We start from the raw sequence: 72089 nt of genomic DNA on the forward strand, positions 1-72089 counted from the left end.
GAGTTGGCCCAAGAATTGAACCCTGTGGTACCCCCATAGAGACTGCCAGAGGTCCAGACAGTAGGCCCTCCGATTTGACACACTGAATTCTGTCAGAGAAGTAGTTGGTGAACCAGGCGACGCAATCGTTTGAGAAACCAACGCTACTAAGTCTGCCGATGAGGATGTGGTGATTAACAGAGTCAAAAGCTTTGGCCAGGTCAATGAATACGGCAGCACAGTATTGTTTCTTATCGATGGCGGTTACGATGTCGTTTAGGACCTTGAGCGTGGCTGAGGTGCACCCATGACCAGCTCTGAAACCAGATTGCATAGCGGAGAGGTTGCGGTGGGATTCGAAATAGTCGGTAATCTGTTTGTTGACTTGGCTTTCGAAGACCTTAGAAAGGCAGGGTAGGATGGATATAGGTCTGTAGCAATTTGGGTCAAGAGTGTCACCTCCTTTGAAGAGGGGGATGACAGCAGCTGCTTTCCAATCTATGGGAATCTCAGACGACACGAAAGAGAGGTTGAACAGGCTAGTAATAGGGGTTGCAATAATTTCGGCAGATAATTTTAGAAAGAAAGGGTCCAGATTGTCAAGCCCAGCTGATTTGTAGGGGTCCAGATTTTGCAGCTCTTTCAGAACATCAGCTGAATGGATTTGGGAGAAGGAGAAATGGGGGAGGTTTGGGCGAGTAGCTGTGGGGGGTGCAGTGCTGTTGAATGCAGTAGGGGTAGTTAGGTGGAAAGCATGGCCAGCCGTAGAAAAATGCTTATTGAAATTCTCAATTATAGTGGGCTTATCGGTGGTGACAGAGTTTCCTATCCTCAGTGCAGTGGGCAGTTGGGAGGAGGTGTTCTTATTCTCCATGGACTTTACAATGTCCCAGAACTTTTTAGAGTTGGAGTTGCACGAAGCAAATTTTTGTTTGAAAAAGCTAGCCTTGGCGTTTCTAACTGCCTGTGTGTATTGGTTTCTAACTTCCCTAAAAAGTTGCATATCGCGGGGGCAGTTCGATGCTAATGCAGAACGCCACAGGATATTTTTGTGTTGGTTAAGGGCAGTCAGGTCTGGGTATACGGTCAGATATACCACGGCTGTCAGCCAATCAGCATTCAGGGCTCGAACCACCCAGTTTATAATGATAATTAGATATTTCTGTCATTTGAACAGGGTTGAATCACAGAGTTTCTAAACCATGAGGGGCCACATCGCGAAACTTCCGGAAGACTTGTGAAACAGACAATGCAGACCGGGCCAGGGTTTGAGAAGTAAATGAGAGAAGTGAAAAAGTATTCGTTAGTTGTTCATTTTCTCAAAATGTAAAGGCACAACCTATATTTGAGCCAATGTCTTAAGTAGTTGAACATGTTATTACTCCAACCTCGTGAAACTGACAAACTAACGTGTTTTAATGTTCGTCAAAAACAACTTTATATCGAAGAAGTGCCTTTGATTTGACGGTCTGCACAAGCGCAGTTCAGCGCGAGACAACCCGTTAGACCCGATGACGTGCTTCTGCGCATGAGTTTAGGTAGCCATTGTCGTCATGACACCGCCTACAAGTGTGATCGGGGATTTCTATTGGAGAAGCAGTTTCAGCCTATCGTCATACTGTACTGTCTTTGGTAGAATGAATAATCTCTTTGGCGAGAATAATGTCTAGGCATATGTTTGTCTGTTTCTTCTTAATTTTTCAAATTTTGAGGGGTTAGAGAAACATATTATGAAAATAAAGTTGAACTTACTGTGTATCATTTCAGAGTGTTCAGTGGCTGGCTTCACAAACACACACACACACACACACACACACACACACACACACACACACACACACACACACACACACACACACACACAGTCTTGTGAAGAGGGCACGACAACACCTTTTCCCCCTTAGGAGACTGAAAAGATTTGGCATGGGTCCCCAGATCCTCAAAAAGTTCTACAGCTGCACCACTGAGAGCATCCTGACCGGTTGCATCACCGCCTGGTATGGCAACTGCTCGGCATCTGACCATAAGGCGCTACAGAGGGTAGTGCGTACAGCCCAGTACAACACAAGGGCCAAGCTTCCTGACATCCAGGACCCATATACTAGGCGGTGTCAGAGGAAGGCCCAAAAAATAGTCAAAGACTCCAGTTACCCTAGTCATCGACTGTTCTTTCTGCTACCGCATGGCAAGCGGTACCGGAGCGGCAAGTCTAGGACCATAAGGCTCCTTAACAGCTCCTTAACAGCAATTAATCAAATGGCCACCCGGACTATTTACATTGACCCCCCCCCCCCTTTGTTTTTTACACTGCTGCTACTCACTGTTTATTATCTATGCATAGCCATTTTACAAATTACCTCAACTAATCTGTACCCCCTCCACATTGACACGGTACCGTACCCCCTGTATGTAGCCTCGTTATTGTTATGTAATTTTCTTGTGTTACTTTTTTTTAAACTTTAGTTTATTTAGTAAATAGTAAACTCTATCTCTTGAACTGCATTGTTGGTTAAGGGCTCGTAAGTACGCATTTCACGGTAACCTGTTGTATTCGGCGCATGTGACAAATACAATTTGATTTGATTTGATTTGTACAACTAACCTTGTGGGGACACACAATTCAGTCCCATTCACAATTCTAACCCTAACCCTGTGACCTTACCCTTTTCATTTTTAATTTGACCTTTATTTAACTAGGCAAGTCAGTTAAGAACAAATGCTTATTTACCATGACGGCTTACCTCAGCCAAACCTTCCCCTAACCTTAACCCTAACCTTAAACCGAAAACCTAACCTTAACCCTAAAACTATCCCTAGCTCCTAACACACACACACACACACACACGCACACACGCACACACACACACACACACACACACACTAAATTGCTTAATTTGTTGAAAGACAAATGTATCTCATTATTGGCCAATTCTCATCTAGGTTTTCAGTTGACCAATGCACTGATTCATTTTTGGACCCGTGAACCTGGATTTATGTTCGCCCCCTGGCGTTTGAAATGAAGAACAACAACAATCTTAACCCTCCAGTTCCTACTTCATACAGTTTCACTTTCCATCCATGTTTTGAACAACATGCAAGTGAAGCACGTCCACGTCTTTGGTGCGAGACGAGAGATATGAGAGGCTTCTAAGAAGGTACGGTAAGGATATTTGCGTTGATATCATTGTGAAAAAAGGCAATGCCTTGAAGAGCTCTACTTTGAGGTCATTTTAGATTGTGTCGTTGGATTCGTGCACTTCCTTGAAGTTTCATTTTCTGTCTCAGTAGTCAGCACACTTACCCATTCCTTGGATTTTCACAGATGTTGTGACCTGATGGTCAAAGTGATCGTTTATTTTAAAGAACGGGAAGGGAATGGATAACTATGCGCACTCATCTAGCATTTATTTCTGAAACAGTGGATGAAAGTGATTTGACGCATACTGTGCCTACTCTGGTCGATTGCTCTTTGTGGACTCCATTTGAACCTCAAGCAGTCAGTGCGCATGTCTTGTGAACAGTTCGCACATCTCTCTTTACAGTATACTATCAACATCAACGGTATCTCAAGCTGTTTCCATAGCATTGACCAACGTTGACACAGCAGTTTAATAAAACGACGTTTATGTTGATGAAGTTTCGTGGCAACGTCCAGCAGAGGGTGTAATTTGATCAAATATCCAGATAAACCCCAGCAAAAAATTCTTATGTTGGCCTATTATATGGCAATGACAAATGTATTGACAATTTACAGTCAGTGGTTATGGTTGAAGGGAGACTTGGCTTGGTATACCCACCTGCATATTCCTCCTGTATGTCAGTAACCCAGTTTTGCCCAGTAGATGGCGGAGCAGTGCAGGATAGTGAGGGTGAGTGGCCTGCCCACTGATATAAAGGAGGACCGGCTGACAGACAAGCTGTACATCTACTTCCTGAGGGCCAGGAATGGAGGAGGGGAAATAGCACATGTCACCATTGTCAAGGCAACACCCGGCTCTGCCCTCATCACCTTTGAGGACATTGGAGGTCAGTAGGTGTGTGTGTGTGTGTGTGTGTGTGTGTGTGTGTGTGTGTGTGTGTGTGTGTGTGTGTGTGTGTGTGTGTGTGTGTGTGTATATATAATGTATCTGAGGCTCCTGGGAGGGGAGGGCTGGTGAGGTGCGTAGGGGATGGAATGGAATGTGAATGATGAATTGGTAGAGAGAAGAGATCAGGAGACTGGAGACTTGATGGTGATAAATTGACTATTTCACCATAATGTAGAGGCATAAAGTAACAACAACAGTACATTGCTGCCACTGCTAAGTTCCTTATCAATAGATTTCCATCTGGCTCGTTGACCATGGCCACTTTTTTTAAACTTCATTTAGCATCCATTTGCAAATGAACTGTGAAATGCAAGGTATTATGCTTCATGTCCTGTCACCATCGATTAACTGTGAGCTCGGGTGCTGGCATACATTTCAAGAAGAGGCCAGGGGCAGAAGTGCTTCGTAAGGGTGTTTCTCTGACTGAGATTGATTTAGCTCTTGTACTCTGGTGACCCCGCACAGTGGCAAGGCGCGTGCTTCAACATGGCCGACACATTCTGAAGGTGGACGGGAAGAAGTATGAACTCACCTTGAGTGAACCTCATAAAGACCTGGACCCAAATAAGGTATGTTGTTGACACAATATTGGGAAAAAGTGACACATTTTGCTTAAACTTACATGTTCTCCCTCTTTTTCCCCCTCTCTCCCATTCAGGTTATCTTGAGCATGTCTGTTACTGTGGACTACAGCCAGCTACCTGGAGGAAAGGCAGCATTGACCAACCTTGACAGGAGTCATGATGTCCAGATCCACTATAACAACCCAGAGCAGCTCTGCACCTTGCAGGGCCTCTACTCCCAGGTCCAGGCTGCACTGGCCCAAATACTGGGGCTCCCTGGGGCCCTGGCCTCCACAGATACTCCCCCACCTGGGGCCAATGGTGTTCTGGGAGTCCTTACTAGAGGCACTAGGGGCCAAGCGAAAAGGACTCATACCCAGGAGGCAGCAGACCATCACAGGAGAGGCGATGAGCAGAGTGATCTAGGCTCAGGCCCACATAGGGACTTTACGTCTGGAGGTCAGGGCTGGGAGGGGGAGGGGACAGCCCAGGCAGAGGTGGGTGCTGTGGGTCTGCGTCTGTCTGAGGAACCCCCCATGGTGGAAGAGGACCTCTCCCTGATCATGGATGCAGACTTGTTCCACTACCTGCAGTGGCACTGTGGAGGGGAGTACCAGGAGATCCTCACCCAGCATGGGGTAGAGGTGGTGGACGTGACCGCTGAGGGGCTGACCACCCTGTTCCTACAGAGAATACCCGGGGTGGGGGGCATTGGGCAGGAGCGTCTGAGTGGGGCTCGTGGGGACCTGAGCCGGCTCTACCAGGAGAACGAGGCCAGGCTCCGGCGAGCCCAGCTGCCCAAGAGTGTCCTCTCTCCCAGCGGAGGCCTGTCCAGGGCCATGGAGGGCCTGCGGGTCAGACTGCCCAAGCTGCTGCTCAGTGAGGATGACAGGAACATCTACATAGTTGGCAACAGCAGCGATGTGTCCGAAGCCAAACAGTTCCTCCTCCTGGGGGAGAGAGAGGAGGCGGTGGAGGATGTAGCCAGCTTGTTACGATCTCCCTCATCCACATCTGGTTCCTCCAAGCCAGAGGAAGAGGAGAGACTCACACCCACTCTCTCCTCCACAGCAGGAACACCCCTGGACGCCAGGGTAGATAAGCTGCTGAAGCAATATGAGACAGAGAGGAGGACGGAGGGGGCCCGAGTGTATAAGTTTGCCCCCCGCTTCAGGGCATTAGGGCCGGCTGGGCTAGGGACCAGACCCAGGGACACAGTGATGGTAGGGGACACATCTCCAAGTGTACGACCAGGTCTTGGACCCATGTTAGGCCATGACCTGTTTGGCTCAGACAGAGCAGGGTCAGGTGTTGGGGGACTCTACAGGCCAGGTACACAGGGTAGTGGAGAGGATATCCTGTTTAAGAGAGGTGACCCCCTGTTCACCCCTTCCTCTATGGAGAATGGACTCTTCCTGAGCTCATCACCAACAGACCTTGGGCAGCAGGGTGGAACAGCCCCATTCACCGCAACTCTGAACACCTTGTCAGGGGGCACCACCATCTCAACCTCCGGGTCAGGGTCCACCCTAAAGCGGGCCAGTAGTTTCTCAGGTCGGACCAGGTCCAAGGTCCAGGACCCAGGACAGAGTGAGGCTGAGAAAGCTACAACCAGAGCCAGGCGGTCCAATAGCTTGGACAGGAGAAATGCCTACAGTGCAGAGCTAACCATTTCCATGGTGATATGGAATTACATGAAGGAGGCCTACGCCACCCGTATACAGGACATGACCTCTGACCTGCAGATGAGGGAGAGCCAATCAGACAAAAGCAGTGACATCACTGTCATCCTTAGGGGGGCGGAGTCATCTGTGGTGCACACCTGTCAGTTGGAGATGCAGAAGCTGGTTGCCATGGTGAAGACAGACTTCTGTTTGCAGGAGTTGCGTCTGGCTGAGTTAGGCGTGTCTGACCCAGCAGATGAGACTTTAGAGGTGTGCTGTGCTGAGGTGAGGCAACGGTTCAAGAAGGTCTCCATCCAGACAATGAGAGATAGTGTGTTTCTGATCGGCCCCAAGCACCTGTGCTCTCAAGTGGGTGCAGCACTAAGGGAGGTGTTCCCTGGGGAGACTGGCCAGAGGGGGGGACAAGAGGACTTCTCTGTCCCCTCTACCGCCACTTTGAATCAGTCCAGTCCATTTCAGGTGAATGGGGTCCAGAACTCCACACAGTTTCAGACCAATAGCCCTCAGCGGATGTCTGAGACTCAGAGAGGGGGAGAGGAGGGGCCTGGTGCCAACAGGGAGAAGAAAAACATCCAGAGGAGTGATTTTTCCAAGAGGATGAGGAACAGCGAATCAGAACACAAGAACACAGTTGTTAGCCAATCACCAGCGAGGAAAGACCTTGTCATAAAGGAGAAAGTGGAGAGGGGAGGGACCATGGAGGCAGACGGGAGCAAGACTGACACATTTCTCAGCCATTCAGCGATAGGCAACGGAGGAAGGCCGGGAGCAGTGAATGGTGGCGATACCAGTCAAGACATGGTTGCGCCCCCAAAAGAAAGCAACCTGAGATCCGGAGTGACCCAGAAGGACAACAACAGACAGTCTAGTGGAGCAGAGAACCAGGAGAGGCCCGGGTCAGGGGGAGCTCTGACACGTCACGGCCCGGGAAGGTCTAGTCTGTGTGGGGCACGGACACAGATCTGTGTGTGTGGGGAGAGTGGGGCGTCAGTGACGAGGACAGGGTGTGGGGTGACCCTGTGCCCACAGTGCCTTCTCAAAGCCCACGTCCAATGCAGGGTTTGCCCCAAGGCTGAGGTGGCAGTTCCAAAGGGCATCCAGGGTAACATGAGCTACTCTGAGATGCCCTTCAGCCTGCCAGGCCATGGCAGAGACGCCATCGTTAAGATCACCTACTGCATCCCAGATGGCATTCAGGGGGTAAGGGCAGGACTTCTCTACCAGGCTATCTGATGGGCCAATTACTGTTGACATTTTAAATGTGTCATGTCATTCATATGTTATTTTCTTCAACTGTCCAAATGCACTCTTGGCATTATTAAATCAGCGTATATTAAAATGTTAAGTTTAAGTATCCCTTGTCAGTAATTGCTTGCTTTGCATTTCTAAGTTCTGTCATGTTTAACTCCTAACACTGTCTGGTGGCTATTACAATCTGGAGCACACCCCACTATCTGCCACATGTCCCTCTCTTGTTGTAGGAGGGCCACCCTTCGCCTGGCTCTGCGTTTCGGGGAGGAGTATTTGAGGCCTACCTTCCCCTATGTGAGAGGACCAGGAAACTCCTACCGCGGCTGGAGAAAGCCTTCAGGCTAGGCCTCACCTTCACTGTGACGGGCAGGGAGCCAGGGGCCAGGGTCAGCTGGGACAGCATCCCCCACAAGACCAGCCTGCAGGGGGGCAAGTCTGGGTGAGTACTGGAGTCACAGTACCCATTAGTGGCTCTCGACTGAAATAGCAACAGTAAAGAGCAGAAAGTCAGGGGTCAATGTTATGTGCTGGGCGTTTTATTACCTAGAATGTGTCCCAAATGCCACCCTATTCCCGCTATATTGCACTACTTTTGGGAATATAGGTGCCATTTAAGGATGTAACCTATGTAAGAAAAGCCCTATAGAGCTCTGGTCAAAAGCAGTGCACTATGTAGGATTAGGGTGCCATTTGAGATATACACCATAATGTAATTTTGTGTCCACACAGGAATGGTTATCCAGACTCCACCTATCTGAGTCGACTGTCTGAAGTACTGAGGGCTCATGGGATTGAGGAGGCCCCTGCCAAGTCTCAAGACACAAACAAAACCTGACAAGGATAGTCTTTTCTGTGTTTTTATGAAGGTGTTTGTGTCTATCCAGTGTTTAATCTGTACGCTACTGTCTTTTGCACTGTGTCCCTAGACTCCCTAGAAATCTTGTGTGCGTCTGTATAGTAATAAGCCAATGAGAGAAGTTCTTTTGGTTCTTAGTTTTATAGTTGTACTGTTGTTCATGCTTAAATCAGGACCAATTGATTTCCACAGATATTTTATGGATGATAGTGACAGGATATACTGAAAAGTGTTTGAACGACTATTTTAATTGGACCAATACTAGTCCTGGCAGCTGTTGTTTATTTGATCTGTACTGTGCTTTGAATCTCTAGAGATTTCTGACAGTAAACATTCCCGTCTTTATCTTACTGTGACCGCGTACCGTCCATATCTTTTCCGTACTCCCACAGCTGACTTCATTCACAGTCATTATGTAAACACACTCAAAACATGAGCCATAAAATATCAAGTAATTGCAGTTCAATATTGTTTCCTCACAGTGAAATCCTAATAACACAGTAACAAAGCCACAGCTCCAGGTCAAATTTCCCCGTTATGCTTTTTTATTAGTCCTGGAAAACATGTAAGGCATATGGTAACATTACACATTGAAGCATTACAAGCTCTAGAGCCCATACTGTGAACAGCATGGCACCACGTACGCAGTCAAGCACAGAAGCAGCATCAATTCAAAGGGTTTAAAAAACAAAGTGGAGACAACTTGATAGAAGGAACGAAAACAACACTATAGACAGAAGGAGAGAAGGAACGAAAAACCGAGCAAACAAATAAACGTGTAGGTAGAATAGCTGTCTCACAGTAAACCGTGTGTGGAAACAGCTGTCTGGACGGGAAAGTGACAATGAACCTGTTTTTCTGAAAGTTTCCCACAGACGGGTTCATGTGCATCTTGTTATGAGGCTGACTTGACAATGCCAGATGAGGGAAGAGGAGGGGGAATGGGAGCGGGTATGGGTGCAGTGAGGAGAGGCGAGGGGGGTGGGAGCAGGTATAGGTGCAGTGATTTGGCTGCTGTTGGCACCGTGATGATGAGGGTGGAAAGGGACTCCCTCTGCACAGAGCCACTACTGAACTATACAGTGGAAGGAATAGTGAACTATACACACGTGCCTTTTTCCCCGGGTCACCTACACACAGATCCTAGTGGACTATACACATCGTAACAAACCTAGCCAAACGCACCAGACACTCACAGCATTTCTATAGAGTCGTGGAATATGTCGGTAGTTGGCACATGGCAACAGTTTTTAGTGATTGCTAATGAAGAGCCAGAGACAGCCAGAAGCGGCTGGGTTGTTTTCTGTGAGGGAAGGGGGTGTGTGGGGGGTGGATGGGTGGGGGCTGTACACCTCTGGATGTGGTAATCTCCAGACTGGGATTATCTTTCTAACTAGGAATACACTCCACCAAGCACTGCGATTGACATAAGACTGGAAAGGAGAACGATATAGTGTGCGTGAGAGAGAAAAACAAACAAGTGTACTCAAAGGCAGTCATTTCTGATCAAGAGTAAGGGAAGCTGTTTGGAATGACCTGTGAGAAACCATGTGAAACAGTGATATTACTACTGCCAATCAAAGGAAACCCCTTTCTTACTCCCAAGAAACAATCAGCACGTTATCTAGAACAATATAGCTGGGCGCTGTGATGTTTTCCAATGCATGAAATGCCTTAGTTTCTTGAAGGATCATCTCTGGTTTTAGAGCTCTTGCATAAGAATGTGTGTCTGGCTGGAAAAGCAATTCAAGCTGATTTACAACGTAGATTCACCAAGCTGGAAAAGCAATCGGGCGCTAGGGGTTGGGAGGAGTGGGTTAGGGCTCAGGCACAGCCAACATCAGATTCATCCTCTCCTCTCTGACTCCCAGTTACACCCCACGCCCTAGCCACTCACTACACCCACCCACCCACCCACCCATGTGCTGCAGCTGAATTCATCTAAGAGACCTTTTGGTTCTATCAAACATGAAGAAAAACATTGAATCAAATGACATATAATCTCTGCACCACATGCCATTGGATGCATGCAATTTAATTCCAGATGTTAATGTGATGTGTGCGTATGGTGTGATGAGTGTGTGTATGGAGAGGGGAGAGGGCAGGGCTTTGGCTAACTGATAATTGACTAGAACCAAAGAGCTCTTGAGGTGCAATAGAGGATAGTGGATTGTCTGAGACCAACAGGCTGTATGTGAACTGAGATCGGCTTTAGGGCGGATATGTTTCGTCTGGGACAGACCTAGAGCTGGGTTTCTATCTGTGCAGCTGTGCCATATGGCCTCGCTATGACATCCCCTACACATCTGCTAACTCACTCGCTCTCATCCCATACAAACCATTTGGAATCAGGCTAAGAGAAACAGGAAACCGGAGTAGGGTGGTGTTCACAAAGCTAAACTAGAGAGAGGTGGATGAAAGAAATGCTCCGTGATTCAATGATTCGCCTGGTCATGTATATTTTTGAATGGATCTGTTTTATTTATCTTTTTCGTTTTTTTGGTTGTAATTCTAAGAAGATTTTTAGTTTGTTTGCTTTGCTGTGCAGCCTAATCGCCCATGCACCTTGTCCATTCACTGTTATGGAGATTATATGGTATGGTTGTAAACGCATAGGCCTGTCGACTGACGTGGGATCAGTTTGTTGTAGTAGATGTCTGAGGCCTGATAATACTCTTAACACATCCCGCCGATCTGAGATTAGCACAGTGAGGAGTTTGGATATGGAGGGAAGTGCCTCTCAACGAGGTAGTGTGTCTGTGTGTGTATGTGTGTGTGTGTGTTAGGATTGAGGCATGAGAGCAAGACCCCAACCAATCAGAAACAACTAGAACCTTTTGTAATCTGTAGCAAAATTCTATCAGCACCCATAAGCATTTGGGACAGAAATCATACACAGATTGTTTTTGCTTTTCTACAAGGTCATAGGAAAAGTACCCAGAAACGTTTTTTCTTCTTCTCTTTTTCATTGAATGCACCGTTGTAGTCAAGGCATTGACAGAGGAGTACATACAGTTTGGCACAAATGGTCAGGCCCAACAGAAAGGCTCATCACATTGAAAAGGAATGTAGTTAGGCAGGTCCCTGCGTAAAGAGTATGAACTTTGAACTTTAAACCCCTTGGAAAACAAAACAAAAAAAACATCGGTCAAACCCCCCCAAAAAAGAACATATTAAGTAAAACATCCTTTTACTGAAGCATTAGCTTCTCACATGGCATTCAGAGAACAGAAGCACCGTCCACAGGTTCACAGAAGGAGCCCAGCCGATCAGAAAATAACACTAACCAGAGCCTGACAGAACACAGTCACTCCCCACACCGGCATGGCACTCACACTCAGTCCCAGGCCCACTGCTGTCCCCGCTACACCGGGCTGTCACTTTCACAGCTCTGGATGAATGAATGGTTTCATTTGAGCTGCCAACCAGGAGAAGCTGGCAGAAGGTAGAGGAGGAGATGACTGTTTGTGTTTTGAGTGCATGCAAAAATGTCACTTCCACTGTACTTCCAGTGAGCTTCAGCAGATACAGTATGGTCTCTTTGAGTGGGGAAGGAGCGAAGCGGATTCAGAGCCAGCGGGACTGGAGTGGGACTGCCATGCCTGGAAGTGCATTAAAATCAGCGAGCAGAGTGCAAAATACCTATACCAACTGTCCTCTTAACATTGGCCTCATCAGAGAAGGGGAGGAGAGAGAGAAAGAGAGAGAGAAACAAAGGATTAGAGCTAGACAGCTGTGAAGCAGATAAAGAGTGCAAGGAAGGGGAGGTTGTAATGGGGTTGAGGAGGGGGGTATTTTTTTAACCTGACAAACGACCTGAGGACACACACATCTTCACACACAATGACTGACACACAACATGAGGGAGGCCACTCATGCTAACACAACAACTTCTTGACAAAGTCACTAGTCACCATCTGAGACTCTTCACAGACAGGCAGGCAGACAGACAAGTGTGTAAAGAGCATGGATTCTCACATATTTCTAAATCGATAGTATGGGGGGTGTTTTTGAAGTCCGTACTGCAGGACTCCTGCACATAACAGGTTTAGCTTCCATCCATGGTTTATTATAGGCAATTCATCTCTGACGTAAGAATGAATATCAGATTAATTCAATATAATTTAGAGGAGGATGAAAACAAAACCCTGCTTTATTGATACAAAGGAGTCGCCTATAATCAACTTCTGAAAACCAGTCTTGCTGTTCTAAATTATGTCCACAAGGGGCAGCGTTGCATTCGTATGGGAGAGGCCAACTACTGATTGTGGCCCTAGGTGTGCCACCAACACACAGACTATATGGGATTTGAATGTCCTCATAATATACCTATACAAATAGAAATATTTCCAGAGTGTAGAAACTAGGATGTTAGCCTGATTTTACTGCGCTGTACTACAGCTTTAATACTAAAGCCGAGGTTTCATTAGACAATTTACTGCTCGCTCACACACTCACTCTAGATAGACCGGGAAATAGACCAGAGCGCCATCTATGACGAGCCTGGTGGCTGTTGCTATGCCGACCACAGACACAGAGAGAGAGAGAGAGAGAGAGAGAGAGATGGAGAGAAAGGAGAAGGGGGAGGGACGGGTGAGAATGCACAGCACCAGGAGTTTTTTACCCTTCTAAACTCCCCTGTTCCAGATCAGGGTGAACGACAGGCAAGCGGTCACTGTGAAAGGAGTGGAATGCCATGGAACGTCAGGGGAGGAACAGGGTCTGATATCAAGGAACTGGGCGGCATTCAACTCTATCTTACTCCGTTCACGTCTTAGTGTCTCTACACAACACTGCCTCTTTGAACACATCGTCCTGTGTGTGTGTTTGTGTTGTGCGCCTTGTTTGAAGAGAGACAATTTTCTCTCCTAATTGGCACTGTGCACTGCTTGCCAACAGTTGGTTCATTAGAAACATCAGTGACTACAGAGCACCAAAACTAAGCCCTGATTTCTCCCTCCCTATTTAATACTGGACCAAATGGCTCATTAATTCTCTGTCTGGAGCTTCATCCTGTCACACGCTATTGTCTGGTCTCTAGTGCGTCACCTCTAGGATTATGGGATATGTAGTGTGGGCTCAGCTGTGAGGGCGGAGCTGTGTGATACTAGAAGTGCCATGGCATTTAAGGGATGTGCCGCTAACCTTTCTTTATGTACTTAAATAAAGAGTGGGTAGTGGTGATTGACAGGGGAGTTCTGTAACCACTGGCTTTGGAGTCAAGCATCACACAGCCATGCAAACATCTCCAGGCAAGCTGACAGCCAATCACAGACAAGCAAACACTGACTGACTCATGCACAGTGACATAACAAAACACTGGACCGTATGTGAGATGGTGGGTGGGTGTGGTTCTGTCTGTCTGTCTGTCTGTCTGTCTGTCTGTCTGTCTGTCTGTCTGTCTGTCTGTCTGTCTGTCTGTCTGTCTGTCTGTCTGTCTGTGGGTTTATACCATAGGGAGAGGGGGAGGGTAGGGGGAACTCAATAGAGGGTGAGGGGAGAAAGGAGAGGTGACAGGTGGAAGTCAGCGCAGGGCAATCTAGCATAGTGGGAGTCGACATGGAGGGAGGAGGGGCACTGTGTGAGTTGGAACAGGTCGAATTATCGTTGTCAAGGCAACGGTGATGCACCCCAGGCCTGGGAATTACACCCACACCGTCCCTCTGTGTCTCTCTCTCTCTCTCTGACTCTCTCTCTGGGGTCTCAACAGGCAACACCTTCAGACTGTTATGACATGAGTCAAAGGAGAGCGTATTGTAGTGGTCATTTTCCCATGGTGGCGAGGTGAGGGCGGGAGCTGTTCTGTGAGCCCGGCTATCATTAAGGTGCACTGGGATGAGGGAGCGTGAGGGATTCAGAAATAAAGTGACCCTTGCTTGAGTGGGGGAAGAGAGAGAGGGGAGGAGGGGGAGGGGAGGGTAAAGGCCCAGGCCTGAGTAGTCGCTGTCAGAGTGGACTGGGAAGGGGTCTGAGAGATGATGGTAGGGATGACAGATTGACTGCTGTGCAATGAGTCTATAAAGCCCACCCCCATCCCCCGCTCTCCCAAGTCCAACCCACACACACACCACACCTCCCTTTCCCTCCCTCACCACATTTCCCCTGCCCTGTCACCCCCTCCCAAACCAAACCCCTGCTCCCAGGACAAGAGCTCCCCTATGGTCTGCCTGCCTGACTATCCATCCATCCATCCATCAATCCCTCACTCTCACTTCTCCTCTTTCTTGGGCTCTTCCTTCTTCTCCTCTTTCTTCTCCTCATTTTTTTCCTCGTTTTTCTCCTCCTTCTTCGGCTCTTCCTTCTTCTTCTCTTCTTTCTTGTCCTCCTTCTTGGAGTCATCCTTCTTCTTGTCGTCTTTCTTCTTGTCCTCCTTTTTCTTGTCCTCCTTCTTCTCCTCTTTCTTAGGCTCCTCTTTCTTCTCCTCCTCTGGCATAGGCTCGGTGATGAGGATCACCTTGCCGATGTTGTTTCTCTCCTGCATTCTCCGCATGGCATCGCCCACCTGGATAGAGAAGCAGAGGCAGAGAGAGAGACATGAACGAATGAATGATGGAGAGGGGGAGGGAGAGTAGATATCCATCTATCATCATGTGTCCAGGACTGTTGGTTTGTCTTTCACACAAATATGCATACATAACCACATAAAACACACACACACACACACACACACACACACACACACACACACACACACACACACACACACACACACACACACACACACTAAATTGCTCTCCAAACCCATATAAGACGATGATGCCAGGCACCGCAAGCATAAATTTCCCAGTCTATCACTCCTTAAACATAAACTATAGGCAAGTATCAGAATATAGGAGAGTGAAGTTTGTACAAACTTAAGTGGGAGGATGTATTAATAACTGAGCGAGAGGGAGAAAGATGGAGAGGGAGAGATCGTGTAAACGTGAGCCTAAGTCAGTGCTTGATAGACAGAAAGCAAGAGCAAAAGCTTTAGATGGAGAATCATGTAGATCGAGAGAAAGAACGAAGAAAAACTGGTGGAATTATGAATCGGTATTCTGTGTTTAAAAATTCAAATACATAGCTAAATTCTACATTTATTTTCATTTGAAAGTACTTCAGTTTTAAACTGTCTATGTCGTCCCCATATGTTTAATTAAACCACAGGATAGATAACACGTAGGGGACTCATTGAGAGCTGGACTACGTATTGATCATGTCACATTACCATCATTGACTGACTGGTTCCTAGGTGCCTGTCACAGTGTCACGTCAGAGGCCGGTCCCCAGGGTTGTGCCACAGCCAGGATTGATTGACCCATAGGCTTCTTCCTGTCCTGCCTACCTGTCAATCATAGTGACAAAGGGGCGGATCCTAGACAGGCCAGTCCTACCCTATACCGACCGCTTGGCTCTGCCTAATGTCTGCGTCTGTCTCTCCATCAGAGGAGGCTGGTGGGAGGAGCTATAGGAGGACAGGCTCTGTCTAATGGCTGGAATGGAATTAATGGAACAGAGTCAAACATGGTTTCCATGTGTTTGATGTGTTTGATACCGTTTCATTTAATCCATTCCAGCCATTACAATGAGCCCATCCTCCTAAAGCTCCTCCTACCAGCCTCCTCTGCTCTCCACCCCTCCCTTCTACCCCCACCCACTCCAGCCCGCGCAGGAAGGCAGGCAGGCAGACCACCTAACGACCAATGCCATGGCAACAGAGGGCCATCTCCTAGCAACCCAAAGCCTTGTCAAAGCTTGGCCCTGAGATACATACACACACACACACACACACAGGCATGGAAGAGGGGGAGTCATGTCGGAGTTAAGGAGGGAGAGGAAGAGAGGGAGGAAGCAACTGGTGATATTCAGATGGACAGAATGCTTAAAGATGCAGTCCGGGATCTTAAGCACTTACAAATTTGTAACATATTGTACGAATTGGAATAAATTGGAATTGGAATAAAAGATGGCGCCGAAGAACATGGCTGACGTTTTACATTCTCCCAACCACTTGTGCTACTTTGTTATTGTTTATGCGTTTTGTGTAATTTTTTTACTTATTGTGTACATAATGTTGCTGCTACCGTCTGTTATGAGCGAAAATAACTTCTGGACATCAGAAAAGCGATTACTCACCGTGGACTGGAGGAAACTTTTTCCTTTAACTTCATTAGGGTAGGGGGCACTATTTTCACCTCCGGATGAAAAGCGTGCCCAAAGTAAACTTCCTGCTACTCAGGCCCAGAACCTAGGATATGCATATAATTGGTAGATTTGGATAGAAAACACTCTAAAGTTTCCGAAACTGTTAAAATAATGTCTGTGAGTATAACAGAACATATATGGCAGGCGAAAATCTGAGAAAAATCCATCCAGGAAGTGGGATGTTTAAATTTTTTGTAGTTTTCTATTGAATGCCATTATAGTATCCATTGACTTAGGACTCAAATTGCACTTCCTATGGCTTCCACTAGATGTCAACAGTCTTTAGAAATTGTTTCAGGCTTGTATTCTGAAAAATGAGTGAGTAAGACCAGTCTGAATGAGTGGACCCTGCAGTGTCCCAGAGGTTTTTCATGCGCACGACCGAGAGCAAGCCTTTCTTGTTTTCCTTTTATATTGACGAATCTTTTGTCCGGTTGAAATGTTATTGATTATTATGACTAAAAACAACCTAAGGCTTGATTATAAACATCGTTTGACATGTTTCTACGAACCTTACTGCTACTTTTCTGTCTGTCTGTTGTGACTGCCTTTGAGCCTGTGAATTACTTAACAAAACGCTTGAACAAAACAGAGGTTTTTGGAAATAAAGAGGGACTTTATCGAACAAAACAAACATTTATTGAGTAAATGGGAGTCTTGTGAGTGCAACCATATGAAGTTCATCAAAGGTAAGTGATTAGTTTTATCACTATTTCTGACTTGTGTAACTCCTCTAATTGGCTGGTAACTGTTTGTAATGATTTGTCTGCTGGGCGCTGTTCTCAGATAATCGGATGGTATGCTTTCACCGTAAAGCCTTTTTGAAATCTGACACCGTGGTTGGATAAACAAGAAGTTAATCTTTAAACCGATGTATAACACTTGTATGTTTTATTAATTTTTATAATGAGTATTTCTGTTTTTGAATTTGGCGCTCTGCAATTTCACTGGATGTTGGCCAGGTGGGACGTTAGCATCCCACACCCCCTAGAGAGGTTAATGAGTCTGATGAGAAGGATATCCTGCTTTCACTGGAACAGGCACAGATCCACGCCTTTTGCGTGAAGAAAAGATGCCGGAAAAGGGGCCGCAGATCGGGCACCCTTCTGAGAATCCGGAGGCGAGTGAGTAAACTCCCACTGCCTGCCATTCTTCTTGCTAACGTGCAAACATTGCAAAATAACATTGATGACCTACGATTAAGATTACCCTACCAACGGGACATTAAAAACTGTAACATCTTATGTTTCACTGAGACGTGGCAGAACAACGATACGGACAGTATAGAGCTAGCGGGATTTTCCATGCACCGGCAGAACAGAGAAGCTACCTCTGGTAAGACGAGGGGTGGGGGTGTGTGTCTTTTTGTCAATAACAGCTGGTGCACAGTATTGCTCAGTTCTAACACATTTTTACCATCATGTCACATGTGCAACCAGGGAAACATAAATCCTAGACCACCTTTACTCCACACAAAGAGATGCATACAAAGCTCTCCCCCGCCCTCCATTTGGCAAATCTGACCATAATTAGATCCTCCTGATTCCTTCTTACAATTAAAATCTAAAGCAGGAAGTACCAGTGACTCACTCAATACGGAAGTGGTCAGATGACGCGGATGCTACACTACAGGACTGTTTTGCTAGCACAGACTGGAATATGTTCCGGGAATCATCCAATGGCATTGAGGAATACACCACCACAGTCATCGGCTTCATCAATAAGTACATCGATGACGTGGTCCCCACAGTGATTGTACGTACATATCCAAACCAGAAGCCATGGATTACAGGCAACATGCGCATCAAGCTAAAGGCTAGAACTACTGCCTTCAAGGAGCGGGAGACTAATCTCATAAGAAATATGCCCTCAGACGAACCATCAAACAAGCAAAGCGTCAATACAGGATTAAGATTGAATCCTACTACACCGGCTCTGACGCTCGTCGGATGTGGCAGGGCTTGAAAACTATTATGGACTACAAAGGGAAACCCAGACGCGAGCTGCCCAGTGACGCGAGCCTACCAGACGAGCTAAATGCCTTTTATGCTTGCTTCGAGGCAAGCAACACTGAAGCATGCACGAGAGCACCAGCTGTTCTGGATGACTGTGTGATAACGCTCTCTGTAGCTGATGTGAACAAAACCTTTAAACAGGTCAACATTCCCAATGCCGCTGGGCCAGACGGATTACGAGGACGTGTACTCAAAGCATGCACGGACCAACTGTCAAGTGTCTTCACTGACATTTTCAACCTCTCCCTGACAGAGTCTGTAATACCTACATGTTTCAAGCAGACCACGATAGCCCTGTGCCCAAGGAAGTGAAGGTAACCTGCCTAAATTATTACCGCCCCATGGCACTCATGTCGGTAGCCATGAAGTGCTTTGAAAGGCTGGTCATGGCTCACATCAACAGCATCCTCCCAGATACCCTAGACCCACTCCAATTCGTGTACCATCCCAACAGATTCATAGATGATGCAATCTCAATTGCACTCCACACTGCCCTTTCTCACCTGGACAAAAGGAACACCTATGTGAGAATGCTGTTCATTGACTACAGCTCAGTGTTCAACACCATAGTGCCCACGAAGCTCATCACTAAGCTAAGGACTCTTGGACTAAACACCTCCCTCTGCAACTGGATCCTGGACTTCCTGATGGGCCGCCCCCAGGTGGTAAGAGTAGGCAACAACACATCTGCCACGCTGATCCTTAACACTGGGGCCCCTCAGGGGTGTGTACTTAGTTCCCTCCTGTATTCCCTGTTCACCCACGACTGTGTGGCCAAACACGACTACACCACCATCATTAAGTTTGCAGACTACACAACAGTGGTAGGCCTAATCACCGACAACGATGAGACGGCCTATAGGGAGGAGGTCAGAGAACTGGCAGTGTGGTGCCAGGACAACAACCTTTCCCTCAATGTGAACAAGACAAAGGAGCTGATCGTGTACTACAGGAAAAGGCAGGTCGAACAGGCCCCCATTAACATCAACGGGCCTGTAGTGGAGCGGGTCGAGAGTTTCAAGTTCCTTGGTGTCCACATCACCAACAAACTATCATGGTCCAAACATACCAAGACAGTCGTGAAGAGGGCACGACAAAACCTTTTCCCTCTCATGAGACTGAAAAGATTTGGCATGGGTCCCCAGATCCTCAAAAGGTTCAACAGCTGCACCATCGAGAGCATCCTGACCGGTTGCATCACCACCTGGTATGGCAACTGCTCGGCATCTGACTGTAAGGTGCTACAGAGGGTAGTGCGAACGGCCCAGTAGATCACTGGGGCCAAGCTTCCTGCCATCCAGGACCTATATAATAGGCGGTGTCAGAGGAAAGCCCATAAAATTGTCAGAGACTCCAGTCACCCAAGTTATAGACTGTTTTCTCTGCTTCCGCACAGCAAGCGGTACCGGAGCGCCAAGTCTAGGACCAAAAGGCTCCTCAACAGCTTCTACCCCCAAGCCTAAGACTGCTTTACAATTCATAAAATCGCCACTGGACAATTTACATTGACCCCCACCCCTCCCTTTTGTATAGTATTGCTACTCTGTGTTTGTTTGTTACCTGTGCATAGTCACTTAGCCCCCACCTACATGTACAGATTACCTCAACTAGCCTGTACCCCTGCACACTGACTCGGTACCGGTGCCCCCTGTATATAGCCTCGTTATTGTTATTCTTATTGTGTTACTTTTTATTATTACTTTTTATTTTTGTATACTTGGTAAATATTTTCTTCTTCTTGAACTGCACTGTTGGTTAAGGGTTTGTAAGTAAGCATTTCATGGTAAAGTCTACACTTGTATTCGGCGCATGTGACAAATAAAGTTTGATTTGATATGAATATATGAATTGCCCAAAAATGCTATATATATATATATATATATATATATATATATATATATATATATATATATATATTTATGAATTAAAAAAAAATGTATTGTAAAATGTAAAATGGTAGTAACAATTGCGCACAATTTCCGGGGACCCATTTTGACCCGTGAGCACTACTTTCAAAACCTCTGGCTGATATTATACAAAAACTCTGGAACATCACTTTAATGAAAAACCTATGAAGGGGAGGAGGAGGAGGAGGAGGAGGTAGAGGAGGAGAGAGGACAGACTATGGAGGTGTGGTAATCAGGGATGGATGTGTGAATGAAACCACAACGAGCCCAATTACTGAAGCAGCACTGTAATTGTTGTAAGTACTCAAGCATCCAGCCTTCAATCACTCACTGCTCCGCTCTCTCTCTGAAAGTCTGGCTCAGCCGTCTAACTCTGAGTGTTCTCACAGTGAGTGGCTCCCTACCTCCCTGCAGTGTATGCACTAATAATCACAACTAGAAGCACTGTCTGTCTGTCTGAGAACGGTAGACATCAGAGTTAATATGCTCTACAGTACAAAGCCCTGACGGAGTTGCTCAATATGAGGCACCAGCCTTTCTACATGCTGTGTTAACATGTTCAATGATTAATAGTGCAGACATGGAGTGGGACAGGACAGGTCACAGAGGAGGGGGGTGATATATGGAGTCAGGGTGTGGTGTCTGGGACCCCCAGGTCACATTCATCGACTTCCCTTTTATTAATTCAAGTTTAAGAGCTGTTTTATGCTGATGGTATGTAATAGAATTCACACCAAGAGGAATTGTAACAGCTATTACTACATGCCACTTCCTGTTACAATCATCTTTCCTTGAACTCTATCCACCTCATTTCTCAATCCTTCTCTCATCTACCCTCTTCCATCCTCCACTTCTTCATCCCATTCTGTCTCTCATTGTCATACACGGGGCCCCTCCCTAAGACAGAAGTACTGGCAGACCAACGGGGTTACCATGGCAACAGGAGAGAAAACGAGAAAAAGATACACAGAGAGAAAGGGAGGGTGTGAGGCGGAGAAAGAGAGTACAGAGAGTAAGTGAATAAGCTGTGGATACAAACAGAGACAGGGAGAGAGAGAGAGAACGAGAGAGCATGAGAGACAGAGAGAGAGAGACAGAGAGAGAGCGAGACAGAGAGCGAGAGAGAGCGAGACAGAGGAAGACAGAGCGAGAGACACACAGAGAGAGACACAGAGAGAGAGACAGAGAGAGAGAGACAGAGAGAGAGCGACAGAGAGAGAGCGACAGAGAGAGAGAGACATAGAGAGAGACAGTAGAGAGAAACACTTCTCTCTGGTCAGTATCACAGGCCTAACCATTGACTGGAACTGGCATTAACCAATGAACATATCAGCCCCCTCTTTCTTCCCCCTCTCTCCCTTTCTCTCACCCTCCTTCTATCCCTCTTTCTGTCAATCTGGTTCTGTCTTTCACTCAAAGAGACATCTGATGGAGGGAGAGCCTCTTTTTTTATTCACAGACACATGTGCCTAATCTCATCCAGTCTCATAGAGCCACGCCCAACCTTACACACACACAAATACGCATATATACAAATGCACACACACACAGCCCCCCCCCCACACACACATGCACACACACAAATATGCATATGTACAAATGCACACACACACAGCCCCCCCCCACACACACAGCCCCCCCCCCCCCCCCACACACACACACCTGTTCGAGGTGATAGGTGGAGTCGATGCGTGGTTTGATCTTGCCCTGCCTGTAGAGGTCCAGGATGGTGGTCATGGCCTGCTGGATGACCTCCACCTCTCCGTCCAGGTAGCCCAGGTGGAAGCCACACACTGACTTGTTGTTCTGGATCAGGCTGAGTGTGTGGATGGAGAACTGGTGGTACCAGGTCTTAGCCACTGCCAGAAGGTTCTTCTTCTGGCCTGCTAGCATGTTAGCTGCACCTGCAAGGGGAGAGAATGCAAAGGGTTAAAGGGTGTTAATGTGTTAAAACGGGTTGCCTGTAATAGTGTGTGTGTGTGTGTGTGTGTGTGTGTGTGTGTGTGTGTGTGTGTGTGTGTGTGTGTGTGTGTGTGTGTACGTGTGTGAATGGGGCAGGGGTCCTCCTGGTGTCGGTTTTATTCTCAGTGTAGGGTCAGTTTGGGTCTGTGTATAATTGATTGACTGATCAGCCATTGTTCCCCAGTCCACTTCAGTCCACTTCACAGTCTCATTATCTACCCCAACTCCCTCTTTCTCCCTCTACCTCCCTTGCTCTGGCCTTACCTTCTCTGCCCTCAACTTTTTTCACTGGGTCCCCCTCTTTTATCTCTCTTTTACATTATCTTTATAGTATGTCCCATTTTCAGTGCCATTTTCCCGAAGGACAGTTCTACTGCCAGGCTGACGTCCTTTCTCCGTTCTGCCTCTCTTCCTTTGTGCTCTGTCTCTTTCCCGTTCCCTCTCTCTGTCCTCGTTTCTCCCTCCCAGCCTCACTTTCCACACATCCCCTTTTCTCTCTAAATCTCTGTTCTCATAACCCTCTCTGCCTTCCTCTCTCTCTCTCACTCTGTCTCATCCTCTCTCTTTCACTATCTCCCTCTCTTCTGTGGATGGGACACAAAGCGTGCTTAGAGAGAGGAGAGGGAGCTGGAGAGGTATTCAGTCTGCTACATTCAGACATTCCAGGTTCCGTGCAGATAGAACGGCCATTGTTCCGCCATGCATACTTCTGATAAACTGGTAGAGGAGCAGCAGGGAGGGAGGGGGAGTGTGGGCGGGGGGAGTGTTGGGGTGGGGGGTAGAGAAGGGTTGAGCGGGTGAATGGATCAGGTTGGGACCACCATGCTGGGTAGTTGGGTAGTCTTTTTTGCAAAATGCAGAAGGCAGGGCCCTGTTCTCCAGGCATGCCTCCCCAGCCCACTGTACCATGCATGCCATGCCCGCTACAAATTGGCATCATCACAGAGAGAAACTGCAGAGGCCTTCCCACGGACAACACACACACACACACACACACACACACACACACACACACACACACACACACACACACACACACACACACACACTGAGGACATGGACCTCTGTAGGGAAGCAGTTGTGTACCCAACCCATTGTGTATGTTTTGTGCACACTGTGCTATTTGTGTTCTAAACCACTGGTATTGACATGTGTTGAAATAAAGCAATGTATGATTGAGGTCTTTTGTCCTTTCCTGTCTCACCGTAGGTGATGAGCTTGCCCATGGGCTTCAGCAGGTTGTAAGCCTTGTGGGTGTCTGAGCCTCCCAGAGGATCCAGCACAATATCCAGCCCTGGAGGAGAGGAGAGGAGAGGAGAGGAGAGGAGAGGAGAGGAGAGGAGAGGAGAGGAGAGGAGAGGAGAGGATATTAGAATGCCAGTGGTGTAAAGGGAGGAGGGCAGGCCTTGCTATGTTTATGCAGAGCAGCCCATACATATGCCAAACGACGGGAGGGGGAGAGAATGCTGGAATTCTACTCATTTTAATGTCACTGATAAGACAAGGAATAAACACTTTCCTATCCTAGTCTGTTGGAGTTCCATTCCATTCCCAGGTAGTGATTTCTTGGAGAGAATGAATAACAAACTAAAGCTTGAGACCCAGACTCATCCAGTTTCTCTGCAACGTATTATATATCTATGCTGTCTCGCTCTTTCCCAATTATGTTTTTTTTCAGTGAACGTGGGGCTCCTTAAAGTGGGTTAGTCCTCCTCTCCTCTCCTCTCCTCTCCTCTCCTCTCCTCTCCTCTCCTCTCCTGTCCTCTCCTCTCCTTGGTCCATTAGCTGATAGGCCTGTTGATTCACAAGGCTCTCAGCAGGACCCTGCCCTAACTGAGCCACAGTCACACAGACTGACAGACGTCTCATCGATCCCCGCCACTAATTTGACATGTTCTTCTGTCCAGAATATCAGTTATGCCCCCCCCTCCCCTCTCTGTTTCTCTGTCTTTCTCTCTGTCTCGCTGCTGCTGCTGGGATAGGTACTACCAAATGAGCTCCTGGTATAAAATCCTCCACCCTGCTTCTATCAAACCAGAGGTAAGTGAGTAAAGAGTGATGAATTGGAGGACATTCTGTTTCGGTGATGAGTAATGAATTAAATGTCTCCTAAGGCAGAAACGGATCTTAAGTGCCCTGGCCTTGGGGATATGTTGGGGGATGTGATCCACACTGAGTCACAGGCTTCTCAAATACTTTGTCTGAGCGGAAAAGCACTTTTCTGTCTAGTGCCTATTACACTCCCGACCGTCTCAAATGCACCCCAGCTATCGTGGCTGAGAGTCGTGACACAGCGAAATGGAAACATCTAGCAGTTTGTTATCTGCAAATGGAAGACAAACACAACTTTACGAACACAACACTGCAACTACAGAGTAATCCTTAGGACTCAGGGCCCATTAGCCATCTCAGTATACTTATCTCATGGATCACATTGTGGAAATTATGGGTCAAACCATGCTTGTGTCCCAAATGGCACCCTATTCCCTATGTAGTGATCTACTTTCGACTAGGGCCCATAGTGTGCACTATATAGGCATTAGGGTGCCATTTGAGACGCAGCCCATCTCAGTGCTGTCAGATAGGTCAGATGACCCCTGACCTCTCACCTTTGGGGCTGATCTTGCGGACTTCCTCCACGTAATCCCTTGTACGGTAGTCAATGCAGTGCGTGACTCCGCCCTGGCTGATGGTCTCGTGCTTACTGGCCGACGCCGTCCCGAACACGGTCACGTCCTTCACTGTCTGACACAGCTGGGTGGCTGCGATGCCAACACCACCTGGAGAGAGAGAGTTGGTTAGGAGAAAACGTAGAGACAGTAGGTGTTGCTGCAGGTTATACGTCCTGGCCTGTTTTAATACAACAGAGACAAAAGCTCCCAACATGTCATACCCATAAGCCCTAGTAAATTACATTTCTCAATTGTTGCTTTTTTTGTGCGTTACTTTCCATGTAGAATTGTTTTTGTTGATGTATTATGTTGCTCAAAAATATTGTTCATTTACACTGTGTAATACTTTATATACATCGCAATGGCGACCGTGGCAACCACCCATTCATGCCAGTAAAGCAGAGAGAGAGGACAAGGAGACAAAGATGGGTGGTTAAGATGAGCTGGAGATTAGACTTGTGTATGTATCCCTTCATTTTCTACCTAGTTGTTTCTCTAAACAGGGTAACTATGGGGATATAATACCGAATAAATTCTATCCAAGCTTCACTAATCATTACCTCAAGAGAGATACTCACTCAGGGAGACACCTCCAACTAAATTCAACTCAGCTGATATAAATATGTCTTGAGGCACCCATAAATCCCATTATATACATCCATTCTATTGCAGGGAAATGTGATTTGTTTTGTTTACTGTGACACGCCAGGTCAGTCAATAAGAGGCTGGCTGTGTGTGTGTGGCTCAGGGGTAAGCAAGGAGAGCATTAAACACACATCACGTTACCTCCTACCCGCCGCCCTGGGCGAAAAGGAACACCCAAAACTAGACGTAGAGACACACAAACATCCACAACTAAAGAAAGTAGCCATTGTACGTCAGATGACAATGGTTGACGTTAGCTTCATGCAAGATGACCTGACTAAGAATCTAGGGTAATTTGGGGTATTTGTTTTGGCTATGGGAGCAATGTGTGACACGGGGTCAAGAAAACAAGAAAACATTGTTTCGTAACTGTGCCAGTTGAAACAAAACCTTCTCATATAGGGAATAAATCTTTGAAACGATGAACGCACTGTCTATGATGACCTTTGTAGACAAAGTGGCAGTTGTGTGAGAGCATTGCTTTCTGTAGGTGTAACTTACATCAGCATGGCTGTTTGATGTAGTATCGGTGTGTGTATGATTCATTGTTTTTGAACATACTGTATGTGTGTGTGTGTGTCACTGTGTGTGTCTTAAGCCAGGTCTCAGTAGGTTACTGTTAAGTAGTGGGACAGAACAGAGAGGACAGATGGAGGCTGACTGGATGGACTGAACATGGCCCATAAAGGTCACCCATGCCTGAGGCCAGAGCCAATTGAACAACGCAAACAGAGCGTTCACAACATGGACATTTCCATTCAAACAGACGCCTATCTCAAGCAAATATAAACTGCTGTGGTTGACCGTGGTTATCATCAGCGACATGTTGGGATGGGAGTTGTGGTCCACCGTCTTGGTCACACTCACTCACACACCATAAGCTTGAGAAGACAGAGACAAAAGTAACCAAGGAGGAGGTATATTTTCATCTATTGCAGTCGCTGGTTGCTAAGTCGTACAGGCTGACCTCCTCTCTCCTTTGACACTTACAAAGAAAATAAACTAGAACGAGACCAATTCCCTCCTGGCTCTGCTCTGAAGAGACCTTGAGCCTATGGGAACTCAGTAGACATTTCTCACTGTATTCAAGCCTGGCAAGGAAAAAGAGAGAAGGTCTGCTTCCCAAATGACACCGTATTCCCTAAGTAGCGCACTAGTTTTGATCAGGGCCAATATGGCTTTGGTCAAAAGTAGTGCACTGTGTAGGGAAGAGGGTATCATTTGGAACGCAATCAAGAACTTAATGAAATAACAAGAGCAACGGTGTTTCTGTTGGATGGCAGTGTCAGTGAGTCAGCCTGCCTCCTAACAGCTAGAACTATCTCTCCCTGTCGTTCTGTCCTCAGAGAGAAACCAAGTTTGTGTTGCCAGGGAAACCCAGGCCAAATTGGCGGCGACGACTGAGCAAAGGCGCCATTTTGTTTCATTGGCTGTTTTTCCTCCAGGCAAAACAGGAGGCATTTGGTGGCAATCAGAAGCTCATCCAGGGGTAATATGTGACAGATCAGCCAGTAACACCCACCCAATCACCACATAACGACTTACCTAGAGCCAGCTGGGAGTAGATGAGTGTGTATGTTGGTGTGAAGGTGGAGAGATGAGAAATTGCTTACCCTGAAGATTGCCACAAAAAGAAAAGCCACATGGACTTCTGCTCACACATATACTTTGATATTGGAAACTAGTAATGTGTATGGTCAATACGAAGTGTTTAGGCTGTCGGGGTAGGACAGAGTTTTGATATTTAGAGTTGGTGCCTGCCTATGTCTCTTAACCACTCTGTCCCACTCATCCACCTGTGTTAGAAAGGGAGGAAGGGGCACCTGTTTCTGGCTGGATCCCCCTGAGAACCAGAGAGCCAGGGCCAGTCTGCCCGTCTTGTGACTGATCCACCATCACAAGACCCAGGCCAGCACTGCCAAGAGCCCCCCCCCCCCTCCCCCCAACACACACAGAGAGAGAGATAAGCTGAGGTAGGAGGGAGACTGCAGACAGGAACAGTCTGGATGAAAAGTCTGTTCATATCCGCTAATCTTCACTAATATGTGCTCAGATTAAACAGTTAACCCATCATCAAGCCATTGTTTTGGTTCACATTGCTTTCTTGGTATTTTTCACTAAATTCTCACAAATTCCCTGTCACCTTCTCCCTCTCTCCCGTCAGTGCCCCCTTTCAGTTGCCCCCTTTATCTCTCTCTCATCTGCTGTAAATGTGGACTAGGGCAATCTGTCTCTCTTTCCAGTCCTTGTCTTCCTTTTTTTCTTCCCTTCATTCTCCTGGCAATGTGACGCGAGGTCGTCCCCTGAACACTAACCCGTTGCCTGAACACTAAACCATTGTCTGTGCAAAGATGGCAACTTGAGCAAATTCCCGCGCCTAATTCCATTCGTTCTGCCTGGGATTCAATTGAATTGGTTTCACTGAGAAAATTACAGGGCCTGTCAAAAGCGTAGTTTTCACCCTCTGTCTCTCGTTTACTGACCAGGGTGTGTAGGGAGGAACAGCATACACAGTGGACTCCTATCTCTTTACACACACACACACACACACATACACACACCCAGATTCTGGCACCAAATACACTCTGGGTCTCAATAACATGCTCTTCTAGAGTGAAGAGGAATGTTGTCCTAAACACTGTGGAGTTAACATTACTATGTAGTCCAGTATGATGTGTGTCCACACCCAGAGTTCAACTTGAGGAGAGGGTGGGGCCACTAAATGTTGTTGAGATTTCCCAAAGGGAAGGAGGATACGCAAACCTCCTACTACTGTACATACTTGTACCATAGTACAGTCAGTGCACACAGACACTTTCTCACAGTCATCCACACACTGACCACATTCGTGTGAACGGTGCTTAAGAGGTAAACTTGCTAGGCCACTTCCTCATAGAGAGCTAGTTTCTTAGCATAACTCAAACGGAGAAGCTAACACACCTCAGACCGTGCTTACTGTAACTTCTAGCCTAAAAAGGCCTGGTTGTGGTTATAGGTGTGGGCCCTATGGTGCTAGCAATGATAACACTAGCTAGCACACGTGCTCATGCTAATCACGGAGAGATGTGAGGCCGCTCATGTCACGTCAGGGTTCCATGCTGTCTGCCCCATGTCATTCTCTGTGTCTCCACTCTCCAAGCTTGCCCTCTCCCACACCCTATCATTAGGCTGCGGTGCCTGTGGCTGACAAAGAATGGAATAAAACCATAAACCCAAGAATCCTCCGTAACCAAAGGGACGGCGAACAAGATCAACAAGTCGGACATGATTGAGCAATGTTTCTTGCTCTGTTGTTGTGCAAATCTTACATGAGGCTTACATGAGTGTGTGAGCATAAAACGGCATTGGGTGTGTGTCTGTGTCTGCTATAAGGAGAGATGACTCTGTGTTACAGAACATAGTGTTTTCCCCTGCTCTGTGTAGCTGTGAACTCGCTGACTGTTTTAATATGCTTTCTCGTATGGTAGGTTCCTCTCTGTATCACGTATAGGATGCACATTTTTAGTGACTGGGTGAGTGAATTCAAAACACATCCTGTGTGAGAAGGCAGAACCTGCGATTTCCTGAGTGAGAATTCACACAATGCTAACGCACACAGAGACACTAACACACACATACACTCATTGTACACACAAACACAAACAGACATGTTATCATGAGACCCACTGATAACCATGCACAAACAAACACATTCTTCCTAACACAAACTCACATTGTAGAAAAATAAATACCAACTCAAATGTACAGACAGACACACCTGTGTGTGTGTGTGTGTGGGTGGGTGGGTGGGTGGAGGGGCTTAAGCTGAATGGGGTCATAAGGCAAGGGTTGTGATTGAGAGCGTATTCTGATTGGAGGGTGGGTTGGAGGTTGGAGCGGAGGGGAGGCTGCATGCCCTGGTTTCCCTGTGCTATCAGTGCAGCTGATCTGCGTCTGGGTATGATGCCAGCCAGCCAGCTAGGCCCAGAGAACAAACACAACCAGCACTCTCCTCTCCAACACAGCCCTTATTAGCATTCACTGAACTAGGGTAAGACCTACAGCACAGGGTAGTCAGACAGTGGGGAGTCATTGTAGACTGCTAAAGGATATGCTGAAATAGAGATGTGATTTGACTGAAATTGTAGGACAAACTAACAAAGTGATATTCTGTCTGTCTCTCATATTGAGTGATATCTTACATTCTTAGAAAAAAAGGTGCTTTCTAGAACCTAAAACGTTTCGGCTGTCCCCATAGGAGAACCCTTTGAAGAACCCTTTTTGGTTCCAGGTAGAACCTCTTTGGGTTCCATGTAGAAACCTTGCAACAGAGGGTGCTACCTGGACCCAAAAAGGGTTCTCCTGTGGGGACAGCTGAATAACCCTTCTGGAACCCTTTTTCTAAGAGTGTAGAGTGAGCAGGTAACATCAACATCTCTGTACTTTCTCTATACTCTGTCACCTCTTTCACTTCTCTTCCATTATCGTCTTCACTCAATCTCTTTTCTTTCTTTCTTTCTTTCTTTCTTTCTTTCTTTCTTTCTTTCTTTCTTTCTCTCCCCTCCTCTCCTCTCCTCTCCTCTCCTCTCTCTGTTGATACAAGGTAATGTTAGTCAGACCACTCAGGCCTAGGCCCAGTCAAGTGTGTATGTATGTGTGTGCACGCGCGTGTGTGTTAGTGTGTGTGTGTGTTAGTGGGCATGGTGGCATGCAGGGCTGCTGGCCAGACCTAATCCATAAACACAGGGTCCAGTTCAGGGAGAGGTCGCAGGAAAAGGCTCTTGGCCGGGTACAGGCTCTTGCCCCCCCCAAACACATCCAAATCTCACTGCACTCCTTCCCTTGCCCTGTCCCTCTGGAGAAAACAAAGGGGGGAATGTATGCACACTCCCCGATGACGAGGTATCGAGCACTGATACGCCATGGTCATGAGGAGCCTCCCCGGTCGGGGTCATGTGGAGGGGGGAGGAGGGGAGGTGAAGGATGGGAGGATGCAGATGTGCGAGCCCAGCGGACAGAGAGGGCGGGATGGTAGGAGAACAACATGCCATTGTTTGGGGAGAGGGGACGGGAACGGCCGGCCCACAGGCCCACGAGAGAGAGAGGCAGCTGGGGTCAGTCAACGATTCACGCTTCACACACAGCCATGACACTGACACACCAGGGGAACCTCTTTATCTCTCTCTCTCTCTCTCTCTCTCTCTCTCTCTGTCTCTGTACTAAACTCTATGACAGAGTTACGGTTGAGGTTTACCTTTGACTTTGGTCTCCTTAGCTGAGTTCTCTTCTCTTGGGTACAAGGACAGAGAAGGCCTATGTAATAATCTCCAGAGAGCTAAAACATTGACAGTGGCAATTATGCTGGAGAGGGCATACAGTATCTTTCCTTGTCATGAGGTGGGTGGGGGGTGGTGCTGCTGCTGCAGACAATGAGCTAGACACCTCTCTGCCTGGGTCCTCACAGTGGGAGCCAACAAGTTAGCAGCCTGTTGAAAACACCAGGCAGCACCACCATAGAGCCACATAGAGCCATAGACAAAGCTCTAGTAGTCTCTCATTCACCAGCATGGCTCTACGGCACCACAGGGCGATAAGAGGGAAGAAACCGAGTAACATTGATGAAGAGACTGATGACAGCGGAAGCAGAAGATTGCTAATCAAACAATGACTCTGCGGTCGCTACGATAAGAAGCTGGCTGTTGATCTATATATTGATTTACTGCCAGTAAAAATGACAGACAATTAAATCATATCTGTCTGGACATACCCTGAGATTGGATATGAGAAATGGCTCCTTGTGTCCTCATGCAGTACCACCCACTGTTTTAATATACTATAGCTGTCACTGAATCTTACTAAAAAGCTGTCTGTGTTCACTATTAAAGACGTGCATCCGGATACACTGAAGTTCTGTACATACGTGTAAAACTGTAGGTTAGAGATATGATTCAAATAGCTGGTTGTGTTTTTAATCTCACCAGTGCAAGAGCAAGACAGACATCCACTGACACACAACCACACTAATAAAAAAGCACGCACGTACCATTACTGTGGTTGTGGTTGTGCACACACACACACACACACACACACACACACACACACACACACACACACACACACACACACACACAATGTTTGATATCTGACACTAATCTAGAGTTTAAAATCAGAGAAGTGCTCTGACAGACTCTTAGGCTGCAGCAACATCATTGCCCAACACCCTCCACCACCATGTGAGGGGGAGGAGGCCACATGAACCAACCAACCAGAGGTGTTAGCTAGGGACCAAACAAGGGTGGATGTGTACTAATAAAGTCTTCACACTTACTAGAGGTTTTGCAAAAATACCCCCGGCTACATATATGCTGCAATGTAAACTTGCGAACTTGTCATGTCTCGAGTGCACGACACTTGCCCCCTCTAAGAAGGGCAGTGTAAACAGAATTGTCTCGTTAATCGAACATTCGTACAGTAAACATTTTAATGTCCTTATTTTATTTACTTGTTTTATTGAATTTGTACCTGAAATTGTAGTAACAGCCTGTTACATTCTGAAATTGTCACCGTAGCTTTATATCTCAACAGTGTATTTTTGTTGTTGTTGCTTGACTGCACTGAGGTCCAGGCAAGAAGCTATTCCCTAGGAAATTATCAACATTTTCAGTCGCAATTTGCCTTTACCTCATATAATGACTTCCATGATATTGATCAAATGAAGCCTGGTTTGTTCTAAGGTAACTTTAATATGGTGGTTAGGAGCTCTTAGGCTTACACTATCTGGCTATGGTTCAGCTAATCGTCAGCATATAGTAGCTACAGCCAGCATGTTTATGTGAGGATGCAGAAATTATTTTGTTTAGCTAGCTAGCTTGCTAGCTAACGTTACCTAGCTAGCTGTGTAGCCTATATTATAATATGAATGACACTGTATGATAACGCTACTGTCTTTTATATTCGTATGGGAGGGGTAAACATTCATTATTGATATGCTATTGTTACTTGAGTTAGCTGTGTATTGTCAGCACTTTAATGTGTACATGTAGCAGACATGAGTCGTTCATGGTCACGTGATGAAGTAGCTTCGCCTCCGAACTTCAAAACCAGTGTCTGCCCTCAGCCCAAGAGGGAATTTTCTCTTGGGTTGCAGTCCAAACGCAAAGTAGACAGCCCCTGGCCCTACTGTAAACCCTCAGCCCTTGAATGCCGTTTTACATCATCACAACCGAGTGTACCTTAAATGTCCCTTGCCCAAGTGAGGGAGAGTGATGATCGGAGAGGCAACGTCCTTGGTGGAAATCTTGAAGTTGAGTTTAAAAACAACCAACCTAAAGCTATTAATGTACCTAGCAAGCTAACATAGCTAGCTAGCACTCCTGTCAGGTAGCGAGCTACAGTTACCAATAGCAAGCTAGCGTCATAATTTTGTCTCACATGCCAAAAGTGATTAAATTTGACACAGTTTGTATTGAATTGTGGATCATATCAATCCCACAAGTGATCAAAGTTCTCCACTCGCTCCCTCAAGCTAAATCGAGGGGACAATGTTAATGAATTGGACCTCCACTTAAGATAGCAATCAAACTGCATCCTGTTTCGACGGGGATTCCCCTAAGGAAAAGTAGCTAGCGCAAGGCCTGATGGGGTAAAAAGAGCGTGTTTGGACTGCAGGCTTGGTCTAATGGTCTAAGACGTTGGTTGATCCTGTGGGAAACCCGTGGTTGTAAGTGCTGAGAATAGAGACATTATATTCCTATTCTTATGGGTAAAAATAAAAGCTATGCATTAAGCCTCTAGTCATAAGAGTCACACCTAGTTGACAGATATTTAGGACACCTCATGAGCTTTCCTAACCCATTAAGAGTTACCAGCAGCTGTCTTGATAATAGAAAAATGTAGTGAGTCAGTGGTTCCTGTGCCACATGCAATTGTTTATCCAAATAATGTTATCCAAATAATGTTTTGATAATTGTTTATAATCAACCCATAAATAATCTAGATATTCATTGATTTCACGAGGCCTATTTCACATCATATGCTTATTGTCACGTCCTGACCAGTAATAGGAGTTATTTTGTTATTATAGTTTGGTCAGGACGTGGCAGAGGGTATTTGTTTTATGTGGTTCGGGGTGGTTGTGTCTTTAGTGGTGTATTTTATTTATTATTCTGGGTTTTGGGCACTGGTCTATGTTAATGTATTTCTATGTTTAGTCTAGTTCTTTATATTTCTATGTTTAGTTTATTGGGGATTGGACTCTCAATTGGAGGCAGGTGTTTTCTAGTTGCCTCTGATTGAGAGTCCTATATATAGGTATGTGTTTGTTTTAGTGGGAGATTGTGCTAGGTATAGCTTTGTTGCCTTACCGGCCTGTTATTAGTCGTTGTGTTCTTGTTGTGTACGTATTTATTTTGGTTTACCTTCTTTGTCCGTTTAAATATAAAGAAGATGAGTGCACATTTCCCCGCTGCGTCTTGGTCCGCTTTAACCTACGGCAACCGTGACACTTATATACTTACAACAAATAGGCTAATAAATAAACATGTTTTTCTTCCGATTTATTTAATTACCTACATTATGTTATTTCAAGTTATCCCTTTGAAGAGCATTATCACATTGTTAAAAAAGATGCCTAAATTGGGCATGCCTATAAATTAGGCAATTGAAGGCATCTAGGGCTTATGTTAACTTTGATTGTGTTCGATGAAAATGATAGTCCTTTCAAACGTTGTATGCAACGTTGTTTGCAACATTATCGACAAGAGACTTGAGACCGACTGTGCCAATGCGATTTAGAGTTGTTAAATGGGAGTGACGAGTGTGTTGATTTAACGGTAATACTGTAAAAATGCAGCTTTTAACAACCGTTAGAATTGGATAAAAAAAGGTTATGCATGCTAACATATAAGGTGAAAATTAAGAGAAGTGATCGTGTCAGGTTAAATTATATCAAACGCTTTACCATTGTAACATTTGATTTACAGTCACATTCACCGTGGCTGTCTGAAGTGTGCTATAGAGTTAATAACTGGCGATGCCTCATTACGATTGGTTATTCCCCATCATTTGCAACAATGTCATTGAGCGTCATTACTATCTTTCCTTTGCGGTTCCTCAAACTGTCGTGATTACCAGCTGAGATAAGGTTTTATGAGTTTATTTTACTCCTTGCTCAGAGTTTGTCTGAGCAGTGTCTTAACATCATCTTAAAACACTCTGAGCTGTGAGTTATTTTTTGGCTTAAAACCGGTTTTATCAGGATTCCTAGGATATTTTCTGAGATGCTTTGTGGATACGGGCCCCAGGTTTATATCTTGCGTGTTACAATGGCGCCCAACGTGGGGCGGTCTCTCATAGAGGAGGAGGTCAAAGGGGGGTGAATGTAGCAGACATGAGTCGGTCATGGTCCCGTGATGAGGTAGCCCCGCCTGCAAACTTCCAAACCAGTGTCTGCCCTGAGTGCCCTCAGTCAAAGAGGGAATTTTGGTCTAAAGGTCTAAGACAAGGAGACCCTGTTCATATCCCTTGTGTTACATACGGACAAGGAAATAAACCCTTTCATTCTCTGCACATGCTTGTGGATTGTTGCATATATGGTTTGGTTGCGTTATTCAATATTGTCATATGTTTTAGAAAAAAAATTGCCCGGATTGTTGAATACTTTTTGCTTACTAGCTAGTGGCTACTGTGATATTTACGGTCAATTTGAGCGGTGGACCAAGAATGTCACATAGCCAACCACAACAAAAGGTAAGGGAAGGATGTAATGTGAATTGAAAAGTAGATCTCGTTCCCCACTCCGCTCCTCAGACTCTCCTTCATCTCTCATAGTGGGAATAGGGCCTAAATGTCTTTACTCAAAAGAAATGCATATAAAAGTACCACTGCTGCTGCAGCTAGTGTACATACTGCCTCTACTGTTACAAACACAATAACTGCATTTGCAACTAAATTGCCTTTACAAACAGTGAAGAAAAGATACATGTATAGATTGTTTCATGACCCTGAGTGGGTGTGTGTAGTATGAGAGATTTCAAAAATAAAGAAAGAGCGAAGAACAATTTTTCTTCAGGAAAAGAGGCTGTTAGGCAATGTTTCTGTTATGGATTCAGTAATCCTTTGTTCTAATCCTTATGTCCTTACAGACAGCTGGGAGCCATGAGAAACCAGAGGTCCAGACCTGTACAGACTGTCCGAAACTCAATACAATTCCCTATATAGGTTCTGGTAAAGGGTAATGCACTATATAGGGATTAGGGTGCCATTCGGGACTACACTACACTCTACCAGACCAAGGGGAACACTTAGTGTTGTACGCCCCCTCCTAGGGAAACCATACACTCTTACAGTGCACAAAACCCCAGGCAAACTGAGTTCCACTTCTACATCAAGTCTCCAAGGTCCAAGTTGATGAATGACATCAGCTAAATAATAGGAATGTAAGCAAACACCTGTGAATTCCACAGAGACCTTTAACTGAGTGATTAGCCTGACTCATTAGCCTCTGCTAGCTCTGAAACACACTTGTGTATATTACAGTAGTACATGAATCTCATACTCCATCTCGTAATGATTGTGTTCCATGTCAAGGGGCATACACACCTGCACTGAGTAGAGTGACGTGGTTCCTCTCTAACATACACAGATGCATAATTCATCTGTGCTTCTCATAACCATATCAACCCACATACGGTCCCAAACACAGGGGTGTAGTGCTGCCGGAGCGCGGGAAAGGGAAAGGGGATACCTAGTCAGTTGCACAACTGAATGCATTCAACCGAAATGTGTCTTCTGCATTTAACCCAACCCCTCTGAATCAGAGATTTGAGAATACACAGAGCTGGTAAAACTATTTATTGGAAAAATATATGAATATATTCGAAATAAATGTAATTTAATTACCTCAAAAATTCCATTAAAAACGATAGAATGACAAACCAAACACTGTAAATACAGTTGAAGTCGGAAGTTTACATACACCTTAGCCAAATACATTTAAACTCAGTTTTTGTTAACAATTCCTGACATTTAATCCTAGTAAAAATTCCCTGTCTTAGGTCAGTTAGGATTACCACTTTATTTTAAGAATGTGAAATGTCAAAATAATTGTAGAGAGAATTATTTCTTTCATTACATTCCCAGTGGGTCAGAAGTTTACATACGCTCAATTAGTATTTGGTAGCACTGCCTTTAAATTGTTCAACTTGGGTCAAGCGTTACGGATAGCCTTCCACAAGCTTCATACAATAAGTTGAGTGAATTTTGGCCCATTCCTCCTGACAGAGCTGGTGTAAATGAGTCAGGTTTCTAGGCCGCCGTGTTCGCACACACTTTTTCAGTTCTGCCCACAAATGTTATATAGGATTGAGGTCAGGGCTTTGTGATGGCCACTTTGGAAGTATGCTTGGGGTCATTGTCCATTTGGAAGACCCATTTGCGACCAAGCTTTAACTTCCTGACTGATGTCTTGAGATGTTGCTTCAATATATCCACATAATTTTCCTCATTCATGATGCCATTTATTTTGTGAAGTTCACCTGTCCCTCCTGCAGCAAAGCACCCCCACAACATGATGCTGCCACCCCCGTGCTTCACGGTTGGGATGGTGTTCTTTGGCTTGCAAGCCTCCCCCTTTTTCCTCCAAACATAACAATGGTCATTATGGCCAAACAGTTCTATTTTTGTTTCATCAGACCAGAGGACATTTCTCAAAAAATTCCCATCTTTGTCCCCATGTGCAGTTGCAAACCGTAGTCTGGCTTTTTTATGGTGGTTTTGGAGCGGTGACTTCTTCCTTGCTGAGCGGCCTTTCAAGTTATATCGATATAGGACTTGTTTTACTGTGGATATAGATACTTTTGTACCTGTTTCCTCCAGCATCTTCACAAGCTGTTGTTCTGGGATTGATTTGCACTTTTCACACCAAAGTATGTTCATCTCTAGGAGACAGAATGCGTTTCCTTCCTGAGCGGTATGGCGGCTGCGTCTTTATACTTGCGTGCTATTGTTCGTACAGACGAACATGGTACCTTCAGGCGTTTGGAAATTGCTCCCAAGAATGAACCAGACGTGTGGAGGTCTACAATTTTTTTCTGATGTCTTGGCTGATTTATTTTGATTTTCCCATGATGTCAAGCAAAGAGACACTGAGTTTGAAGGTAGGCCTTGAAATACATCCACAGGTACACCTTCCAATTGACTCAAATGATGTCAATTAGCCTATCAGAAACTTCTAAAGCCATCACATCGTTTTCTGGAATTTTCCGGCAGCTCAGCGTAATGTGACAGGGGGTTACATCGAGATGTAGGATCCAAATTTACTGTGTGTCTGCTATGACATTCATAAAACTCCATGGACCTCTTGCGCAGTGGAACCCAAAATGATGTGACCCCTTGGTTACGGTGACACCGTTCCGCCGAGGACACCCAAAACTTGCCACCGCAAAGCACAAGGAGCCTGACCCTCTCTGGAAGTTGTAGCCCTGCTTGGGATATTTCGACTATATTGGTTATTTGTTGAGACCGACGCAGCTCTAGCTTGGTATGTCAGGGTGGGCAATTATAAATGTGAATTGGGCCAAGTTGGAGGCAATAATGCATTTAGGTTATAGTTTATTGAGATGCATGAATACACAACACCAAAAGATTGATTTTATGGCTGTTTTAAAATGAATTTCCTGCATTTCTACATAGTAATAATTTATGTTCACTAATTGGTCAATTGATTTAATAGCATGTTAATCTATGCAAATAAATTATATGAATAGTTCACCTCTCTGTTTTCTTTTATTCTGTAATATGGTATATTGTAACCATGTGTTCAAGCTAATCAAATCAAAGTGTATTTATGATACAGCATAGTGTAAGCTACACAATACAATGAAAGCTCTCCTCGCAAACAGTGCAATGATGTATTTAGATTTGGCTATAGCCTACAAATAGCTATCCCACGTAGTCATAGGCTTATTAGGCTATACTGCAAATTATTGTTGTCTGTTCCTGAACTGGCCGAATGACAGAGCTATCCTTCAGCAACACAAATTGGTTCAACTTCTTTAACATCATTACGCGATTCAGGCGCTGTCCTTTCAGCACCAGGAAGGGCTGTCCAATCACTTAAAATAACACTCATCAAGATATGTTACCTACGCCTAATAGACCTGGTCATCACTTGTTATTTTTACAAATAAGATATTAGCACTTCTCATAATGATGCTTGGATAAAAGCTGAATCAATGTCTCGCAAGATCACATAATGATTCATTTGCATTTTACTGACGCAGATGCAGACGCAGTTTGGACGTTTCACCAGTAAAACGTGAAGAATTATCATTCACGATTGACAATGATGATGGCCTATTTTGAAATGAGGTATGCCCATCTTGGTGTTTGAGGGTATTACAAATAGAACATTGTGTGGGCATACCAGTACTACGGCAGAAGTTGCAATTGGAGGATGCATTTTATACATAGGCCTATTCTACAATGACATTCAATAGGCTACATCTGTCGGTACAAACTTTGATTGAGGAAATGATGACGTAATTTTAATGTGTTGACACATAACAGATGCACGCTGCACACATGCATGTACTGTATGCACAGGAAGAATAAAAAACAAACTGTCTTCCATTTTGACCAGCTGGCCTTGTCCTTGACACACAACCGAGACACTCACTCTCTTACGCTCAAAAACACTCAAAACCTCAACACACCCATACCCAGGTGCTTACACCCCCTCACTCCCCCATTCCCCCATTCCTCCACCCCATACAGTGCACTCTGACCCCCAAAGCCAGGTGACAGGTGCTCCTCCAACCCCAACTCTCACCACTTCTCTGCTATACTCAGTACTGACATACACAGGGTTGGATCTTAAGTAGTATTTGCAATACTCTTACATAGTATCTGCAATACCACTCCTCGTAATTCACATAGTTATAATACACAATCATAGACAGGAGCTATGGAACAATACAGAGTGATGCATTTCCTTGTGTTCATAGTACACAACATTCTTGACCTGGACTGGAGTATGGGTTTAGCACTATACACCATTCAAGACTTATCACTGTGTTTTCCCAAGGAATGTATTCATATTCACAATGTATGCATTTTTGTTCCTTTGAATGACAGAGACCCCCCTGCTGGCCTGCAGGTGTATACGTAAGCAATAAGGCCAGAGGAGGTGTGGTATATGGCCAATATACCACGCTAAGAGCCGTGTCCAGGTACTCTGCACGACACAACGCGGAGTGTCTGGACACAGCCCGTATATTGGCCATATATCACAACCCCCCGAGGAGTCTTATTGCTATTATATACTGGTTACCAACGTAATTAGAACTGTAAAACTAAAAATGTTGTCATACCTGTGGTATACGGTCTGATATACCATGGCTTTCAGCCAATCAGAATTCAGGGCTCAAACCACCCAGTTTATAATAAGTGTGTCACTGGATTACAATTACAGTAGTACTTACTCTAATTCTATGGGTCACTCATGATTTAATTTTATGGGGTATGTGTCTTGTTTTATGTTCTGTCCCTATACCAGTGACGGCGTTTGGTTCCTACTTACACAGTGTTTATGGTGATTGGTTCCTACCTACCCAGGTGTCTATGGTGATTGGTTCCTACCTGCAGCAGAGTGAATGAGGATGCTCTGGTTGGGCCTCAGGTTGCCAAAGTCAAACAGCATCATGTAGGCGGTGATGTAGTTGACGGGGAGGGCGGCGGCTTCCTCAAAAGTCATTCCCTCTGGGATGAGGAACGTGTGGGTAGCGGGCACCACGGCCACCTCCTGCCACAGCCCACAACGGTTCAGCACCAGCACCTTGTCACCCACCTGCATGGACAGGAAAGAGTCATGCTTTACTATAAGGTCGCAAAATCCCAGTACATTTCTGACAATTCCCAGGGTTTCCAAGAATCCTGGTTGGAAGATTTACAGAATCAGGAGGGAATAGGCAGGAAATCCTGGATCCAAACAGGATTTGGAGAAAACCTGGGAATGTGGGTAAAGTTAGTGGGATTTTGCAACCCTAACTAGTGTATATCTACTGTAGACATGCCATTTAGTTCACAAGTTGCAAGTGGCTATGTTTATGGAAAGCAAGGAATCAGCTTTTTTGTGGTTTGGTGTTGGGGGAATTTTACAAATCTAAGGTTCATAATGAAAATGACTGTAGCGTTAGTTATTTTGTCATTAGTTGTTTGTTATATAGGATCACACAGTCAACATCATAACATGATCTGGCATTAGCCCCCACTGCTACTCCTCTCTCTCTGACAATTATCACCTCCCTCCTTATCACCTCAACCCCCCTCCCCTCCTCTCCCCTGCTTGTCATTTTGGGCGCCGTGTCCCCATTCGGGCTTATCAGAGCAGCAGGAACCTCCGACCCTCTCCTGTCTGTCCAGGAGGAAGAGCCCCATTGTAAACTTCCCCCCCTGCCGAGGGACTGGCCAATCAGGGAGGGAAACACCAGGGACACAGGAAACAGAGCCCACCACTGCATTCTAACATTCTTCCTGTTTTCTTCCTCCTCCCTTCTCCACCCCACCTCTACATCCATCTGACTCCTTCCTTCCCTCGTTCGACTCCTCTCCCTTTCCCTCAACCTGTCACTCTTCCTCGCTGTCTCTCCCTCTCACTCCTTCAGTATCTCTTCTGATTGTCTCTCTCTCTGTCTCACTCTGTCTTGTACAGTATCTCCTTTACCCCCACTTTTTTAATCTCCCTCCCTTCTCCCGTCTCCCTTTCTCTATCTCCCTCTCTCCACCTCCCTCCATGGGCCCTGTGCGAGGAGTTGCCCGTTTCCCCTCTTCCTCATCACTGAGACAGGACAATGGGTCCCATCTTCTCCCCTGGCCACTCTCCACTCATCAGCGGCCCTGCCAGATTCTTCTCCATGGTTGAGCACAAGACAAGCTCTCTCCTCCTGGGAACAAACCCACTCCTCCCGCCCCAGCCTCCCCACCATCCTCCCGCCCGCCCGGGCCTCTCTAATGGTCTGGAGGGAGCGATGCGCCTCGCTGTCTGTCTATCCACTCCAATTAGAGAGATCTCCCTCTTCCCTCTCATTCACTCTCCCTCTCTTTATATCCCCCGTCTCAAGCTGATGCGTTTTGAGTCCTTCCTCTTTCTCTCTTTCACTCCTTTTCTATCAGTCTTCATCTTTCGCTCTCTCTTTCTTTCCCTCTGCCTGTCCTTCTCTCCATCTCCCTGTGTCTGTAGTGAAACTCATTGCCCTCAGTCTGTTAATTGGCGCTCCAGTATGGCAGGTAGGATCAATAGGCGGAGGCGTTGGAGCCGAGCAGGAAACACGCTGATGACTCAACCCTCACATTCAACTGCATCGGCATGTATTGTGTGCCCATGTGAGGCATGTGAGTCACCGTCACACACACACACACACACACACACACACACACACACACACGAGAAGAACAACACACACATACACAGAACATACTCCCACTCAAACACACTCTTGGCCAAAGTCCTCCTTGTGACTTGTCTATCACAGCACTCGTTACTGTGTGACCCCCCTCCTACTTCTCTCATGTCCCCCCCCCCTTGACTCTCCAGTCTCCAATGAAGTCACCACACAGTGTATGAGGGGGAGCTTCTCAAAGAGCCTTGTAGTCAGCTGCTGTACACCACTGGCCTTTATCAACTAGTGATTCAGGTTTGGGGGTATGTGGGCCACAAGTCAGAGGTTATGTGGTTTGACGATCTCATCAACTTTTGCCCCCAATTGGTTAGGTCATGGATTCTAGTCTCAACTGGAGGAGTAGCTGTGAACTCAGTATGGCTCCTTAATGTTCTCATGGAGCCTTGGTTAGATTAAAGGACAAAGGACAATGTATTCATCCTACTGTGTTGTGTCAGCAGTGTTGTCGTCTAACATTGTTAAGCATAAATCATAGGCGTCCCATTGTGACATAGCCACACGGCTCTGAGAACACCCTCCACGGTTGACACACAGCCCGAATGCGCACTTCCCCATAATTCTCAACGAACGCGTCTCCGGCACGCTTCCTCTATTCATTTGAATGTGTTGAGAGTTGGAGAAATTGCTTGAGCTGTGTTGGAACTTTCAAAGTCCGAAAGGCCAACGGTCCAATATTCTAGAACGCCACTGTGCGTACGCCGACACGTTTTGGACTATGATAAACCCTTTACTCTGCTGATGTGTGAACCGCGTGAGACTGAGAGGGTCATCCATGGAGCATTATATGTGTCAGGATCACGGCCCCGCCCTGTTCACGGATGGAACCTACCTTGAGTTTGACCTATAATCTGTGCTTTCTACCTGCTCTTTCTGCCATTGCAGCTGTTACCATGACTACGGTACTGCAATAGCAAGTCTTGTTACTGATAGGCTAGAACTGTTCACGGTAACAAACTCGGAGACATACAGACGTCGTATTTCTGTGTTGTCGTTCTTGGTCCCTCTCGGTTCTGTTGAGGTTTTTTGAGTGTGTGTGTGTGCTTTCGGCAGTGTTATAATTAAGCAATAAGGCCCGAGAGAGTGTGGTATGTGGCCACCACGGCTAAGAGCTGTTCTTACACACAACTCAATGCAGAGTGCCTGAATACAGTCCTTATCCGTGGTATACTGGCCATATACCACAAACCTCCGAGATGCCTTATTGGTATTAGAAACTGGTTACCAACGCAATTAGAGCATTAAAAACACATGCTTGGTCATACCCGTGGTTTTGCTCAACATTCCAAGGTTATAATAGTTGTTATAAACTGGACGGTTTGAGCTCTGAAAGCTGAATGGCTGACAGCCATGGTATATCAGATCGTGTACCACAGGTATGACAAAACATTTATTTTTACTGCTCTAACTACGCTGGTAACCAGTTTCTAATAGCAATAAGGCACGTCGGGGGTTTGTGGTATATGGCCTATATACCATGACTAAGGGCTGTATTCAGGCACTCCGCGTTGCATCGTGCTTAAGAACAGCCCTTAGCCGTGGTATATTGGCCATATACCACACCTCCTCAGGCGTCTGATTCTCTCCTCCCTTTGTTGTTTATGGCCGACTATCAAGACAGACTGTGCAAAATGCATGCTACGAGTGTGCTTCCCATCTGTAGTGAAAAGGAGGACAAGAGGGACGGAACGGAGCGAGGTAGGAGGGACAGAGGAAATACCAGACTGACAATGTGGGCCGGAGGGAGATAATTGAGAACATATGGGTTAGATCCTACCAGAGCTCAGCTAAAGCTTATACTCTCAAAAAAGGAAAGGGTTTAGTGAAAAAAGTGCTGATTGAGGATTGTCAGTCATGAGTAATAGAGTGTAATTTGGGATATTTCCCTCTTTTTGTCACTTACTCGCTCTTTCCCCGCACTGCTCGTGCAGTTATTCAGGGTGATGTCACTGTAGTATTAACCTACTTCCAGTCACTGTGTCACTGCAGACTCAGTGTGTGTGTGTGTGAGAGAGAGAGAGAGAGAGAGAGAGAGAGAGAGAGAGAGAGAGAGAGAGAGAGAGAGAAGCCGCCTCCCAAAAAAAGTGACTGCAACTAAGGTCAGCACATTCCCTGTCAGCTCCCTCCTGCCAAAACACAGAGATCTCTATCCATTAGGAAGATTGGCTCTTAATTTAGGGAGTTGGGGGAAGGTAGGGGTAGTATGGGGACTGCAGTGTGTTAGTGTTTTGTGTGTGACCTTCTAATCCAATCTGCATGAATAACAAAGTGCAGTGAGGCCAGGGAAGTATATAATAGGGTGTGGGTCATATCATATATTATGCTGTCAAAGACCGACACAGACCCAATAACTCTGGTATATAGACGCTTCTATAAGCTCATCTTATCCCTACGGATCTTCAGGTCCAGTGGATTTCAGGGACACGACCACTCCCTGCTGAGAAAGAGGTGCACTGATCTTATTAGTGTACGTCCCAAATGACACCCTACCCTCTATATAGTGCACTACTTTTGACCAGGGACTCTGGGCATTATATAGAGAATAGGGTGCCATTGGGACGCAGACTTAGACTGATCTGGCACCTTCTCTTTTGTACTTGGTCCAAATGCAACAATTGCAGAGTGTTCTTATTTTAATTAGTCTAGACCTGGGTCAATTTGTCTTCATGTCAATGAGTTTTGTAATGTAAGGTTAATCAATTGTTTAAGAGCAATAAAGGTTTACAGCAGGGTTATAACATCAGAACATATGATTGGTGTTGTAAAAATAGCAATGAATATACATCAAGTCTTTGTGCTTAGTGAACATTGTGGTTTTGTCATAGAGTTTTATCTGTGATGGTGTTCGGTCTCAGGTTCAAATAATATAGCAACAATATCTCTAGGCAACTATATGTCTAAATTGTCATATTGTTGTAAAATGAACACATTTAAAGGGTCGTTGTGCACAATATGTTGCTATTAGCTCCATTGAAAGGATGTGGTTGGTGTTGCCATGCCATCAGTAATATAACTGGCAGTAAAACATGACTCATCACACTATTCAAACAAGGAGAGGTAGCCTGGAATGATCAATGCATGGGCGATGTTATTATCATACAAGTAATGCTGATTATATGACAATGGATTCATGTGAAGATATACGATAGATAAGCAGATAAGCAAAATAATACAGTCCTTTCAAAATATTCATAGTACGGAAATACACTGAGTGTACAAAACATTAAGAACACCTGCTCTATCCACGACACAGACTGACCAGGTGAATCCAGGTGAAAGCTATGATCCCTTATTGATGTCACTTGTTAAATCCACTTCAATCAGTGTAGATGAAAGGGAGGAGTCAGGTTGAAGAAGGGTTTTTAACAAAACCCAGGAGACAATTGAGACATGAATTGTGTGTGTGTGCCATTCAGAGGGTGAAAAGGCAAGACAAAAGATTTAAGTGACTATGAATGGGGTATGGTAGTAAGTGCCAGGCGGACTGGTTTGTGTCAAGAACTGCAACTCTCCTGGGTTTTTCATGCTCAAAGGTTTCCCATGTGTATCAAGAATGGTCCACCACCCAAAGTACATCCAGCCACCTTGATTGACATAACTATGGAAAGCATTAGAGTCAACATGGACCAGCATCCCTGTGGAACCGTTTCGACACCCTTTCGACACTTTGCAGAGTCTATACATGAACTGAGGCTGTGCTGAGGGCAAAGGGGGGTGCAACTCAATATTAGGAAGGTGTTCCTAATGTTTGGTATGCTCCGTGTATACCCTAAAAATAGATGCTCTTTAATGGGCGTTGTATGCAGAATATAGCAATATTAATTTCAAATCGATAAAAAATCAGAAGATTGAATGGTTGGTGATTTGTGACTTTCCCAAAGACATGTCTGTTGACAAAGATCGCGAGTAATCATTTAAATGTTCGGCTTCTCCTGGTCTTGCGCCTCGCCCTTTCCGTTCGCTTAGTGCGTGAGCCACTGTCGCTCTCCGTAACAAAGGCAACGGTGTCACTACTGCGTGGAGTCGCCCCCCCCCCCCCCCCCCCCCCACCTCCCTCCTATCCCCGAAACGGTGCTCTAAAGTGCCAGATGCAGAATGTTTTTCAAAAGGTTTCATTATCTCGACTTTTCTATCCCCTAAACGTAGAGATAGCATTGTAATCTCTTCAAATCCACAGAACCGAGTGCTACATGCCTTTCTGCTGGTTAGCTGTCTAGCCGATGGCGCGACTCACAATTTGGAGCTGTCAATCTCCCGAACGCAAAGCAACTCATTTTTATTGTCGGCGGACAAGCGGCGCTGGCTTCATTGAACTCACTGCCAATTAAACAATTGGGTCTTTTGCTGGAAGCATAAAAAAAACAAATTCACTCCTTGGCATGTAACTTTCCACTCAGAAGATTGAGTGACTACTCTGCTGCTATGCTCTCCATTTACGCACCAGTGACTGGGCTAGCAATAACCCTCCAAAGCATTTAGCAGCGAAATTAGGCTACATTATTCTTGTGGGCTATCATTGTTCCAACTCTCTGGTCATTTTGAGACTTTGGACAAATTGACAGTCTTATTCTGAAATCAGATTACATTAATATTCAAATGTATTGGTCTGGGCTTTTAGTGTTGAATGTGGTGATGACGATGGTGATGCTGGTAATAGATGACTAACATGAACACATGTGAGACGGAATTGTCAATTCAAATCAATAGCAAAGACGGACACGCCCTAAATCAAACAGCATCCTGATATGAACCCAAATACCTAAAGAAATGAGTTAACCAAATGTGCTTTCTTTGGAACAAAGTATCCGACAACATATTATTGTTCATGGAAATTGCCAAATGATCAGGTTTACTAGGCAATCATACGAGTAAGCTAAATCATTTCTAAGACAGAGGCTTCAGAAGCAGGTGAAGTGAGAGAGATGGAGAGGAGAGAGCGGAGAGGATGTGGCGCGCTTACTTTTCTATCCGTCACCTCTTCTCCCACAGCCTCGATCTCCCCGGAGCACTCCATCCCTGGCGTGACAGGTGGGGACGGCAGCCGGTCGTACAGACCCTGCCGGGCCAGCAGGTCGGCAAAGTTCAGCCCGCATGCCTTGACCCGCACCATGACTTCTCCGGCCTTGAGTGCCGGCTTCCCCTTCTTCACCTGCAGTTTCACCTTATCATAGCCCCCGTAGCCGGAAAGGACCAGAGAGCGGTAGGTGAACTGCTCTTCCTCGGGGACCTTCTCGGTTGCCGCCGGTGTGGCTGCCGCATCGGTGGAACTGACTGGTGGGGACTCCGGCTTGGACTCAGCTTTCGGCTCCTCGCTGGGTTTATTATCTTGCTTTGTTTCCTCGGCGTTTTGCTGCTGAGCAGGTGCATCATCGCCAGACATTGTGAAGAGTATTAGTAGACAGTGACAAGTCTTGAAATTAAACGTTCACTTTTATCCTCTTGTCTTTAGGAGCTTTGCTGTAATGAAGTGTTGATGAGTCCGATCTGAGTGAGGCAGGAGCAAAGAGAGAAGAAAACCTGATTCTCAGAGCTTCTTCAGCAGCCTTGCATGAGGACACAGACCCGAGTCAATGAGAGCTTCAGCTGAGTAAAGAGCAGGCTGCCTCGCAACGGCTACAGTGGCCAGAGGTTGTCAACTTCGCGCTCTGACAGTGTGTGTGAGTGGGACGAGAAGGAGGCAAGTTAGAAAACCCGGAGAGCGGAGTTACTGAGGAGGAGAAACGACAAGTGGATTTTATAGACAAACTGACTGTGTCCGCCTATATACGTTTCGGCATAGCCAGGGGCGGACTGGGACAAAAATTCAGCACTGTCATTTCACACCAGCCCACATCCCCGCGCAGTAATGCTAATGTAAAATAACATAAGCAACTATAGTATAACATTTCTCAACCTTTACTGTACTGTCTGTGCTTCTTGTTCTTGTTCTCATCTGTTGTCACTCTGTCTGTCTTTGCGTCTGTCTGTCACTCCTATGTGTTAATTGCTATTACATATAGAGCCACCATTTTAAGGAACTGGCAGTACATCTGTGTCTGTTTTCTTCTTTCCTCCAATATACTCAACTCTGAGCTGTCTCTGCTAAGCCTAGCATCATTTCCCACAGCACTGATATCAGAAGACCAGGGGACCACACTGCCTGTGCTGGGCCCAGCAACATTCTAGTTGTGAATGAATAAACACATGTATTAGATAAAGACGATTACTGAATACATGCCTAATAGATATAATACCTTGTGAAAGCCTTACTACTTACATTACAAATACAAGTGCCTGGCTGTCATACATGTTCCCCCCTATCTTAATGGTTAATTACTATTACAAACAGTGCATTCAGAAAATATTCAGACCCTTTGACCTTTTCCACATTTTGTTACGTTACAGCCTTATTCTAAAATGGATTAAATACATGTTTTTCCTCATTAATCTACATACAATACCCCATAATGATAAAGCAAAAACATGTTTTTATAAAGTTCTGCAAATGTATAAAAAAAAATACAAATAACAGAAATACCTTATTCACAAAAGTAGTCAAACCCTTTGCTATGAGACTCAAAATTGAGCTCAGGTGCATCCTGTTTCCATTGAACATCCTTGAGATGTTTCTACAACTTGGAGTCCAGCTGTGGTAAATTCAATTGATTGGACATGATTTGGAAAGGCAACACACCTGTCTATATAAGGTCCCATAGTTGACAGTGCATGTCAGAGCAAAAACCAATCCGTGAGGTCGAAGGAATTGTCCGTAGAGCTCCGTGACAGGATTGTGTCGAGGCACAGATCTGGGGAAGGGTGCCAAAACATTTCTGCAGCATTGAAGGACCCCAAGAACCACCAAGACTCTGGCCGCCTGGCCAAACTGAGCAATCAGGAAAAGATGAACGGAGCAAAGTAAAGAGAAATCCTTGATGAAAACCTGCTCCAGAGGGCTCAAGACCTCAGACTGCGGTGAAGGTTCACCTTCCAACAGCACAACGACCCTAAGCACACAGCCAAGACAACGCAGGAGTGGCTTTGGGACAAGTCTCTGAATGTCCTTGAGTGCCTAGCCAAAGCCCAGACTTGAACCCGATCTAACATCTCTGGAGAGACCTGAAAATAGCTGTGTAGCAACGCTCCCCATCCAACCTGACAGAGTTTGGGAGGATATGAGAAGAAGAAGAGAAGAATGGGGGAAACCCCCCAAATACAGGTGTGCCAAGCTTGTAGCGTCATACCCAAGAAGAGGCTGTAATCATTGCCAAAGGTGCTTCAACAAAGTGCTGAGTAAAGGGTATCAATATTTACAGTTGAAGTCGGAAGTTTACATACACCTTAGCCAAATACATTTAAACTCAGTTTTTCACAATTCCTGACATTTAATCCTAGTAAAAATTCCCTGTCTTAGGTCAGTTAGGATCACCACTTTATTTTAAGAATGTGAAATGTCAAAATAATAGTAAAGAGAATGATTTCTTTCAGCTTTTATTTCTTTCATCACATTCCCAGTAGGTCAGAAGTTTACATACGCTCAATTAGTATTTGGTAGCATTGCCTTTAAAATGCTTAACTTTTATAGGATAGGGGGCAGCATTCGGAATTTTGGATGAAAAGCGTGCCCAAAGTAAACCGCCTGCTACTCAGGCCCAGAAGCTAGGATATGCATATAATAGATTTGGATAGAAAACACTCTAAAGTTTCCAAAACTGTTAAAATAGTATAACAGAACTGAAATGGCAGGCGAAAACCTGAGGAAAATCCATCCCGGAAGTGCTATTATTTTGAAATGGGTGTTTTTCCATTGAAAGCCTAGCCACCATATAAATGATTATGACCCAGATTGTGTTCCCTATGGCTTCCACTAGCTGTGAACTGTCTTTAGACATTGTTTCAGGCCTTTATTCTGAAAAATTAGGGAGAATGAGCAGTTTCAATGAGAGGCCAGTGGAAAGTCCCCAACCTGTTTGGTGCCCAATTCCGAGAGCGCGCCTTTCATTGTTTTTCTTTTATATTGACAACGCTATTATCCAGTTGAAATATTATCGATTATTTAGGCTAAAAACAACCTGTGGATTGATTATAAACATCATTTGACATGTTTCTACGAACTTTACAGATACTATTTGGAATTTTTGTCTGCCACTTGTGACCGCATTTGAGCCATTGGATTACTGAACAAAACACGCCAACAAAATGAGAGGTTTTAGGATATAAAGAGGGACTTTATCGAACAAAACAAACATTTATTGTGTAACTGGGAGTCTTGTGAGTGCAACCATATGAAGACCATCAAAGGTAAGTGATTAATTATATTGCTATTTCTGACTTTTGTGACTAATCTACTTGGCTGCTAACTGTTTGTAATGTTTTGTGTGCTGAGCGCTGTCCTCAGATAATTGCATGGTTTGCTTTCGCTGTAAAGATTTTTTGAATTCTGACATGGCGGCTGGATTAACAACAAGTTAAGCTTTATTTAGATGTATTGCACTTGTGATTTCATGAAAGTTAAATGGCGCTCTGCAATTTCACCGGAAGTTGTCAAGGTGGGACGCTAGCTGATCCATAAGAAGTTTAACTTGGGTCAAACGTTCGGGTAGCCTTCCACAAGCTTCCTACAATAAGTTGGGTGAATTTTGGCCCATTCCTCCTGACAGAGCTGGTGTAACTGAGTCAGGTTTGTAGGCCTCCTTGCTCACACACGCTTTTTCAGTTCTGCCCACAAATGTTCTATAGGATCAGGGCTTTGTGATGGCCACTCCAATACTTTGACTTTGTTGTCCTTAAGCCATTTTGCCACAACTTTGGAATTATGCTTGGGGTCAATGTCCATTTGGAAGACCAATTTGACACCAAGCTTTAACTTCCTGACTGATGTCTTGAGATGTTGCTTCAATATGTCCACATAAGTGCATCAGTCCCCCCTGCAGCAAAGCATCCCCACAACATGACGCTGCCACCCCCATGCTTCACGGTTGGGATGGTGTTCTTCGGCTTGCAAGCCTTCCCCTTTTTTCTACAAACATAACGATGGTCATTATGGACAAACTATTCTACACTGCTCAAAAAAATAAAGGGAACACTTAAACAACACATCCTAGATCTGAATGAAAGAAATAATCTTATTAAATACTTTTTTCTTTACATAGTTGAATGTGCTGACAACAAAATCACACAAAAAGAATCAATGGAAATCCAATTTATCAACCCATGGAGGTCTGGATTTGGAGTCACACTCAAAATTAAAGTGGAAAACCACACTACAGGCTGATCCAACTTTGATGTAATGTCCTTAAAACAAGTCAAAATGAGGCTCAGTAGTGTGTGTGGCCTCCACGTGCCTGTATGACCTCCCTACAACGCCTGTGCATGCTCCTGATGAGGTGGCGGATGGTCTCCTGAGGGATCTCCTCCCAGACCTGGACTAAAGCATCCGCCAACTCCTGGACAGTCTGTGGTGCAACGTGGCATTGGTGGATGGAGCGAGACATGATGTCCCAGATGTGCTCAATTGGATTCAGGTCTGGGGAACGGGTGGGCCAGTCCATAGCATCAATGCCTTCCTCTTGCAGGAACTGCTGACACACTCCAGCCACATGAGGTCTAGCATTGTCTTGCATTAGGAGGAACCCAGGGCCAACCGCACCAGCATATGGTCTCACAAGGGGTCTGAGGATCTCATCTCGGTACCTAATGGCAGTCAGGCTACCTCTGGCGAGCACATGGAGGGCTGTGCGGCCCCCCAAAGAAATGCCACCCCACACCATGACTGACCCACCGCCAAACCGGTCATGCTGGAGGATGTTGCAGGCAGCAGAACGTTCTCCACGGCGTCTCCAGACTCTGTCACGTCTGTCACGTGTTCAGTGTGAACCTGCTTCATCTGTGAAGAGCACAGGGCGCCAGTGGCGAATTTGCCAATCTTGGTGTTCTCTGGCAAATGCCAAACGTCCTGCACGGTGTTGGGCTGTAAGCACAACCCCCACCTGTGGACGTCGGGCCCTCATACACACCCTCATGGAGTCTGTTTCTGACCATTTAAGCAGACACATGCACATTTGTGGCCTGCTGGAGGTCATTTTGCAGGGCTCTGGCAGTGCTCCTCCTGCTCCTCCTTGCACAAAGGCGGAGGTAGCGGTCCTGCTGCTGGGTTGTTGCCCTCCTACGGCCTCCTCCACGTCTCCTGATGTACTGGCCTGTCTCCTGGTAGCGCCTCCATGCTCTGGACACTACGTTGACAGACACAGCAAACCTTCTTGCCACAGCTCGCATTGATGTGCCATCCTGGATGAGCTGCACTACCTGAGCCACTTGTGTGGGTTGTAGACTCCGTCTCATGCTACCACTAGAGTGAAATCACCGGCAGCATTCAAAAGTGACCAAAACATCAGCCAGGAAGCATAAGAACTGAGAAGTGGTCTGTGGTCACCACCTGCCGAACCACTCCTTTATTGGGGGTGTCTTGCTAATTGCCTATAATTTCCACCTGTTGTCTATTCCATTTGCACAACAGCATGTGGAATTTATTGTCAATCAGTGTTGCTTCCTAAGTGGACAGTTTGATTTCACAGAAGTGTGATTGACTTGGAGTTACATTGTGTTGTTTAAGTGTTCCCTTTATTTTTTGAGCAATATATTTTTGTTTCATCAGACCAGAGGACATTTCTCAAAAAAGTATGATATTTGTCCCCATGTGTAGTTGCAAACCGCAGTCTGGCTTTTTTATGGCGGTTTTGGAGCAGTGGTTTCTTCCTTGCTGAGCGGCCTTTCAGGTTATGTCGATATAGAACTCGTTTTACTGTGGATATAGATACTTCTGTACCTGTTTCCTCCAGCATCTTCACAAGGTCCTTTGCTGTTGTTCTGGGATTGATTTGCACTTTTCGCACCAAAGTACGTTCATCTCTAGGAGACAGAACGCGTCTCCTTCCTGAGCGGTATGACGACTGCGTGGTCCCATGGTGTTTATACTTGCGTACTATTGTTTGTACAGATGAACGTGGTACCGTCAGGCATTTGGAAATTGCTCCCAAGGATGAACCAGACATGTGGAGGTCTACAATTTTTTTCTCTGAGGCATGGGCTGATTTATTTTGATTTTCCCATTATGTCAAGCAAATATGCACTGAGTTTGAAGGTAAGCCTTGAAATACATCCACAGGTACACTTCCAATTGACTCAAATTATGTCAATTAGCCTATCAGAAGCTTCTAAAGCCGTTACATCATATTCTGGAATTTTCCAAGCTGTTTAAAGGCACAGTCAACTTAGTGTATGTAAACTTCTGACCCACTGGAATTGTGATACAGTGAATTATAAGTGAAATAATCTGTCTGTAAACAATTGTTCGAAAAATTACTTGTGTCATGCACAACGTAGATGTCCTAATTGACTTGCCAAAACTATACTTTGTTAACAAACATTTTGTGGAGTGGTAGAAAAACAAGTTTTAATGACTCCAACCTAAGTGTATGTAAACCTTCGACTTCAACTGTATTTAAATGTCATATTTCTTTTTTTTCTTTTTTTTATACATTTGCAACATTTCTAAAAACCTGTTTTTGCTTTGTCACTATGGCATTGTGTGTAGATTAATGAGGTAAAAAAAATCTATTTCATCCATTTTAGAATAACGTAACAATGTAACGTAACAAAATGTTGAAAAATTCGACGGGTCTGAATACTTTCCGAATACACTGTATATAATATAGAGCCAAAACATCAATAAACTGGCAGTACATGTCTCTCTCTCTCTCTCTTTTCTCCCTATGTCCTCTACACTTGACAGCTGCAGCAGCAGCTGAGCTGTCTTTTCTGTGCTGGGTAACACATTGTTTTAAGAGTCCATAATAAATCATGTATAAGGCATTAACAAAACGTTTGCTCATCGTTTATTAATCATTACTCCACCCTTTGTAAATATTAGTAAGGTAGTTATTCCCACATGTATATATATTTTCTTAAACATCCTGTGATGTGAGCTTGTTATTTTACCAGTTACTGCAGGAATGTCTACCAATGGCATGACCATCTTTTGTGAGACTGGTAATAAATGGTTTATTATTGACCCTTAAAATAAAATGTTACCCATCATAGTTGTGAATGAATGAATAAAATCATAATACCTAATAACAGCCTAACTACATAGTTCAAATTATAGCATGTCAAGTGTTCCCCCTACCCACTTAGCTAAGTGTTTAAATATTAGGCTACATATACTTCAATAGAAGAAAACGGAGAGAGAGAAAGAGAGTGAGAGAGACTGCCAGTTCCTTAATGTTTTGGTTGTATAATACAGCCAATGTCTACATTAAGGAAGGGGCAGTCTCCTTCTCTCGCTTTTCTTCTATTGAATTCAATATTCAACCTTGTGTGTTCATCAAAGAACGAGGCTACAAATAGTTTATGTGGATAGAAGCGATGGGGTTCGTTTGACAGTGTCGTGCGCGTATGCATATATTTCTGCCAAGAAGTGACAGGCCTTTCAGCGATTGAAATGAGGGGGATACAGGTGGTACTTTCCAGCCTTCAGTGGCTATGAAATGTAATCCGACACTAGAGTCTGTAATGGAGACGCTGAGAGTCGAGAAGCAGGCGCAATGTTTAATAAAACAACAAACATGGAACAAGACAACATAACAGTAGTGTCTATGCATAAACACAGGAACAATACTGACTGGGAAAAGAACCTAAGGGAGTGCCAGATATAGGGGCGGTAATAAGTGAGGTAATGGAGTCCAGATGTGCCTCATGATGACGTGCAGGTGCGCGTAATGATTGATGCCAGGTGTGCGTAATGATGGATCCCAGGACCGATGGTTAGTATACCGGCGATGTCGATTGCCGGATGGGAGGAGCGGGAGTGGACATGAGAGTCACTACTTACAACAGCTCATAAACCCACTAGCTGGGCTGAAGATACTGAGATTCAGAAGTGAATAAACATTGATAAAACAATTAAAATACACAGACCTCGAATTGACCTTTATTGTAATACATGAGGAATTGTGTTTAGTGAAATGCACTGCATACAGTATATGTCTAGTAGATGCTATTGCCTTACCTACAGTACCAGTCAAAAGTTTGGACACACCTACTCAATCAAGGGTTTTTCTTTATTTTTACTATTTTCTACATTGTAGATGTCACAATGGGTGGTGTGTGGATTCAGAAGAGTCAGGCGCAGGAGACAGAATGATTCCGTGAATGACTTTAATAAAATGTCCACACGGAAAATATGCAAAGGTATGGAGTGCAAAGCGTGCAAAAAGAAACGCACCACCCTTAAAAGAACGTAACCAGGGACGCAGCCCAAACGAATAGCGTAACTCCAAAAAAATACAGAACCTCATGACAAACACACCCTGACAACACGAACAATCCCGCACAAACAACAAACCTAACTAACTAGCCTAAATACCCCTCCCCACTAACTCAAAACAGGTGCGCAACTAACCTAGGCCTAACTAACAGAACGTGAAACATAAATCGATGGCAGCTAGTAGGCCGGCGACGACGACCGCCGAGCGCCGCCCGAGCGAGGAGGGGCGCCACCTTCCGTAGGTGTCGTGACAGTACCCCCCCCTGACGCGCGGCATCTCTCCTCCGGGCCGTACCCCTCCCAGTCCACGAGGTACTGCAGACCCCTCACCCGGCGCCTGGAGTCCAAGATGGACCAGAATGTATACGCCGGGGGCCCCTCGATGTCCAGGGGGGGCGGAGGGACCTCCAGTACCTCATCTTCCTGCAGCGGACCAGCTACCACCGGCCTGAGGAGAGACACATGAAACGAGGGGTTAATACGATAATAAGAAGGAAGTTGTAACCTGTAACACACCTCGTTTATTCTCCTCAGGACTTTAAATGGCCCTACAAACCGTGGACCCAGCTTCCGGCAGCGCAGGCGGAGGGGCAGGTTCCGGGTTGAGAGCCTGGGGCAAACACTGGGGCCTCACTGCGGCGCCGGTCCGCGCTCTTCTTTTGTTGTCCCCTGGCCCGTTCCAGTGACTCCTTAACGGAAAACGTGGGTGAATAGTGCTTCCGCGGTCTGCAGGGCCGTAGGAAGACCGGGTAAAGGAAGTAGACGGCAGGACTTAGAGAACCAGTCCACAACGACCAGGATCGTGGTGTTGCCCTGGGACGGTGGGAGATCAGTGAGGAAATCCACCGCCAGGTGGGACCAGGGTCACTGTGGAACCGGGAGGGGCTGTAATTTCCCTCTAGGCAAATGCCTAGGAGCCTTACTCTGGGCGCACACCGAACAGGAGGAGACATAGCGCCTCACGTCCCTCACCAAGGTGGGCCACCAGTATTTCCCACTAAGACCACGCACTGTACGCTCAATCCCCGGGTGACCCGAGGAGGGTAGCGTGTGCACCCACCGAATCAATCGATCGCGGACACCAAGCGGGACGTACTTACGACCCACGGGACACTGAGGAGGAGTGGGTTCCACCCGTAACGCCCGCTCGATATCCGCATCCACCTCCCAGACCACCGGTGCCACCAGGCAGGAGGCTGGAAGTATGGGGGTGGGCTCGGCGGACCGTTCCTCAGGGTCATGGAGACGAGACAGTGCGTCGGCCTTAGTGTTCCGGGAACCTGGGATGTACGAGATTGTGAACTGAAATCTCATAAAGAACATCGCCCACCTGGCTTGAAGAGGGTTCAATCTCCTCGCCGCCCGGGTGTAATCCAGGTTACAGTGGTTGGTCCAGATGAGAAAAGGGTGACGTGCCCCCTCAAGCCAATGTCTCCACACCTTCAGGGCTTTTACCACAGCCAGCAACTCCCTGTCCCCCACGTCATAGTTACACTCCGCTGGGCTTAACTTCTTAGAGAAGAAAGCGCAGGGGCGAAGCTTCGGTGGCGCGCCCGAGCATTGTGATAGCACAGCTCCCACCCCAGCCTCGGACGCATCCACCTCTACTATGAATGGCAAAGAGGGATACGGATGCGCCAACACCGGCGCATCGGTGAACAGAGCCTTCAGCCGACTAAAGGCCCCGTCCGCCTCCGCCGACCACCGCAGCCGCACCGGGCCCCCCTTCATCAGTGAGGTAATGGGAGCCGCCACCTGCCCAAAACCCCGGATAAACCTCCGGTAGTAGTTGGCAAAACCCAAGAATCGCTGCACCTCCCTCACCGTGGTGGGAGTTGGCCAATTACGCACGGCCGAAATGCGATCACATTCCATCTCCACCCCGGACGTGGAAATGCGATATCCCAGAAAAGAGACGGCTGGTTTGGAAAACTCACATTTCTCCGTCTTGACGTATAGGTCATGCTCCACCAGTCGTCCAAGCACTTTATGAACCAGAGACACATGCTCGGCACGGGTGGCGGAGTAGATCAGAATATCATCGATGTACACCACCACACCCTGACCGAGCAGGTCCCGGAGAACATCATTCACAAAGGATTGAAAGACAGCGGGAGCATTCTTTAACCCATACGGCATGACGAGGTACTCATAATGGCCAGATGTGGTACTAAATGCTGTTTTCCACTCATCTCCCCCTCGGACACGCACCCGATTGTATGCACTCCTGAGATCTAACTTCGTGAAGAAGTGCACCCCGTGAAATGACTCTATCGCTGAAGCGATGAGAGGTAGCGGGTAACTGAAACCCACCGTGATGGCATTTAGACCTCTATAGTCAATGCACGGGCGCAGACCCCCCTCCTTCTTCTTCACAAAGAAGAAGCTCGAGGAGACGGGTGAGTTAGATGGCTGGATATGTCCCTGCCTCAAGGACTCAGTGACGTATGTTTCCATAGCCACCGTCTCCTCCTGAGACAAGGGATACACGTGACTACGGGGAAGTGCAGCGCCTACCTGGAGATCTATCGCACAGTCTCCTCGTCGATGAGGTGGTAATTGGGTCGCCAAATCGGCATACTCTGAGGGAATGTGCACGGTAGAGACTTGGTCTGGACTCTCCACCGTAGTCGCACCAACGGAAACCCCTATGCATCTGCCCAAGCACTCCCTGACCACCCCTTAAGCGCCCTCTGTCTCCACGAAATCTTAGGGTTGTGAGTGGCTAGCCAGGGGATCCCTAGTACCACCGGAAACGCCGGGGAATCAATGAGGAAGAGACTGATACTCTCCTCATGACCCCCCTGCATTACCAGCGGCACGGTAGCCTCCCTGACCAGACCGGACCCTAGTGGTCGACTATCTAGAGCGTGCACGGGGAAGGGTTGGCCCAGCTGAACCAAGGGAATCCCTAACTTAGTTGCGACCCCACGGTCCATAAAACTCCCGGCTGCGCCTGAATCGACTAGTGCCTTAAGCCGGGAGTGAGGGGAAAAAGCGGGAAAGGACACTAATACATACATGTGACTGACAGAGGGATCTGGGTGAGGCTGGTGCTGACTCACCTGAGGTGTCAAAGAAGTGCTCTGCCTGCCATCTAGACTCCCAGGTGAGTTCCTCCAGCACCGGTCCACAGTGTGTCCTCTGCGACCACAGGCGGTACAGGAGAGACCCCCCCCTCCGACCTTCCTAGAGGCAGCCCCCCCCCCCTATCTCCATAGGCGTGGGAACAGGAGGGCTAGGAGGTGACGCCCGCGGGCCGCCAGCAGATTGTCCAAACGGATCGATAAGTCAATCAGCTGGTCCAGAGAGCCAGTAGTGTCCCAATAACAGTGAAGACATCAAAACTATGAAATAACACATATGGAATCATGTAGTAACCAGAAAAGTGTTAAACAAAAAAGTTTGAAATATCCAATAAATTTCGTTCCACTTCATGATTGTGTCCCACTTGTTGTTGATTCTTCACAAAAAATTACAGTTTTATATCTTTATGTTTGAAGCCTGAAATGTGGCAAAAGGTCGAAAAGTTCAAGGGGGCCGAATACTTTCGCAAGGCACTGTAAGAGCAAAGTATCCACGGGAAAAAACAATAAACAAAAAACGACTAACAACAGGCTAACAGGCTACGTACATACCAAAAACTAGCAGTGTTAGCACAACCACCCACAACCCCAAGTGACAAACATACTCCTAATTATATGACTCCCAATCAGGAACAACGATAACCAGCTGTCCCTGATCGGGAGCCACACAGACCCACATAGAAATACAACACCCAGAACACACATACACAGACATACTCTGCCACGTCCTGACCAAAACTACACAACAACACCCTCTGCTGGTCAGGACGTGACAGTACCCCCCCCCCTAAAGGTGCATACCCCGAATGCACCTAAAAAAAGAAACCACAAAATCCCCCAAAACCACAACAAAAACAAATACAAATACCCCCTAAACAATAAGGGAGGGAAGGGAGGGTGGCTGCCGTCAACGACGGCACTGTGCTACACTCTCCCTCCCCAACCCACCTATCCTGGAGGTGGCTCTGGTTCCGGTCTCCTGCCCTCCAGGTTGTAGGCAAACTCATTGGGGTCCGGGTCGTAGACAGACTCAATCCGTTGTGGATCGTGGGCAGGTTCCTTCATTTCCACGCTGTAGGCAGACTCATTCAATACACAGTTAGTCACATTCAGTTCTGAGTCGCAGGTAGACTCCTTCGGTTCCGGGTCGCAGACAGACTCACCCGGTTCTGGGTCATAGGCAGACTCCCTCGGTTCCGGGTCGCAGGCAGACTCCCTCGGTTCCGGGTCGCAGGCAGACCCCTTCGGTTCCGGGTCGCAGGCAGACCCCTTCGGTTCCGGGTCATAGGCAGACTCCCTTGGTTCCGGGTCACAGGCAGACTCACCCGGTTCCGGGTCGCAGGCAGACTCCCTCGGTTTCGGGTCGCAGGCAGACCCCATCGGTTCCGGGTCGCAGGCAGACTCCCTCGGTTCCGGGTCGCAGGCAGACCCCTTCGGTTCCGGGTCGCAGGCAGACTCCCTCGGTTCCGGGTCGCAGGCAGACTCACCCGGTTCCAGGTCGCAGGCAGACTCCCTCGGTTCCGGGTCGCAGGCAGACTCCTTCGGTTCCGGGTCACAAGCAGACCCCCTTGGTTCTGTGTTACAGGTAGGCTCCCTCGGTTCCGGGTCACAGGCAGACCCCTTTGGTTCCGGATCGCAGGCAGTCTCCCTCGGTTCCGGACTAGACACTGTTGCCGGATACTCTGGACTGCACACTGTTGCCGGATACTCTGGACTGCACCCTGGTGCCGGATACTCTGGACTGCACCCTGGTGCCGGATACTCTGGACTGCACCCTGGTGCCGGATACTCTGGACTGCACACTGGTGCCGGGCTCTTGAGGCTGGGCCGACGCACTGGAAGCCTGGTGCGTGGGGCTGGTAGAGGTGGTACCAGGCTGAAGACACGCACCCTAGGGCTAGTGCGAGGAGCGGGAACAGGCTGAATAGGACTAGGCCGACTCATGGGAAGCTTGGTCCGGGTTGCTGGTACTGGTCGTGCCAGACTGGAGGAACTCACTTCCGGGATAGCACGAGAGGCGGGAACCGGAAAGACTGGGCCATGGAGGCGCACAGGTGGCCGTGACCGCACCGCCTGCACAACCCGTCCTGGCTGGATGGAACTAACAGCCCTATACGAGCGGGGTGCTGGTACAGGGCGAACTGGGCTGTGCAGGGGCCTGATGGTTGCCGTGCGTAGAGCGGGAGTAGGGTAGCCTGGTCCTAGGAGGCGTACCGGCGACCAGACACGCTGCGCAGGCATCTTCCTACCAGGCTGGATGCCCACTCTAGGACGGCATCTGCGAGGGGCTGGAATGGCGCGCACCGGACTGTGCGTGCGTATGGGCGATATAGTGCGCACCTCAGCGAAACACGACGCCCTCCACTCCATACACTCCTCCATGTACTCACGGGTAGCTGGCTTATGGCTCTTCCTAGGCCTAGCCAAACTATCCGTGTGCCCCCCCCAAAAAATTATTGGGGGTGCCTCTCCGGCTTCCTCGCCAGTCGTGTACCCCGGTAGCGTTCCCGGTCCTCACCAGCCTTTCTCCATGGGCCCTCTCCGGCCAGAATCTGTTCCCAAGTCCATTTCTCACGAGTGTCCATGTCGAAGTCTATTTCCTCAGAATAGTCCATATATTCAGCGTCCTGCTCCCTTTTCCGCTGCTTGGTCTTGTTGTGGTGGGTGGTTCTGTCATAATTACAGCCGTGTTGAATAGACCAAACTGCAGCAGGTGAAATGTAGATAATCATCTTTTTAATATATAAGAGCAAAGTATCCATGGGAAAAAACAATAAACAAAAAACGACTAACAACAGGCTAACAGGCTACGTACATACCAAAAACTAGCAGTGTTAGCACAACCACCCACAACCCCAAGTGACAAACATACTCCTAATTATATGACTCCCAATCAGGAACAACGATAACCAGCTGTCCCTGATCGGGAGCCACACAGACCCACATAGAAATACAACACCCAGAACACACATACACAGACATACTCTGCCACGTCCTGACCAAAACTACACAACAACACTAATATTTATTTCTATGTTTGGTTCTAGTTTTTTTTTAATGTTGTGTTTTTGTCTAGTTTAAATTTTCTATGTTGTGTTCTAGGTTCTTTTTTCTAGGTTGGTGTTTTTGTATGATTCCCAGTTAGAGGCAGTCGGTCATCGTTGTCTCTAATTGGGGATCATATTAGTTGTTGTTTTTCCCACTAGTGTTTGTGGGAGATTATTTTCAGTTAGTGCATGTTGTACCTCTTCGTCACAGTTTTTTTATATCGTTTATTGTATGTATTGCATAGTTTCACATATAAATAAAGATGTGGTATGATACGCATGCTGCACCTTGGTCTCGTTCATACGACAACCGTAACAATAGCCCTACTTGGTAAAAGACAAAGTCCATATTATGGCAAGAACAGCTCAAACAAGCAAAGAGAAACGACAGTCCATCATGAAGGCCATGAAGGTCAATCAATACGGAAAATTTCAAGCCGCAAAAACCATCAAGCGCTATGATGAAATTGTCTCTCATGAGGACCGCCACAGGAAAGGAAGACGCAGAGTTACTACTGCTGCAGAGGATAAGTTCATTCGAGTTACCAGCCTTAGGAATTGCAGCCCAAATATGATGGCTTTAGAAGCTTCTGATAGGCTAATTTACATAATTTGAGTCAATTGGAAGTGTACCTGTGGATGTATTTCAAGGCCTACCTTCAAACTCAGTGCATATTTGCTTGACATCATGGGAAAATCAAAAGAAATCAGCCAAGGCCTCAGAGAAAATAATTGTAGACCTCCACACGTCTGGTTCATCCTTGGGAGCAATTTCCAAACACCTGAAGGTACCACGTTCATCTGTACAAACAATAGTACACAAGTATAAACACCATGGGACCACGCAGCCGTCATACCGCTCAGGAAGGAGACGCGTTCCGTCTCCTAGAGATTAACGTACTTTGGTGCGAAAAGTGCAAATCAATCCCAGAACAACAGCAAAGGACCTTGTGAAGATGCTGGAGGAATCACGTACAAAAGTATCTATATCCACAGTAAAACGAGTTCTATATCGATATAACCTGAAAAGCAGCTCAGCAAGGAAGAAACCACAGCTCCAAAACAGCCATAAAAAAAGCCACCAGACTGCGGTTTGCAACTGCACATGGGGACAAATATCATACTTTTTGGAGAAATGTCCTCTGGTCTGATGAAACAAAAATAGAACTGTTTGGCCAGGATGACCATTGTTATGTTAGTAGGAAAAAGGGGAAGGCTTGCAAGCCGAAGAGCACCATCCCAACCGTGAAGCACGGGGGTGGCAGCGTCATGTTGTGGGGGTGCTTTGCTGCAGGAGGGACAGGTGAACTTCACAAAATAAATGGCATCATGAAAAAATACAATTATGTGGATATATTGAAGCAACATCTCAAGACATCATTCAGGAAGTTAAAGCTTGGTCGCAAATGGGTCTTCCAAATGGACAATGACCCCAAGCATACTTCCAAAGTTGTGGCAAAATGGCTTAAGGACAACAAAGTGAAGTTATTTGTCACGTCCTGACCAGTAATAGGGGTTATTTGTATTGTAGTTTGGTCAGGACGTGGCAGAGGGTATTTGTTTTATGTGGTTCGGGGTGGTAGTTTGCTTAGAAGGGTGTTTGATTTATTATTTCTGGGTTTTGGGTTATGTTCTATGTTTTTTGTATTTCTATGTTCTCTCTAGTTTAGTATTTCTATGTTAGGTAATTGGGTGTTGGACTCTCAATTGGAGGCAGGTGTTTGTAGTTGCCTTTGTTTGAGAGTCCTATATATAGGTATGTGTTTTGTTTGTGTTTTGTGGGAGATCGTTCTGTGTATAGCCTTGTGCCTTACCAGACTGTTATTCGTCGTTGTGTCTTTTGTGTACGTGTTTATTTTGATTTCCCTTCTTTTCTTTAATAAAGAAGATGAGTGCACATTTCCCCGCTGCGTCTTGGTCCGCTTTATCCGACGACAACCGTTACAGAATCTCCCACCAACCAAGGACCAAGCAGCGGGGTAAGGAGCAACGGAACACGAACATGGACTATCGGGAGTTTTGGACGTGGGAGCAGATTCTGGCCGGAGAGGGCCCATGGAGGAAGTCGGGTGAAGACCGGGAACGCTATCGGGGAACACGGCTGGCGAGAAAGCTGGAGAGGCACCCCCAATAAACATTTTTTGGGGGGGCACACGGGTAGTTCGGCTGGGCCAAGGGTGAGCCCTAAGCCAGCTCCCTGTGTTTTTTGGGATGAACATATGGAGTGGAGGGCGCCAAGGTATGCGGAAGTGCGCACGATCTCGCTCATACGCACGCACAGTCCAGTGCGAGTGATCCCAGCCCCTCGCAAGTGCCGTGCTAGAGTGGGCATCCAGCCTGGTAGGAGGATGCCTGCGCAGCGCATCTGGTCACCGGTGCGCCTCCTAGGTCCAGGCTACCCTACGCCCGCTCTACGCACAGCAACCATCAGGCCCCTGCACAGCCCAGTTCGCCCTGTACCAGCACTCCGCTCGTACAGGGCTACTAGTTCCATCCAGCCAGGACGGGTTGTACAGGAGGTGCAATCGAGATCGCCTGTGCGCCTCCACGGCCCGGTATATACACAGCCAGCATCACGCACCAGGCCTCCAGTGCGTCAACCCAGTCCAACTCAGCCTGTTCCCGCTACCCGCACGAGCCCTGAGGTGCGTGTCCCCAAACTGGCACTTCCAGTACCAGCACCACGCATCAGGCTTCCAGTGCGTAATCCCAGTCCAACTCAGCCCGTTCCTGCTCCACGCACTAGCCCTAAGGTGCGTGTCCCCAAACTGGCACATCCAGTACCAGTACCACGCATCAGGCTTCCAGTGCGTCAGTCCAGTCTCGAACTTCCGACGACAGTGCTTCGTCCAGAGTGTCCGGAAACAGTACCCCGTCCAGAGTGTCCGACGACAGTGCCCCGTCCAGAATATTCGTCAACAATGCCCCGTCCAGAGTATCCGACAACATTACCCCGTCCAGAGTATCCGGTAAGAGTGTCTAGCCCGGAACCGAGTGAGGCGGCCTACAGTTCGGAACCAAGGGAGACGGCCCACTGTTCAGATCCGAGTGAGACGGCCCACAGTTCGGAGAGGAGTGAATGGGTCTACAGTCCGGAACCGAGCAAGACGCCCTACAGTCCGGAACCGAGTGAGTCTGCCTGCAGTCCGGAACCGAGTGAGTCTGCCTGCGGTCCGGAACCGAGTGAGTCTGCCTGCGGTCCGGAACCGAGTGAGTCTGTCTGCGGTCCGGAACCGAGTGAGTCTGTCTGCGGTCCGGAACCGAGTGAGTCTGCCTGCGGTCCGGAACCGAGTGAGTCTGCCTGCGGTCCGGAACCGAGTGAGTCTGCCTGCAGTCTGGAGCTAGAGTCGGCCTACAGTCCGGAGCCCCCAGAGACGCTCTGCAGCCCTGAGTATTCTGCAGGGGTGGACAGGTTGGGTGGGGGTAGTAGACCGGAACCTGAGCCACCTCCAGTATAGGTGGGTTGGGGAGGGGGGGTGTTGCACGAGTGCCGTCGGTGACTGCAGCCACCCTCCCTTCCCTCCCTTTAGTTTAGGGGGATTTGTTTTGTGTTGGGGGGTATTTGTTTATTTATGTGAGGTGCATCCGGGGTCTGCACCTTTGGGGGGGTACTGTCACGTCCTGACCAGTAATAGGGGTTATTTGTATTGTAGTTTGGTCAGGACGTGGCAGAGGGTATTTGTTTTATGTGGTTCTGGGTGGTGGTTTGCTTAGAAGGGTGTTTGATTTATTATTTCCGGGTTTTGGGTTATGTTCTATGTTTTTTGTATTTCTATGTTCTCTCTAGTTTAGTATTTCTATGTTAGGTAATTGGGTGTTGGACTCTCAATTGGAGGCAGGTGTTTGTAGTTGCCTTTGATTGAGAGTCCTATATATAGGTATGTGTTTTGTTTGTGTTTTGTGGGAGATTTTTCCGTGTATAGCCTTGTGCCTTACCAGACTGTTATTCGTCGTTGTGTCTTTTGTGTACGTGTTTATTTTGGTTTCCCTTCTTTTCTTTAATAAAGAAGACGAGTGTACATTTCCCCGCTGCGTCTTGGTCCGCTTTATCCGACGACAACCGTTACAGTATTGGAGTGGCCATCACATAGCCCTGATCTCAATCCTATAAAAAATGTGTGGGCAGAACTGAAAAAGTGTGTGCGCGTAACGAGGCCTACAAACCTGACTGAGTTATACCAACTCTGTCTGGAGGAATGGGCCAAAATTCACTCAACTTATTGTGGGAAGCTTGTGGAAGGGCTACTCGAAACGTTTGTCCCAAGTTGAACAATTTAAAGGCAATGCTACCAAATACTAACCGAGTGTATGTAAACTTCTGACCCACTGGGAATGTGATGAAAGAAATAAAAGCTGAAATAAATCATTCTCTCTGCTATTATTCTGACATTTCACATTCTTAAAATAAAGTGGTGAGCCTGACTGACCAAAGACAGGGAATTTTTACTAGGATTAAATGTCAGGAATTGTGAAACTTAGTTTAAATTGATTTGGCTAAGGTGTATGTAAACTTCCGACTTCGACTGTATATATTGTTTTATTTGTTGTGAATTAAGACCAGCCCACACCAATAAAAGATGGCATTTGCATGCGTTGCAAAGCAGAGATCCCTAGTTCGAGCCCAGTGTGGAGCAGTCAGACAGTGAAGGAAGCTAAGCTGTTTGCAGTACACTGACCCCCATTACATTAGCAAAGAGCAACTTCTCAAGCAAGAATATTGCTCGGACAGACTGGGAGTGGTCCGAGTGAGGAGGGGAAAACTGAAAACTAGCTGTTTTTGGTTTGGAACTCTCTTTCTTATTAGTCTATTACCTATTTTACTGCCTGTTGATGGTGGTAAATATTCCATCCCACCAAAACGAGGCTGAAATGTCAGGCCGTCTTTTCAAACAGCTCTTACACTGAAATGGCATTATCATAATTTTCACAATTTCACAGTATTATTCCAACCTCGTAGTGTGGAAATATATAGTATACACAGGAAAATCAAGATTTTTACTCCATTTTAACAAATTGTGTGCTTTTCTCAATTCAGGTCAACAGCACAGACAGTGACATCTCAATTAAATTCTGGGATTGGAGATTACATTGATAAATGTCCCCAGGGGTCAAACCAGTGTCTGTAGTGTACCCTCGAGCATTGAGATGCAGTGCCTTGGACCGCTGCGCCACCTGGGAGCCCAAGACAAGTACTGGAAACTATATAACATTATGACAAATCTGGGAAACCAGGCCATTGTATTCATAGCTGACTTTGAAAAGGCCTTTGATAAAGTACGACTGGAGTTTATATAAATCTTATAAAATCTGTTAAAGTTATTTATAGTAACCCTAGGTGTAAAATAGTAAATATTGGCTACTTCTCAGAAAGTTTTAAACTGTCAAGAGGAGAAAAACAAGGTTGTCCACTATCGGCATATCTATTTATTATTGCCATCGAAATGTTAGCTATTAAAATTAGATCAAACAGTAATATTAAGGTGTCTAAAAACAAAGGTGTCATTTTATGCTGATGATTCATGTTTTCTTTTAAATCCACAATTTGGATCCCTCCACATCCTCATAGCGGATGTAGATACTTTTTCTAACCTCTCTGGATTACAACCAAATTATGATAAGTGATATTACGTATTGGATCACAAAAAAATAAAACTTTTACATTACCGTGTAGTTTACCAATAAAATGGTCTGACGGGGATGTGGACATACTTGGTATACATATACTGAAGTAAAGAAATTATGTCAAAAAGTACATTTTTATAGAAAGTGAATGTTGCTACCATGGAAAGGAAAATATCTATTTGTGGAAAAATCCCCCTGATTAACTCTTTAGTCATATCCCAGTTTACTTATTTGCTTACGATCTTGCCTACACCTAGCGACATGTTTTTGAAATTATATGAGCAAAGTATATTACATTTTATTTGGAATGGCAAGCCAGACATAATTAAAAGGGCCTATTTATATAATGAATATGAATTCAGAGAGCAGAAATGATTAAATATTAAAGTATTAGACCTCTCACTAAAGGTATCAGTCATACAAAGGTTATACTTAAAACTGGTTCTCTAGCAAATTAGTAAGAATGTCTCACCCCGTGTTCAAGAATGGCCTTTTTCCCTTTACTCAGATTACAACCTTTCACTTTCGGTTATTTGAAAACAAAATCATCTCCAAAATATCATTATTTTTAAAACAAGCCATAGAAAGTTGGTTGCGATTTCAATTTAATCCACCAAAAAAGTCAGAACAAATAATACAACAAACACTGTGGTTAAAGTCAAATATACTAATTGATTAAAAAAACTTTATTTTTCAATAAATAAATAAAAAGTATAATCTCTCTAAATTATATCATAAATATGACTGGTGGAGTTATGTCATGCATGCAGCAAACTAAAATATATGGAAATGTCTGCTCTACCCAAAATTGCAACTAACTAATTGCAGCATTACCGCAAAAATGGAAAAGGCAAGTGGAAGGGGGAAAAAGTAAAGAACTTGTCTTTCGGCCCTGCATGTAATAAATAAAAATATATACCAGTTTCATTTAAAGACCAAACAATTGAGAAATTGACAGCCATATTGATTGCAAAATAGTTTTGATCTACCGATGGCACATGGACTGATACGCAAAAATAATTTTATATGGGGGATACAACCTTCCCAGCTCTGCAGATTTTGCTGTCATTAGTCATTAGATCATTTATTTTGGTACTGTCCATATGTAGCTTGTTTTTGGTCACAGGTCCAGGAATGGCTGAAGAAATGCAACATTTACCTGGAGCTAATGCTGCAGATGTGATTTGAAAAGTCAAAGTCAATCGATCAATAATGTAATAATACTTATAGCAAAAATATTTCTTTAATTTACAATCTGTAGAAACTATGAGAATAGAAAGGTTCAGAACTTTTGTGAAGCGTCACAGCACAGTTGAAAAATATATGGCAAATAGAAATCCAATATGGATGGTGTTAAGAGATAAATGGGAGGGGTTGAATGGAACTGAAGGGTGGGACTAATAACAACAAGATAACAATTGTAAAATATACTGTCTCTGTAAAATTTATATAGGTTCAGAACTTTTGTGAAACAGCACAGTTAAAAATACATGGCAAATAGAAATCAAACTAGATGGACATCAGAAATAAATTGAGGTTGAGGGCAGAGGGTAGAGGAAGGACAGGACTAAAAACAAACAAAAGATAACTATTGTAAAATAGATTGTATCCGTAAAATGAATATAGTATGTATTAGATAGAAGTAGATGCCTAAGTGCTGTTGTTCATTAGTTTACTCCAATTAGGGGAGGGGTGGTAGGGTTAGCGGAAAATAATAAAATAAAAGATATTTGTAAAAGATGTATGTATGTATGTATGTATGTATGTATGTATGTATGTATGTATGTATGTATGTATGTATGTATGTATGTATGTACAGTATGTGTATGTGTATATGTATAACAGAGAGAGAGTAGTGGAACACGAGGAGTTCAGAGGAAATGTCTGTTTATGCCGCCCATTATACTGTGTGATTGGCCGGAACCCACAGGATGCTCAGGACTCATTGTTGCTACTTCCCAGTAAAGTACAGGCGCGTCATAAAAACAAACTGCTTGTCTTTCGATCCTGTCACCCCTCCATCTTGTGGGTATGTTGACTGACATTATGAAATTAGCTCACTTGCCAGACCTAATAATCAGGAAAACCATGTTCTTCCCCTGTGGTGTCGCGGGCTTAGAAATTTTTGTATCCATACTGGTGGTCAATAAGGCCTGCATCCTGGAGAGACCTAGTGGGTTAAGTTATTGATCTGCAAAAGTGCTACCTGGCACTGAGCCCAGATCAGAAGAGCAGCACTTAACAGGGGGAGCCCCTGAGTGGATGTTGAGCTGGATGCGGAAGTGAAACAAGCTGAACAGATGGCAGAGCCAAAGGTACTTTGTCTGTGAGAGACATAGATGTTTAATGGGATGTGAGGACGTCACCGTCAGGGAGAGCCACTGCTCCTCAACTGGACGGATTCCATAGTGATGACCATTTTGCCTGTACATTTCATAATAAATGTTTTGTTCTAACAGGTTTATATGTTGTTTTGGACTATTGTTGACGACATTCGCTAAGATTAAACTCAGCTGTTATTTTGCATGTAACAGTTGGGCTAGCTAACATGCTAGCTAACCATCATAATGGGTTTGGTTAGCTAGCTAGGTTAGCTAGCTAGTGTCGTCCGCCAGATTAGTATCTGAATTCAAATTATTTTGAGTGTAATGCATTTGATTGGTCACAATGGTATGAACAAATGTTCAGCATTATATTCATGTGAGCATTACAATATGATTATAACCCAAAAGTAATGTGGAATGGCATATATATTTAGACTTTGGCTGGGCTTGGTAATTGCTAATGTTAGCCAGCTAACTAAGCCTTAGGCGGAGCATTGTATCCTGGGAGGTGAAATGCAGTCTGCTACTCTGTACCTCCTGGACTCTGATCTGGTTTTGACCTTTTCCCTGTCCACGACTGTTCTCTTGCCTACCCCTTTTGGAACAAATAAATATCAAACCATCTGCCTCCCATGTCTACATCTGGGTCTGGCCCTGAGCCCTTATAGTACGAACTGGCCATGACAGACCCAGCAGACCTGGACCAGCACCGCCACGCTGTCTCCCTGCAGGGAGCCACAATTGGGAGGCATGAGGAGCTACTTCAGGAACTTCTGGAAGGGCTTCGTTCCCTGACGGCACGCCAAAACCAGGGGTTTAAGGCTATTATGGAGCAAATCATGGAGTTAGCTCATAGGCAGCCTACCACCTCTGAGAACCCCCAACCACCCAGTAACATTTTCCCTATGAGTGGTGAGTTGGTACAGCCTACCCCGTCTCCCCGGGAACCCCGCTTACCCCGTCTGGAGCGTTACTCTGGGGATCCTGGTACCTGCCGGGGTTTTCTTTCTCAATGCTACAGCCATCTTCGTTCCCTTCGGACCGATCTAAGATAACATATATTATTACGCTAATGTCGGGAAAGGCGCTCTCCTGGGCGACGGCTGTTTGGGAACAACAATCCGTCATTTGTGGTCATCTGGAGGATTTCATGGCAGAGGTGAGGAAGGTGTTCGATTCTCCAGTATCTGGGAGTAAGCTTCTTGAATTACGTCAAGATTCCCGTAGTGTGGCAGACTACGCTGTTGATTTTCACACGTTGGTCGCCGAGAGTGCCTGGAATCTGGAGTCCCTTTTCCATATCTTTCTTCACGGACTATCTGAGGTGATAAAGGTTGAGCTAGCTGCTCGGGAATTGCCGGTGGACCTCGATTCCCTCATCGTCCTCTCCATTAGAATTGATGGGCGGCTAAGGGAACGCAGGACTGAGAGGAGGTCCGGCCTGGGTCACACTCGTTCATCCGCAGTGGCTCGCTCATCTTTGAAGGAACCCGGAAGTCCCCGAAGGCTATTCTTCCAAGAGGACCTGAAGCCACCTGAGCCTCCTCAAGAATCATCGATGACGGGTGAGTCTGACACACCAGAACCTATGCAACTGGGAAGGGCTAGGTTATCGCCTAGGGAACATTCCCGCAGGCTAAGCTCCAGTTGCTGGACTACGGGTTCCATTCTGGGTTGGAGCCTATTTTGCCATTCACACTGCCTAAAAGCGGCACTTCCATATCTGAACGTCTGTCTCCAGGATTAAGTACGGCCTCGGATCTCTCTGCTGTGCCCGCAGAGTATCAGGACCTCCTGGAGGTTTTAAGCAAGGCTTGTGCTACCTCCCTTCCTCCACATCGTCCCTACGATTGTGCTATTGACCTCCTCCCGGGCACCACACTGCCGCGAGGTCGGCTATATTCCCTGTCCGGACCTGAGACCAAGGCCATGGAGGAGAACATCGAGGACTCACTGGCTGTTGGGAGCATTCGCCCTTCTGCCTTTCCTGCCGGCGCAGGATTCTTCTTTGTGTGGAAAAAGGACAAGACCCTGCATCCATGTATTGATTACCGGGATCTCAATGATATTCCGATTAAAAATCAGTACCCTCTACCACTCCTCTCCTCACCTTTCAAACCTCTCCAGGGGGCTACTATCTTTACCAAACTGGACCTTCAGAATGCCTACCATCTTGTGTGGATACGCGAAGGAGACGAGTAGAAGACAGCTTTCAACACTGCCAGTGGACATTATGAGTACCTGGTTATGCCATTTGGACTCACCAACGAGCCTGCCATTTTCCAGGCTCTGGTCAACGATGTGCTCCGGGACATGTTGAATCGTTTTGTTTTTGTCTACCTCGACGACATCCTGGTTTTCTCTCGTTCTGCCCAGGAACAAATTCTCCATGTTCGACAGGTTCTTCAGCACCTCTTGGAGAATTAGTTGTTTGTAAAGGCTGAGAGGTGTGAGTTCCACCGTTTTGCTA

General features: G+C 46.1%; 2 protein-coding genes across 4 annotated transcripts; one reads left to right on the top strand and one right to left on the bottom strand.

Annotated features, from left to right (window-relative positions):
* The first annotated feature begins 3031 nt into the window (after nucleotides 1–3031).
* LOC115171077 (uncharacterized) lies at nucleotides 3032–8773 on the top strand. Of its 3 annotated transcripts, none has more exons than XM_029727572.1 (6): nucleotides 3032–3134; nucleotides 3822–4005; nucleotides 4533–4636; nucleotides 4726–7515; nucleotides 7797–8005; nucleotides 8296–8773. In XM_029727572.1, exons 2-6 carry the CDS (start codon nucleotides 3822–3824, stop codon nucleotides 8399–8401), a joined length of 3393 nt encoding a protein of 1130 aa, XP_029583432.1. In that variant the 5' UTR covers nucleotides 3032–3134; the 3' UTR covers nucleotides 8402–8773. The 3 variants fall into 3 exon arrangements, with proteins under 3 accessions (XP_029583432.1, XP_029583433.1, XP_029583434.1); XM_029727573.1 differs by having other exon boundaries at nucleotides 3039–3139; XM_029727574.1 differs by having other exon boundaries at nucleotides 3041–3134; nucleotides 3801–4005.
* Nucleotides 8774–11368: 2595 nt separating this feature from the next.
* Nucleotides 11369–47953, bottom strand: LOC115171078 (synaptic vesicle membrane protein VAT-1 homolog). The gene is made up of 6 exons (XM_029727576.1): nucleotides 47201–47953; nucleotides 40424–40631; nucleotides 25100–25270; nucleotides 23695–23784; nucleotides 22191–22432; nucleotides 11369–14924 (listed from the first exon to the last, which is right to left on the bottom strand). The coding sequence occupies exons 1-6, from the start codon at nucleotides 47618–47620 to the stop codon at nucleotides 14631–14633; spliced, it is 1425 nt and encodes a 474-aa protein (XP_029583436.1). The 5' UTR covers nucleotides 47621–47953; the 3' UTR covers nucleotides 11369–14630.
* Nucleotides 47954–72089: the final 24136 nt, after the last annotated feature.

Source organism: Salmo trutta, chromosome 32 (genome assembly GCF_901001165.1).
Source record: "Salmo trutta chromosome 32, fSalTru1.1, whole genome shotgun sequence".
Classification (NCBI taxonomy): Eukaryota; Metazoa; Chordata; class Actinopteri; order Salmoniformes; family Salmonidae; genus Salmo; species Salmo trutta.

Excerpts from the sequence above, each read along its gene's own strand:
- LOC115171077 (XM_029727572.1), top strand. The coding sequence starts at position 3,822 with ATGGCGGAGCAGTGCAGGATAGTGAGGGTGAGTGGCCTGCCCACTGAT. Across the intron at positions 7,516-7,796 it reads TCCCAGATGGCATTCAGGGG|GAGGGCCACCCTTCGCCTGG; the intron begins GTAAGGGCAGGA and ends CTCTTGTTGTAG. Across the intron at positions 8,006-8,295 it reads CTGCAGGGGGGCAAGTCTGG|GAATGGTTATCCAGACTCCA; the intron begins GTGAGTACTGGA and ends GTGTCCACACAG.
- LOC115171078 (XM_029727576.1), bottom strand. The coding sequence starts at position 47,620 with ATGTCTGGCGATGATGCACCTGCTCAGCAGCAAAACGCCGAGGAAACA. Across the intron at positions 40,632-47,200 it reads AAGAGGTGACGGATAGAAAA|GTGGGTGACAAGGTGCTGGT; the intron begins GTAAGCGCGCCA and ends CTGTCCATGCAG. Across the intron at positions 14,925-22,190 it reads CCACCTATCACCTCGAACAG|GTGGGCGATGCCATGCGGAG; the intron begins GTGTGTGTGTGT and ends TTCTCTATCCAG.